The sequence below is a fragment of the Phalangium opilio genome, unplaced genomic scaffold, assembly GCF_054372755.1.
Source record: "Phalangium opilio isolate 3A_F unplaced genomic scaffold, DU_Popi_V2 ptg000077l_1, whole genome shotgun sequence".
Classification (NCBI taxonomy): Eukaryota; Metazoa; Arthropoda; class Arachnida; order Opiliones; family Phalangiidae; genus Phalangium; species Phalangium opilio.
Window position 1 is genome coordinate 2566844 of NW_028324185.1, and position 72089 is coordinate 2638932.

The window sequence follows — 72089 nt, forward strand, 5'->3', positions numbered from 1 at the left end:
AATGTACATTGAAAACTAAAATAGTTGAGAATGTGTCCGAGTCGGGACCACTACTGATAGAATAAAACCAAAGTTGCAAAGATTTTCGAAGGTTTCTCGGACCATTCTTGAGTGCGACGTGCAATATTGCATACCTTCTTAATTTTATTGTAACATTTAAATATTTTGCAAAAGTTCAATGTACATTGAAAACTGAAATAGTTGAGAATGTGTCCGAGTCGGGACCACCTCTGATAGAATAAAACCAAAGTTGCAAAGATTTTCGAAGGTTTCTCGGACCATTCTTGAGTGCGACGTGCAATATTGCATACCCTCTTAATTTTATATAACATTGAAATGTTCAATGTACATTGAAAACTGAAATAGTTGAGAATGTGTTCGAGTCGGGACCACCTCTGATAGAACAAAACCAAAGTTGCAAAGTTTTTTGAAGGTTTCTCGGAACATTCTTGAGTGCGACATGCAATATTGCATACCCTCTTAATTTTATGTAACATTTAAATATTTTGCAAAAGTTCAATGTACATTGAAAACTGAAATAGTTGAGAATGTGTCCGAGTCGGGACCACCTCTGATAGAATAAAACCAAAGTTGCAAAGATTTTCGAACGCTTCTTGGACCATTCTTGAGTGCGACGTGCAATATTGCATACCCTCTTAATTTTATATAACATTCAAATATTTTGCAAATGTTCAATGTACATTGAAAACTGAAATAGTTGAGAATGTGTCCGAGTCGGGACCACCTCTGATAGAATAAAACCAAAGTTGCATAGATTTTCGAAGGTTTCTTGGACCATTCTTGAGTGCGATATGCAATATTGCATACCCTGTTAATTTTATGTAACATTGAAATGTTCAATGTACATTGAAAACTAAAATAGTTGAGATGGTGTCCGAGTCAGGACCACCTCTGATAGAATAAAACCAAAGTTGCATAGATTTTCGAACGCTTCTTGGACCATTCTTGAGTTCCGACGTGCAATATTGCATACCCTCTTAATGTTGATGTCGGGACCCTTTCGTCTGTGGTCGCTCTTTGTGACTAAGCTTACGACCGTGTCGTGTGATTGCATCGACGTTCTCCTCCTTGGGTACTACGGTTCCATCGGACCAGCTTCGCATCTGCTGCGCCATTGTTTCTGTCGCCTGACATACTTGAACCGCCCGAGTGAGTGTGAGATTTTCCTCTGCCAGCAAAGTACGTCTCACTTTCTGATCAGTGATGCCGTATACTACTTGATCCCGGATGAGAGATTCTTCTAAATCTCCGAAATTACAGGATTTGACCTTGAGTCTCAAGTCACCGACGAACTGGGTGATGCCTTCGCCCGGCTTTTGCATCCGACTGCGAAAGATGAACCGCTCGTAGGTCTCATTTTTCCTTGGAGTGCAGTACGTTTCGAACTTCGCTTCGAACAACTCAAACCGTTGTCGAAAGTCCCGCCACGACTTGTCGGCGTTCCCAGTGAACGAGAGTTCCGGTGGAGCTTTAAGTCCGTCTATAGGTGAGCGAAAGCGAAGGCGTAACGTGACGTGACGACGAGGATCCGTGCTCTATTCTGACACCATGTACTGTTTCCCTACCTACTGTGAAGCTAGTTCTAACTTAGCAAGACTCATGTTGTAGTTAGATAAAACTCATGTTTATTAGTCCGCAACCCAGACAACTCTGATGGATGTTTGTTACATTCGTCGTAAAGAAACCTCGCATAGATTACGCGATAGGTCAAAGATAAGATTAATATTAATTGTGTTTTTTTAACATAATGATTGACTAAAAAATAATGAAGATGATTTTTAACAATCAGTACATATACTCTAATCTATACAACAATGAATCTATTATTCAGCTTTATACCCATAAAGGGTATAAAGCTGAATGCGAGGGATATTTGGTATCATTCTGGAATTATCTTATCAGCAGTGAACATTTAAAAATGGTTAAAGTTTCCATCAACTTCATTGAAGGAATTACGCGTGGCCGTCGAGGGGGAAGGCGTGGTAGTAGGCATTGCACACGACTGTGCTATGCTTGTAGGCAGTTTGGCCATATGGCTGCCAACTGTCCGCTGTTAAGAGGTAACGACTATTGTTTTTATAGATTTTATTAGCGATAGGTTAGTGTAATATGGGAAAACTAATAATATTTTTAATCATTAATGTATGTTCAATAGCTATACAACAGCAAGCGCCCACCCAGCCAGCGCCCACCCAGCCAGGGCTCTCACTGCCTGGTTTTCGTAAGGCAAAATAATTACTGGTAATTGGTTATGAACTATGTTTTCGGGCTATTTGAATAGGTTAATGGTGAATAGTTAAGTTTTTAAAATTCATTTATCAGAGATAATTATTTTGCTTTATTTCTTTTTTTTATATATATAGATGAAACCGAATAAAACATTGAATTAATTCTGAACACGTTTTTGTAACCCATTATTTTGCAACTTTTGCGGTGTAAAAAGGGGGGGTAGACAACACTCAGCATATCGGGGCATATAAGGGGAGGTAATCTAATTTTTCTAAGGCTCAAAAGGTTATGTTCCCTTTACTGGCTTCTATACACCACCATCATCTGGTCTTTTGGTCCATCCCACATGAACAGCAGTCTGTACATACTGGTTTCTATCTCCATCATCATCGTTTAGAAAAATCCAAACGGTTAGGCATTGGTACATGTGTAAGCTATTTGCAGAGATGATAATTGTTTTACATGTTTTAAATAAGACTGAAGCTTCCACTATTGTGTTTATGCTCCTTGTTTGTTTGACTGAAAACCATCTAGGTGTAGATAACAGCCAGACCAAAAATTTCAAAAATATATATTTTAAATCTAATCAGATACGCCCACCTAGTTGAATATAGACCTATTAAATTTGCGGGAGCCATTCTTTTGAATTTTTCTTTGCTTGTGGGTTGTTAATTTATCTACCAGAAAATATTTGTGTTTGGAAGTTGGATATTAAGTCAAATTAAGCGGTTGTAAAGAGCCAGCAGGTTTTTGCCGCTTCTTTTTGTGAGTATTTGATTTTCGTACGTAAAATGGAGGAACATAATGTTGAGGGTAAGGATGAAATGCGGAAGCGCAAAGCGCGGGAAAGGATGAGGGCAAAAAGGTCGACGTTTTCATTGGATACTTAAGTTTATATAATCATCTCGACACGGAGAGGTAATATTTTGGTTTTCCCAACTTGTTCTTTTTAAGAAAGAATGAGGGAAAAGTATCCACGATGCTTGAGATTCTCATTTTTCTAATATCTGTTCCTTTTATTGAGCAAGGGCATTTAATTTCCAAAATCGCCTTTGTAGCAGCGCCTGGGTCATTAATTATTCCGTCACCACTGGCTCCAATAAATCCATATGCTGGCATGAGTGATAGACCACTCGATTCAACAGAAACGTTGAATTTCTTATCGTACGCATCCCTGGCAATGGGTTCCAGTTTTTGTCCACGTAATATTGCTGGTGGTAAATTGGCATAACTAAAGGAACTTGATTACCTTAGATAAAAATACTTCCAAGTTCCTTATTAATTAATTACTTATCAAGTTTTGAAGGGTTCAAAATTCTATCCACGAGAGAAGTTGGGAATCGTTTCCCTCTACAAGCTAAGATTCGCCCAAATAGAGAACTAGTTATCCTCCCTCTTTGTAATTGTTTCCACAAGTTATTGGCTGACTGTTCTTTCGTTTCACGTTCAATTAAGTCAACCACTTCCTGACTTAACACTTGACTATCAACAAACTGCTGGCGCACATTCTCATCAATATCGCGGTATATCACAGCTTTAATTGATTAATTTGATTAAATAATTATTTTCCGTATGAACATGCATTAAGCCAACGGAATGCTGCGACAAGCAAATAATTCCATGTTCCGATGGCTATGGGTTAAGATTGTAGAACAACTCACCAGGGTTATAAATGAATTGATGCAAAAGAGAAATATTTGAGTCACTCTTATCATCTCCATTCTGTTGAACTGAATATTGCACTTCAATATTGCCACCAGACTGAACATTAATTTCATAGTTATCAAGGTCCCAGAAGTGTGCAGCCCCTGTTTCAGGGTAAATTTTCTTAAGGTCCAATATAGCTTGTTTTAAGCGTTGCGGGTCTGTAGCTCTGTCGTCTAAGTGCCTCGGATCAAATTTTGAATAAAGATTGGTTTCAAAATTTTCCGGTGTTTCATATTTTTCCTCATACAATCTTGGCTTGTTGAAGCTGATTTCTGTTAATGGTTTGCAAATAAATTTTCTATTTTTGGGCGCATTCCAAATACACGGTTTAGAGGTACAAGCCACTTGAAATTCATCATTTTCCATTCTGGCATAGTTTTCTACATATAGAAGCAAAGCGCCAACGTGACTGCATATCTCTGATTGTCTTAAACGAAAATAAAAAATATATTTGGAGTCACAAGTTTAAATAATAAACTATGGATGTGTTACTCGCTTGCAAACATTACAGTTATTAACGTACCCAATTGTGCATTCGCAAGCACCACCGCAAATTGTACGGTCTAATGAGTCCAGAACCGCAACGACGCTATAACTCTCGGACTTCATAGGGGCATAGCATCTGGATCGTATGTACAAAAATTCATCACACACCTGTTTGAATTTAAGAAGTAAGGGGTAGCTATTAAATCTGAGTAACCAAGACGACACAAATCAATGTACACACAAGACTTGATTCTATTCCTCCAATAATGTCTTTAGCTTTATGGTGAGCCACAGCCTTTGCAAAGCCTTTGAAGTGTTTGTTTGAATGTTTGTCAATGGCTGACTTTCGTTGCACCAGATAATCATGGATTTCAACACAAGTAATCCTAGGAAAAGTGGAGGGAAGGAGTTGCTTTTTCCAATTTAAAATTAGGTCTGGTTGGGGAGCGTCTTTCCCGATGATTTCTAGCCATTAAATAATAACGCCATGTCATAATATGAGTCTCACAGTTATGAAAACAAAGTTTACAAATCTACGATTAAAAATTATTTACCATGGAAGAACTTGTGTACCCCTCTACCTAGTAAAAGCTCTGGTTTTTTCTTTTTCGTAGTCTTAGGTATAGCTGTTGATGCTTTCCTTTTACACAAGCATTCCTCAGATACTAGTTTGCACTTATTGCATTGATTGTAAAGTTCAAAAGCGTTTTCGAGTTCATCTGATAATGCAATATCTGTCTCCAATTCTAATATTGATTCTGTTTCATTTCCAAGAACAGACTGAACAACAGGTGCGTTTTTTTCAGGCCCACCAAGGCTTACGCTTAAATCGTTTTCGCGCCTTTTGTCTACAGTTTTCTTAATCTCGGCTATGTATTCAAACTTTCTCCATTTAGTTCTAAATTTAATCCCTAAGTTCGTACACAAACTTTTCAACTTTTTAATATTTAACTTTACCAAATCTTCGTCTACATTGTGATCCATGGTTGTTTTTTGGAGGGTTTCAATGCGAATGGGTCAGTGGACCTCGGCAAGGATGTGATTATACAGGTTTCAGTACGTGTGTAAGCAGGGGAAGGAAATGAGGTTTTCTTGGGAGGTGACGGACGGGGTGTGGAGGTCAAGTCACCTTTGGCGGACACGGGGCAGTCGGCATCTGTAGGGTAGGATCACCGACATGTGTCTTATTCCCTCAATCTTTGCCGCCCAGAAGCTTGGCTTACAGGAGCTCCCGGCTCGTAATCCATAGTTACTGACTAGTCTGAAGCATATAAAAACTTACAAGGAAAGCAGACGAAGTCTCACAAACGAAACAAAAATCATGATACGCATGCGCGAGATATAAACTAAAAAGGTGTATCGGGGAAAGGCGATTTGTCAGTGTGCTTGCCAAAGCAGGGGCATTATCTAGACCCTTTATAGTTTTATAGGGTCTTGAACCACAGATATAGTAAAACTATAAAGGGTCTAGATCCAAAGGGACAGTCGCTATTTTCTGGGGGTAGCCGTATAAAACGCCATCTATCGGAGACAAACTAAAACGGTGGCAAATAAATCACGTGGGAAATGGCGCGAAATCTAAATTAGGCTTAATATTTTTTCAAACTTGGAAGGTGTATCATTTACTTTTTTTTGGGTTTAACATTCAATTGAATAATTGTTATAAGTATTTCCCCTATTGTTTTCTTGTTTCAAATCTAACAAGATATGCCCCAAGGCATATTAACGCTTTTTGCAGTGTGATATTGTCTTTAACGAAACCCGAAATTCACACCGGCAACGTCAGTTCGAAGCAAAGGCGTGGAAAAGTATAGTAAAAGTATCGATAGCTTAACAACAATGCGTATTGGCGCAGACGTAAAGTATCCGCATCCCAAACCGGCGACGTCAGTTCGGTTCCCGCTACCTCCCAGAGACCGCATTTTCTCGTCGAAAATATGATCGAATTTGGTATAGATGTCGCTAGTGCGGTGGAGATTCAAATTCCGGCGAGCTCTGCCGCGTAATTTAAATTTACGAAAATGTAAGCGAACGCGAAACAGCCAGCCGTCCTGCCAGCCTGCTTCCAGGGGTCTCCGTATAAAGCTTTTGCTATGGGCAAAAAGCTTAAAAATGGTTAAGAACTGCGCGTTCAAACATTGCCGAAAGATTTCAGGTACCTCAAACGTGCTATCGATTCATAGGTATGAATAATTTTCTCCCTTACTTAAATATGGTGTAAAAATTTGCATATCATTCCTTTCTCCCTTACTTAAATGAGGTGTAAAAATTTGCATATCATTCCTGAAAGTGTAGGTTTCCGTTTTCTAAGCCTGATTTTCTCCAAAATTGCGTACAAACCATAAACCGTGAAAATTGGGTCGCTTCTAAGAGTGATTACGTTTGTAGTCAGCATTTCTTAGAAAGTGAAATTGAGCTACAAAATGGCAAACGGTGCCTTAATAAAAACGCTTTTCCATCGAAGGTTCATTATTAAAAAAATAGAAACAATTAAAGAGTTATAATAATTATTTTATTTGTCTCTAAGAACTTGCACAAAGTTGGAAAATAAATACAGGGCGACAGTCCTACTTTGAATTTTGACCACGGAGCATCACGCGTAGGTTTAAGCATTGAGTATTCATTGCACTCGAGCAGAATTTCTTTGGTTTTAGCGGTTTTAATTAGACATATTCTTGATTAGATACCCTAGTTAATCTAGAGAAATACGGTTCCGTAGTAGAGACTCGGTGGTCCAAAGAGGAAGAAGTTCTCTAGTAGCACATAAACTTAAAAATATTCATTACAGAAATCTTATGGTAAAAAAAGATACGTCACTTGATGTTGATATTCCCGTTAGGAATGAGAATAAACCCGCTGATGTTCAAGTTCCGGATGAAAGATCGTTTCTCAAAGAGTTTGAAATAGAACGTAACATTGGTATTAGCTCGAGCTCACAATCGGTTCAGGAAATGACTCGCGACTGTCGCGAATTAGATCAGATCCTACCAGGCGGCGAACCGGTTAAATTATCGCACTCGGAACTCGAAAATATTCCAATTTTGGTATATATTGCGGCAAATTATTTCTAACAAACAATCGGAGCAAAAACGGTAACTTTTATCAGGGCACTGAAAATAAACACTTGGAAGATTGCACTGTATTTCTGGAGAAACAGCGGATCCCTACGACGCTACATCGGATTACTCTAGTCTTGAGAACAGCACCGCTTCGAATACGTCTGGTGAACTAGATGATGTTATGATACGTTTTCGGTATTGCTATAGTCTGTACTCTAACAATACACAGGCATAAATATATAAAGCAGGATTTATTTATGTAGTTAAAAAGTAATTGATTATTTTTGTATAGTTGGATCATTCTTACCATAGTGGAGACCCGGAAAGTTTTGTTAAAACACTGAAAAAGCTAGTTTAAATTTATCAAAAAATTCAGAAGAGCCGCTAAGAAACTCGCTAGACGGGAACAAAAAATTACAAATTTACAAGAGTTGCTAAGACGGTTGGAAGACCAAATTTTTTTACTTAAAGAGCATCTTGTTAACATCAATGAAAAGTTTTCAACTACATCCAAAGCTCTATTCAAAGAACTAAGTGAACTCGGAACTAACAACCAGAGAAAAAGGCCCTACTCAGATGAGTTAAAGCAATTCGCATTAACCCTTCACTTTTATTCGCCAAAAGCTTACCAGTTTTTGCGTAAACATTTTTGTCTACCACATGAAAACACCATCAGAGAGTGGTCCGCTAGGATTGATGAAGAACCTGGTTTTACCAGCAAAAGTTTTTTCTGTTTCTTCGTCAAACGGCTAAAAAAATAAATATCCAACCTTAGCCGCTCTGGACATAGACGAAATGTCTATTGGAAAACATGTAGCGTGGTGTGGGGATAAATTCACTGGGTTTGTCAATTACGGAAAGGTCACGGACGATACCCAAGAGGAACAAACTATGCCTTAACCTGCCTTAGTGTTTATGCTAGTGGCCGTGAATGGAAGCTGGAAAATTCCTTTGGGCTATTTTTTTGTACACGGTACACCAGGCTGGCTTTTGTCAAACTTGGTTACAGAGTGCTTTCGTGGCATCTTTGAGACGGGAATTAAATGCATTGCATTAGTATGTGATGGGTTAAGCAGTAACCTCACCATGGCAAAACTCCTGGGAGCAAACTTGGACCCCGAGGCTCTCAATCTTTCTTTTCCTAATCCAGGAAATAATTCAGATCCTGACGACATAATTTACCTGATCCTGGATGTGTGTCATATGATTAAGCTGCTGCGTAACCTCTAAGCCGATTTTAAAAAGATTTACAATGGCTTAACAGATGAGGTGAAGGAAACATGGGATCTTTAATATTCTAATTTTCGGCGGTAAACATAAACCTATCGAACATGCGCGACTTTGCCAACCTTCTCAGTGCATTGAGTGGTATAGGAAGTCGCGCCTGTTCTTTAGGTTTACGTTCAGTGCCGAAAATTAGAAAGTAAATTGTAAAAACAATTTACAAAATAAGGAACAGTTGACTCTTGGAAATAAACTAATCAAATTCCACATCTACTATAAAACACTATAAATGGAAGTTAAACTAGCAGTTCAAGTTTTAAGTAACTCCGTTGCTAAATCGCTAACCTTCATGGAGGAGACTGGGGCTCAAAATTTCCAAAGTTGTCAATCGACAGTTAAATTTATAGAATCAATTGAGAGGTACTTAATCCATACAAAAGTATACATTCCTTCAATTATTCCCACAAATTAATTATTGCCTTTAGATGTTTTGATATCCTGAACTCAAGATCTCCATTCGCTAAAGGCTACATTAGAAAAGATAAATTTGAGCAAACCAGAAAATAAAATAAAGAACTACTTTTAAACTTGAAAGACGAGGAAGGAAATCTTCTCGTTAAAGGCAAAAGGAAGACTGGCCCATTAGGGTTAGCAATTTCAATCACCAGCATCCTGGCAATATCAGATAAACACCTCATGCCAGAAATACCTCAATTAGATTAAGCAATAGCACATGAAAATGAAAACATCTACATTAATAATTTAAATGCAACACTAACCAAATGTTTCCTTCCTTAAAGTTATTTACTTACCTAAAAGGTTTCCCAAGATCACTTGAATTATTTTTTAACACAATTCGTGGAAAAGGAGGCTGGAATAATAATCCAACAACAAAAACAGTTTGAAGGCGCTTTCAAAAGATCTTTTGCGACTCGCCTTACTCCTACTTTAACCGGAAATGTCACTGCTCTTGACGAAACTGAAATCCCCAGACTTTGCAATGTTCGCCGTTACCCGGAATATGACACTGAAATGCAAGCGTCAACAGTAAGAGAATTTCAAAATCAAGAAGATGATGAAATTAAAGAATTTTACATTCAACAAGAAAGTTCATCCATTTTCCGAGAAAATTCAGTTTTCTACATTGCTGGCTTTGTGGTATCGCGTCTTTGCAAAGTCATAAGCTGCAAAACCTGTCTCCAGGCACTCGAAGAGCCCCAAACGAGCATAATTAAGCTTTTAATTTGCATTCGCGGTATACGCAACTGAAAGACAATGGTTGGTTGCATAGACCATCAAAAAGTGTTTTTCAGCTATGTCGTTTAACGGAGTCCTGAATTCGTCAAAATGTATCAGTTTCTATGCCATGCAAAAACATAACTTTGGCCATTGAACTTGCTGTTCTACGAACAATTGTAGGAATGGACATTTTCTCCGATCTCCATGAACACTTATTTGATGCAGAAGTGGGTATTGAACACCATGCGACCACTTTAATTAAAAACTATTAACTTGTACTGCAAAGCAGGGTAGTTTGATTTAAATCAGTTGGATTTAAATCACTGATTTAAGAGATCCCGAGAAAGCTTTTGAACTACCAAGTACCAACTGTTCAATTTATTAAACTTTTTCGATTGTCTCAATGCTTGGTGACTAAAATATGCGAACGATTGGAGCCAAGGCTTTGCTCGAATCACTGCTCAACCTGTTGATTCAAAGGTAAACACAGTGAGCTATCACAATTTTGTTTATTTTGAAATTCTGAAAAGTGAAAGATGCGATGAAAAGATTAAAATGAAGCTGCAATTCAATCGAGCAATTTTTCTTTAACCTAGTTCACAAAAATAAATGTAATCCAATCTTTTAGATCTTGATTGCAGTACGCTTTTATGCGACTGGATCATATCAAACTGGCATTGATCAAGAGCTTCTTCTTGCAGTTAGCCAAGCAACTGTCAGTAGAGTTGTTCGAGATGTGAGCTTCAGTTTGCTTCGGTTTTGTCTCTGAACAAACTTTGATGGTTTCTCAACAAATGTATACTTTTGGAAAAATAAATGTTTTATCCACCCAATTGACGCTCTGTTGGTTTCGTTTCCACCCAATTGTAAGCCCTCTAAATTGTCGTTCACCCACTTGTCAGCCCTTCAAATTGTCGTTCACCCAATTATCTGCCCTCCAAATTGACGCACTCCCAATTGTCGAACACCCAGTTGTCGTCACCCAAATGTCTTTCACCCTGTTACCGTTGACCCGAGGACGGCGTATTAAGACGTTACCCCATTGCATAAAAAATTACGGGACTCTTTCCAAAGTTAATAAACGACGAGTAATGATATCAGTAGTTAATAAAAACAGAGTAGGCAAGTCGATTTATTATAAATGTCACAAATTAAGTTTGTTGTGTATCGGAGAGAAGATTGGTTGGTCGCAATATAGGAAATGAACAACCAAAGCTACAGTGTGGCACACTTAGAACTAATTGTTCTAACTATTGAGAAACTTCGCATCTCAACAGTTCGTTGAAAAGGGTCCAGCTTACATTCCTCAGGCCAAACTCTCCTTACTTGACTTAACTTGCGCTTGTATGTAAGGTTTCTGATCTCCATAAAACATTGCTACGGATGTTCCATTGGCATTTTCCGTGGAGTAATTTCATTCTATTAATATATCCTTAAATAATGCTCCATGGTCGTAGATTGCTAGTAGCCAAGAGATGTTTTTTAGCGATTTGTAGGGAGGATATTAGTAATCCTAATTGTGTTGTATGTTTTGCGTTTTTTAGTGCTCCTAGCGATTACAAAAAGTAATATGATTCTTAAAACATCCTTTTTCCGAGGTCACCGTGGAGTCACAACTTGAAAACAATTAAAATTAGATGCTGTTTGTAGACAATTCTTCATGCCACCAATATTAAATAGTGCCCCTTGCGTTTAAAAAACTGTATTATGAATCTTAAAACACTCTTTTCTTTATGACACAGTGTAGTCACATTATAAGCGTTCAAAATACAATGCAATTTGTGTAAAATGACTCATGACACTACCTCTAAAAATGCTCCTTGGTTACAAAGAATGGCCAAATTACAACCTTTGCCCTAAAGATAAAAAAGTCGATAGGGTGAATCACTTTTGACTTTTGTTCATTCTCTTCATTTTCGTTCACCCGTTTCCATCGTTGAATTTCTTATATTAGAGTATAAGATATTTTTTGCCGAACGCGTGATTGATTTAAGTTTAATGAACCTAGAAAACTGGCCAGACAGTGTACAGGTCCAAAGATACCGTGAGCCCAGGGGGCAGAATCCCACATCAGAAGAAGCCTGACCACAAAATCATAAGCCAGACGCACTAGAGCCTAAAGTAAAAACTCACACCGGACTAAAAATTGCCCACCTGAACGTAAGAAGCATGAGAAACAAAATTGATGACGTAGAATACCTATTGGAAACCAATGCCATTGACATCATTGGCATAACGGAAACCTGGCTCATGGATGAAATCCCGGACACCACATGCAACATAAATGGCTACACAATGGTGAGACAGGACAGAACTGGCAAACTGGGCGGGGGCGTCTGCATATACTATAAAAGCGAACTACAACTCACACAGGAAACCATAGGCAGCACAGGACCAAGTCGTCACACCAGCCCCACCCTAGAATCTATATGGATAACAGCAAACTACACAAACTGTACCCAATTACTGATTGGTTTCGTCTACATTCCGCCCCAACTCAGTGCAGACGAATCAACAGACGCAATTGAAACACTACGAAAATACATCGACATCCACCTAAGAAGCAAGGCAAACACGGAAATCCTCATACTAGGAGATACAAACTGTGACATAAAAGCCTCACCACAGTCTAAGAAAACAAAACACCTCCTAAACACCATGCTGGACTTCAAACAGTTAATAACAAACTACACACGAATTACTTTAACAACAAGAACACTTATCGACCACATATACACAAACTATCCCAACCGTGTAATTGAAGCTGGGACAGTAGCCTGCGGAGTCTCGGATCACGACCTAACGTACATGATAAGAAAGAAAACATGCCCTAAAATTAAAAAAGAACTCAAAGAAGTCAGAAATTACAAGCAAATGAACACAACAAAATTCGTGGTGGACCTGCAAAAGACCCTGCATACAAAGTATCACACCTTCAGCGAACCAATACCTTGGCGCAGAAATATTACACTCGGAAATAATAAAGCAACTGGATATTCATGCGCCCACCCGGAAGAAATTCACACCCACGTCAAGCGCACCCTGGCTCACCCCTGACATAAAACATCAAATGCACCTAAGAGACAAGTACAAAACAAAGAGAAACCTAAACGCGGCGCAATACCAGGAACTTTACCGGAAGCAACGAAACCACACAAATAACCTAATATCACAAGCAAAAACCAACTACTTCAAAGACAAACTTGGAAACGGACTCAGCCATTATGGGAACGCACTTTGGAAGACCCTTAAACCGTATTTAAAGACAAAAAAAAATAACCAAATCATGCAAAAACTACAAGTAAATAACACAACTTACGAAAATCCAAAAGAAATCGCCGAGGAACTAAACAAATACTTCGTCACCATAGCCGAGAGACTACTTGAAAAACAAGGCAACACGCCCTACCAGCCACCAAGTATCGCAGACCAGGAATGTTTCGAGAGCTTCCAGCCAGTCTCGTAAGACACGGTGTTCAACATGCTCAAACGTATCAACCCAAACAAAGCAAGCGGAATCGACGGTCTCACTCCAGCCCTAATCCGCAGCCTCGCAGCCATTATATCGAAATTCACTGCGAAAATAGTTAACTTATCCTTCACTACTGGAACATTCCCTGCAAAATGGAAATTAGCCAAAGTTATACCTGCACATAAATCTGGAAACATGCATGAGCCAAAAAATTTCCGCCCACTCACCATGCTGAACACCATCTCCATGAAAAGAATAGTCAACAATCAGATATACTCATACTTAGAAGGGCAAGGGTTGCTCTACAAATATCAATCGGGCTTAAGGAAAGGCTATTCAACTACAACTGGATTCTTCCACCTCCATGAAACAATACTAAACCAACTAAGCCAGGGCAACTTTGTTATAGTCATATTCGTGGACATGTCCAAAGCCTTTGACACGGTGCAACACAATATATTAATTGACCCCATGAAGAACATGAACGTTAAGGGAATGGCGCTGAAATGGATCACATCTTACATCAGCAATCGCAAACAATCCACTTACTACAATAAGCATTACTCCACACCCATGGCAGTCCAGCATGGAGTACCCCAAGGCAGCGTACTCGGCCCACTACTTTTCAACATATATACAGCAGACACCCACAAAGCTTTACACAATTCCAGCGCAAACGAAAATGCGGATGACAATGCCATCATAGCTGCAAACAAAAACCTCCACCAACTAATTGATGATGCTCAAACAGACCTGAATTCTCTAGAAGACAAGCTGCTCTCTAAGGGACTAATCCTAAATAGGGATAAAACCAACTTCATGATATTTAGTACCAACAAAGAAATGAGAAGGGAAGCAGCTAGTGTAAACAGCATATGCTCCGGCGCGGTAAAAAGAGTCACGCACTACAAATACATCGGAATATGGATTGACGAACAATTAACATGGACACCGCACATCGATAACACTATCAAAAGAGTGAAATCGCGTATATGGCTTCTAAAGCCATTACAAAAACATCTGGATATGGGAACTCTACGAATACTATACAATGCCCTTATAAAACCACTAACAGATTACGGAAATACCTTTTACCACAACGCGCAAAAAACAGCACTCTCTAAATTAAACACCCAATTAAATGTTAGCGCAAAATTAATAACCAAAACCAGCAAACGTTGCTCCGCAACCGCGGCAAGAAAGACAGCGAACATAAAAACCCTGCACCATAACTACCTACTCAATCTACTAATCTTCACACACAAAGCTAAATACAACACACATCCGGATTACATACAGGACTGGTACCCACAGCACCAACAATCTAACAACACCAGAGGCCAAAAATATAACGTGTCTCAAGAACCTTTTAATAATAAATACCGCCACCGAAGCACCAAATAAAACGGCATAAAAGTATGGAACAGCCTACCGAATAACGTAAAAAACATACAACAGCTCTCTGCCTTTAAATTAGCAGTAATAAAGTATCTAGACTCAGAACAATATAATCATGTATATTAACTAATTGTAATTTAAATCGGACCTCTACGAAAACAAGCGTACACTTATGGAGTGATCCAATAAAAAGCTTTTTACCTCTCCGAGTGACCTATGTCACGGAGAGGTTCTAATTTCGACGTGTCTGTCTGTGTGTCTGTCTGTTGTTACACCCACGTGACCGCGTTCGCAGTTTGCAAATCGGAGCAAACGTATTTTCAATTTCCGGACCGCATTTGCAGTTCCCGGAAATTGTATTCCACTTACAGGCTATTACTCCATTGCCTGTCTAACACCACCAGCCTTGATCTTTGTCCATCCCACATAGACACCAGTCTGTACACACTGGCTTCTAAACACCACCATCTTCTAGTCCTTCGCCCATTCCACATGGTCACCAGTCTGTACTTACTGGCTTCTAAACACCACCACCTTCTCGTCTTTGTCCATTCCACATGGACACCAGTCTGTACACCTGGTTTCTAACACCACCATCTTCTGGTCTTTGTTTTTGTCCATCCCACATGGACACCAGTCTGTACACCTGGCTTCTAACACCACTATCTTCTGGTCTTTGTTTTTGTCCATCCCACATGGACACCAGTCTGTACACCTGACTTCTAACACCACCATCTTCTGGTCTTTGTTTTTGTCCATCCCACATGGACACCAGTCTGTACACCTGGCTTCTAACACCACCATCTTCTGGTCTTTGTTTTTGTCCATCCCACATGGACACCAGTCTGTACACCTGGCTTCTAACACCACTATCATCCTTAAGGTTAAGACATACGCGGCGATCGGCTAGGGTTACGAGAAACGTTTAGCCTTCCAATGGAGGGGTCTTCCTCCAAGGTACACGCAATTGCTATGTTCTTACCTTCAGCTGCGATTCGAATCCTTTATATACTACCTATTTGAGTAAGGTGAAACAACAGTCATATCCTTCAATTCAAACGTCAATATTAGTCAAGTCTCTCAAGGTTGTTTAATTATTCTTTTTTAAAACGATGTAACGCTCAATAAGGCGAACAACTAACGAAGAAAATATTAAATATTAATTATATTTATTTAATATTTAAGATAATCTCTTTTCTCAATTCAAAATTAATACGGAAAGAGTTAAAAAGCTGCCCATGTTTTTGTCTTAAGTGTCCGTCCGTTGTTACTCTAGTGCGCCGAGTTAGCAGTTCGCTTTGTTTTGATGTGCTAAGAAATCCTACAGAACCTTAATATTCACTTTTTCATAATATAAAGTGAATATGTGGAAATCTTTTTCGTAATTACGATGCATTTAGTACTTTTGTAGCTTTAAAGCTCTGTTTCATTTTGATATTCCAAGGATGTTTTTTGATATTATTATTTGAAATGGCTGTTTATATATTACTTAATATATAAATTACTGTATATAGAATAATCCTTGGTTTAGTTATTTGAAGAAGAAAGCTAAGGCCTGGATTCTGTCGGGATCCGCAATAGGCTTAGTGAACCAAAGAGTAAATAATTGAGACCTGAGGTGGAGTAAACTTTGGGTTTTGATTATCGTGTCTGTAATGAAGGGACATTAACGGTTCAGAGTGAGCCGAAAGTTAAATACACGTTTAATTAATCAGATTTAGGTTTTATAATAGAAGAAAGCATCATGGTAGCAATTATATCAGTGAAAGGGCTAATCGTTATCGGGTTAATGGTATGCATCAGAGAATAAAATATAACATAGAACTTATATATTCTTTGTAAAGAATGATTTGAAACTTAGGATTAGCGGATGATTATATATTTTGACAATGTAGAGAAAACTATTCAATGACTTAAGCCTCGTTAGACAAAACAAAGCGAAAAAATGTTGCTCTAGTATTTCGATATTGAGTCGTACACTAGTCTTTTCCCCGACTCGGAGATGTAATATTTTGGTTTTCCCAACTTGTTTATTATTATTATTATATATCTGTAAGTATATTTTATTTTACTTCAAATAATTAATGCGAAGCCAACAGAAATGCTAAAGCTGAATCTTTTCCTGTTTAATCAAGTCAAGGGTAACATTATATTTTAATCGATAAGGCACAGTGAGAAACGTGGGGGAAAATTAAATAAAGAGGGACAAATTAAACCCGGGGTATTGCCAAGAAATGTCTAAATAAATAATATATTTCATTTAAAATTCCCAAAGTTTCAAAACGCGCAATAAATGTTGATCTAGAAATACATGGGAGTGATGGGACGGCTGACAAATTACGTTCAGAGTCAGGAAGGGGGTTGAATTTTCTCTAGCCCCTTTAGTATATATAATATTCTGTAACAGTTGGAAATGGGAGTGTTATTCGAAATATACACTTACGACAAATCCATGAAATATTACGTTAATGAAATTTTATTTTTAAAAATTTCAAGGAATTGCATTGAAAACCTTTAGATCGAAGCATTCAGAAAGTGTATGCATCTGGTAGTTTACGTTTACTCTATATGTGGCTTAAAAAGATACACACCGTTATTGTGGCTTAATAATTTAAGAACTCTGCACATACATTAACCAAATAGATATAAAGTGCTTTTCTGCCTTGTTCAAAAGCACTTGAAAAATATGAGTCACTGAAAACACATGTTTACCGCACACACATGACAAAAGGTGTAGCACACTGCAATGAAACTACATTCGAATATAGGCCTAACGGTTTAGTAAATGACCATATGGAAGAGGAAGAAATTAGGGAAGAATTGAATATTTACACAATCGATTAAAAGAATGAAGATATTCATAGCCTCGAAAGGCGAGCAGCTCTTACAATGTTAGAAATGGGCGAAAAATTCAGACTTTCTAATAGTGTGGCACGTATTATATCTGAAAATGTGGCTAAGGTTTTGGAGGGCTCGATAGAGGTCGTGGTCAAACAAGTTAGAGGAATAGACAATAACGGAAACAATGCTGAAATTCGAAAACTAACCAGAGACCTCGCTTCTGTTATGAAAACGGATTATGGTCTTAAAACATTTTGCGAAGAAAATTTAAATCTTGTAGAGCCTATAGATTTTTTATTGGGAACAAAAACTGTGAACAAGAAAAGGTTCAAAGAGACAATGAGCTTTGTTCCGATAATTGAAGTGCTTAAGCACATCTTCTCTCATAATGATATTTGGGACGAATATACGAAACCAAAAGCGGCTAATGATAAATATATGATTGATTACAACGATGGCTTAATGTGTCAAAATCACCCCCTTTATGGTCAAAACCCTCTATCTTTGAGGATTCAATTGTACCTTGACGAAGTGGAACTTAACAATCCTTTAGGCGCCAAGAGGGGTAAACAAAAAGTGACTTTTGTTTATTACTCTATTAGTACTTTTGATCCCAAGTATAGAAGCAAGCTTAGCAAAATAAAATTAGTTTTGGTTGTGCGATATGCAGTTTTGAAAAAACATGGATATAATAAGTGTTGGATGACAGAGAGTAGTACGCCAGTACGGGCCACAAAGATGGCGGCCACTGTTAAGGCGGGGGAGCCTAGTTTTTGCGTTTTCTCTCTTCTTTTTTGTAGGAACACCTGTCAATATTTGATTTTGTATGCTTACTATTTATAAAGACCATAATATAAAGTAAAAAATTATTCTCTTTAAAAGTTAATGTTCTAATATTAAAGATAAGTTTTCAATTTGTAGGCTAATAAATATTGCTTGTGTCCCATTCGACCGAATCCCAATCGACCGAACGCGTTTCCCATTCAACCGAAAACAGCCCAAATGTGCGGTTTTGGGAAAATATATATCAAAGTTTAAAAAGCAAACGTTTTCACTTTTTTTAAGGCTTTTTTTTACCCTACAGTTTTCGTTGTATATATATATATATTGATGTTTGAAATGCAAAATTTAACTTTAAGAGTGATTGATAACGGAGAGAATTGCTAAGAAAGGCGGCTTTCTTTACATTAATAATGGCTACTTATTTCAATTGAATAAGAAAAATGATAAAACTAGTTACTATAATTGTAGAAATCCCTCCTGTAAGGTTCGAATAATAGAAGTAACCAAACCTAACCTAACCTAACCTAAACCTAAACCTAACCTAACCTAAACCTAACCTAACCTAATCCTTACCTAACCTAACCAAACCAAACCAAACCAAACCAAACCAAACCAAACCTAACCTAACCTAAACCTAACCTAAACCTAACCTAACCTAACCTAACCTAAACCTAACCTAACCTAACCAAACCTGGCCTAACCTAACCTAACCTAACCTGACCAAACCTAAACCTAACCAAACCAAACCTAACCTAACCTAAACCTAAACCTAACCTAACCTAACCTAACCTAAGCTTACCTAACCTAAGCTTACCTAAGCTAATCTTACCTAACCTAACCTACCCTAAGCTAATCTTACCTAACCTAACCTAACCTAACCTGACCAAACCTGACCAAACCTTACCTAACCTAACCTAACCTAACCTAACCGAACCTGAACCTAACCAAACCTGAACCTAACCAAACCTAACCTAACCTAAACCTAACCAAACCTAACCTAACCTAACCAAACCACACCTAACCTAACCTAACCTAACCTGACCAAACCAAACCTAAACCTAACCTAAACCTAACCTAACCTAACCAAACCTAAACCTAACCAAACTTAACCTAACCTAAACCTAACCAAACCTGACAAAACCACACCTAACCTAACCTAACCTGACCAAACCAAACTTAAACCTAACCAAACCAAACCAAACCTAACCTAACCTAACAAACCTAACCAAACCTAACCAAACCTAACCAAACCTAACCAAACCTAACCAAACCAAACAAAACCTAACCTAACCTAACCTAACCAAACCTAACCTAACCAAACCTAACATAACAGTAATATTTTGGAAAAGGCATATTATTTGAGAAGTCAATGAAGCTAAAAATGAACATTTTGGAAAAGGCGTACCATAGTAAAATGATTTGTAAAATATTACTAACCTAACATAACGAACCCAAACCTAACCTAACATAACAGTAAAGTTTTGAAAAAGGCATATTATTTGAGAAGTCAATGAAGGTATAAGACATCAATATTTTGGAAAAGGCGTAACATTGTTAAATGATTTATAAAATATTACTAATCTAACTTAACCAAACCAAACCTAACCAAACATAACAGTAAGGTTTTGGAAAAGGCATATTATTAGAGAAGTCAATGAAGCTAAACATAAATATTTTAGAAAAGGCGTAGAATAGTTAAATGATTTATAAAATATTATTAACCTAACCTAACCTAACTTAACTTACAATTTCCTTCTCTGGGTTTGAACCCAAGCCTCTGAATTAAAAGTCTGATATTCTACCATGCTGCTGCGGTGATTCGAAATCCTCACAGACATTTAATTAACTAATTCTTTCAAATAAATTCCCATTCAGCAGAAACCCGCCATTGGGCTGGAAATTTAAATATATTCTCCATAAAAAACCAAAAAGCGGTTTCGGTCGAATGGGATTCGGTCCAATGGGATAATACCTAATAAATGAAGCCCATAACATAGAGTAAAAAGTTATTTATTGTCTTTAAAAAATATAGGTTCTAAGATTAAAGATATTTTTTTAATTTTCATTTTAAAATGCATTTGATTTATTCTAAAATAATTTCTTCTATCTTCGTATGGAAGACGATAAATTTTAATGTTATTTTTAAATCTTACTCAAGGCATTAAGTTGTTCTTTGATAAACAAAGCGTTAAGATGTATTCTCGCGTGGAGTTCCAAAACTAATCTTTCAAGATAAGGTGTTTTTTCCTCGGTCTTAATTTTGTTATTTATTGACTTGGTGTACGATTGATGTGTTTAAGATATTGTGAATATTTTAGTTTCCGTTCTAGTGTAACTATATTGGGCGGCTTTAATGCTTAAAGCTTGGTCCTGAGCAAATAGAATTTTAGGAGCTAATTGAAGCTTTGAGACGTATAATACGGCTTCAACGTTGCCCGACGCGGGAAGTTTACCCATAAGACAAAAACAAGCTTTGCTTCTGTGTAATTTTAATTTCATAGAAACGCAGTTTATCAGGTATCGAGTGATATTTAACATGTCTACATAAAGGCTGGAATACATTTCATCTTCCTCGGATAATGCTGTGAGTTTCTGTCGTTTAACAAAACCCTTATTTCCTGTAAGCGATAATTTAGAGAGCTGCAAAATGAAAATATTAAACTCCAACTCCTTCCAACTCCAAGGCAATACGCAACAATGACTCCAATTCCTCCCAATGCCATAATCAAAAGTTTCAACTCCGCAGAACTCCGCCAAGCGAAATGTAAAACTCCTCCCAACTCCTTCCATGAAAAATAAAATTTCTCAAACTCCTCCCAATTCCTTCCATGAAAATTAAAATTTCTTAAACTCCTCCCAACTCCTTCCCTGAAAATTAAAATTTCTTAAACTCCTTCTAACTAAGTCCATTAAAACCTTTCTAGTTTCTAGTCTTTGGAAGATTTCTTTACTCTTTAGAATTGGAAAAATAGAAAGTTCAAGTAAAACGTGTAGCTCATTAGTTTTCTTTCAAATTTGACCTGAGATTGATATCACGAGTGCTTATAAATTATGATTTTCAAATAAGAAATAATATTTACTCATAAAATTCTTCTAGACATTAAAACTTAAGATTTGGGGGAAAAAGGCGCTACGCGTTGTCGTTGAGTCATATTTTACGCTTAGTTTCGTAAATTTAATTAAAATCGGACTGATTCGCTTCGCAAATGCTATTTTGAAGGACAAGACCACGAACTTCACGAATCAAGAAATACTAACACTAGAGTCCATTCTGTTATTAGTTGTGCCTGCCAATATGCCTACTGCCTTACTTTAATATGCCTCAAAGCTAGAAAGGAGACTCTTGTCAATGGGTTTAAGAGAAAAGGAAAGCGCCCGCGGTCCCACTGTGTGAGAGACTCACTGAGGGGACGTGTCACGGTGGGTTACGGGTGATAAAAGTATTTCGTACGAAGCCAAACAACGCTAAAGTCCGCTTTTAAAATGGAGCCCTACCACTTACCAGACTTAAGTTTTTCAACTCCGTAGATATCCATGTTTTAAGATAATTTTCCAATATAATGTTTTGACAAAGTGACGTAATGGGGTGAGACAAACATATGGCGCACGGTATCCCCGTGTTTCTTGTCTTCGATAGGTATGATACGTGAGAGGGGGCGTGGATGTTACCGACAATTTTCCCTTCGACCAGGTCGCGATAAATATATAATTGAGATGGTACGTGGTAGTTAACCCTTTTATATTGAGAGGGTATTTGTGACCCAAAATCGGGGCGAGTGAATCAAGTGTCTTTAAGATAATTTTGGTATCTCTAGAGGCACAGTTTTCTAGTTTCACATGCCCCGTCGTCTCATTAATATGAAATAAAGAAACAGTTTTTTTCACATACTTTGGAAGTATTGATAGTTTCTACAATGTGATTCAGTGATTTGTAATGTCCGGAGGGTATATTATGTAGATGATAGTTTTCGATTCTTCTAAGATCTTCGTCTTCTTTTCGTTCAACCAGGTAGGTTACGTCACATTCCTTGGAGTTTTTAGCTTTTTTTAGTGGGGTGCCGTAGCGGTTAGCGCTTTCTCCTCGCAGCAAGAGGATCCCGGGTTCGATCCCGGACTGTGGCACCGGGTGAAAATCAGAGAACAAATCCTTCTGCGTTGAGTTCGCAAGTTCTCTCCCCACTTGTGGTATAACACTGTTTCTCCTTTCCATCAAAACTTGCAGAGGTTGACGGTAATAGTTAGTATAGGGCGCTGTAGGCTAGCTGTGGCATAGGGGCTAGCCGCCAACCCTCTATGCAATGCAAAGGGATCCACCTCTAAACAAGCCACAGGCTTAGTGTGGAAATCCTTCATAGACAAAGCTCAGATTATTATTATTATTTAATGCTACCTTCTCCCGGTGTATCGAATGAATCTTCAAGTGTTTTTCTCTTACTCGTTATCCTCATTCGTTTTGTATATTACATTATAAAAGCTGAATTTAAGAGCGATATTTTGACAAAGGCTCGGGCCTTGGTCATTTCAAAACGAGTGCTCAAGCGGGTAAGTTACTTAGTGATGATCAAGTTAACTTGTTTGGGTTATCCAAAAACAACACCAAAAAAATGGTTCAAGAAGTCAAGACGCGCTGGAATAGCAAATTTTTTTATGTAACAACGATTGTATGAACTAAGACTACCGCCGACAAAAGCTCTGTTTTCAATTAGAAACATAACGAATGGGACGTTATATAAACTTTAATCAATGTCTTGGAACCATTTGAAATATCATCGAAAGATCTTGAGGGTGATAGTCACCCAACAATAAATCTAGTGTACCCTGCAGTTCAATTCTTGGAGAAAGAACTTAAAAAAATCGAGTTTTGTCTCATGCTGTTAGGAAGTTGAGATTTCTCAAGTGTTTCTCAAAAATTTAACGTCCAGGTTCCCTGATTTCCGTAATGAAGAACTATATCTTATTGGAACGATACTGGACGCAAAGATGTTTCGCTGAAACAACAGGAAAAATGGTTTTCTTCTCAACTTTTAAAACGGAGAGTTGATCGATTATAAATACATCTGAGAATTTGGTGGAAGTGCCAACTTCAAACATCCAAAAAAATCATAGAAGCCTTAAGAGGTATTATAAGGTTTTTCAAAGGGGTTAAAAAAATCTAATATTAACATTTTATTTTCAAAGGTGATGAAAGAGTCAACCAAAATGAGCTAAATAAAGCGCTGCTGAGCTCTCACTAAGCATAGAAGTTAACAAGTAACTAGATGAACCAACAGGTGTCTAGATGAACCAATTCAACTATCTGAATCTAAAATATTTGACTACTGGAAGAAGAAATATCTTGAGATTCCTCATCTTGCTAAGTTGGACAAACATTATTTGGTTATTCAAGCGTCATCAGTATCAAATGAACGGCTACTTTCTACTCGTGGAAATAAAGTAATAGACAAAAAAGCGAGACTTCTTCCAGAACATGTGCAGGATTCAACCATGCTACAAGCTTATTTAAAAACTTAAGTTTCAAAAAAAAGTAAATTGTTTTTGTCGAAGTTCAGATGATTCATTCAAAGTTAAGAAAAATTATTAAGTGAGCTAAGTCTTAAAAACTAAAACAAATAATTCATATTTCTTTTTTTAAATTGTTTCTCAGTTAAAAACTTAGGTTTAAAGTTCGAAATTTAATTTTTCTTAGTCTTTTTTTAAACTGGAAAACTAAATAAGTAAAGCATGTCTTAACATAAAACCAAAGTAATAGTCAGTTTTTGCATTAATTCCCTTTTTTAAGTTTTTAAGTTGAAAACTGAAATGTTTTTTACTTGAATAATTTATCAATTTTAATTTTTAGTTAAAATTGTTAGTTCCTAAAAATAAGATAAAATTTGTTCGTTCCTAAAATGGTTTACGGCGAGTGGGAAACCACTTGTGAAATCAGGTGTACAAAATTTTTGAAATCACGATTGAAGTCCATAAATTAGTTTTGAAGTCTCTATAAATCGCAAAATTTGGTTGAAATCTTGGAAGTCTTAGGAAGTCCCTAGAGAATCCCTTGAAGTCATGCGAAATCCCTTGGAAATCGCTTGAAGTCATGCGAAGTCTCTTGGGAATCTCTCGAAGTCTCTCGGAAATCCCTTGGAAATCGCTTGAAGTCATACGAAGTCTCCCTGAAATCTCTCGAAGTTGATGAAGTCCGTTGGAAATCTCTTGAAGACATATGAAGTTCTTGAAAAATCTCTTGAAGTTCAAGGAAATCCGTTAAAAATGTCTTGAAGTCTATTGAAATTCCGTTTCAAATCTATTCAAGTCTCATGAAGTTCCTTGCATATGAATTTTTTTTCTCTCATTTCGTGTCTTAAAGATTGGGTCACTAGGTTTGGAATGGAGCAATATTCCACCTGATTGGCACAATACATACACCAAGGTTCTTTAGCACTTCACTTCTAATGTTTACGGTCAAGCTACACAGCTTATGTTAGTCAAAGAATACGAAAGTATTGTTTAAGGTTTGCGGGTTTTTTTTTAATTTAAAAATCGTATATGGAAATTTCCTCTTCTACAACTATTATTTTCAAGAGTCTTGGTCCGTTTTGGAGTAACGCCTCCTCTACAGAGGTCACTCAATTTTCGGCCGTTTTTGGGGGTGCAATGCAACCAGACCCTCGTGCCGGACACTTTCCCCCAGTATTTTTTGCCTTTTTGGACTTATTGTCGGCGGCTAATCATAACGCAGGGTTCGTACGGAACCTGGATAACCTGGAAAACCTGGATAAGTCAGGGATATAAAAATAAGGGGAAAAAGTCAGGGATATGAAAATAAGGGGAAAAAGTCAGGGATATGAAAATAAGGGGAAAAAGTCAGGGATTTTAAAGGTTTTCCTAAAAAGTCAGGGATATGTCAGGGATTTCGTTTGGTATATCAAACCAAGCTTCGAGCAATGCTAAATATGAGCCAGGTGTGATGAAGTGGGCTCTGGTAAGCACCTTAAAATGGTCAGGGATATTGGCAAAATTTGGTCAGGGATAACCTGGAAAAGTCAGGGATTTTTAATACAAAAATTTCGTACGAACACGAAACGATATATTTTTATTTGTTACTAAGTTTTATAGGTAAATACATAAAGAAGGATTAGTTAATTGAAAAATATAATAAATCGTCACTATCGAGTGACGTATCTAGTCTGGAGAAATGGCGATCGCGCTCAGAATCATAAGATCATGGATAAAAAAAGCGCATGAGGAAATTTGTTTTCATGTTGTAGGATAGTTTGAAAACAAATTTCCTGTCGCGCATTCTTTATCCACGGCTTAACTATAAATCACGTGTCAAGTCACGTAAAAAAATCACGGCGTGATGACGATTTCTTATTTTTAACAAGTTCAGCAAGACCAAATATTTTATATAATCACCTATTGGCTTAATAAACTATTATTTAGCTAAATTGGGAACCTTAATTTCGAAATGTGTAAGAAAATAATAAAAAGTCAGAGAATACGACATAAAAGCTGCCTATTTAAAAATTGCGCCATCTAGTTCTCTGAGCCATGAATCCGAGTATGAATCAGACGATAATCACTTTCAAAAACACAGCCCATGCGCTCACGAACGTGATCGAGTTAGCTATGCCATAAAAAATCTTTCCGTAAATGGCGACCGATCACGTGATCATATTTTTCCCGCCGCAGAATTCTTGCGAGTGAGACACAAGCGGCGATCAAAAGGACCAAAACTATTCGGGCTGTATCTGCGCCATATAATTCGGCATCGATACTTGCTTTTGGTTGCTCTGCACCTTAGTACTTAATAGCAAAGTACATAGATACTTTTCAATTATTGCAATTTAATGAAGTCTTGAGAAAAAATAGAAATCGGCTCTAGTCTATAAATTCTATTGAAGTCACTAGAAGTCTTCACATATTATATTGAAGTCACTTGAAGTCTTTAAATTATGTTGAAGTCACTTGAAATCATTACAAACTAAATTGAAGTCACATTGAAGTCTATAAATTATGTTGAAGTCACATTGAAGTCTATAAATTATATTGAAGTCACTTGAAGTCTTTAAAAATTGTATTGAAGTCACCTGAAGTCTTTATAAATTATATCGAAGTCACTTGAAGTCTTTTTAAATTTTAATGAAGTCATTTGAAATCAAATACAGTTAGTGAAGTCTTTGAAGTCAAATACAGTTAGTGAAGTCTTTGAAGTCAAATGAAGTCTATGATAGTTCAATTGAAGTCATTTGAAATCTGAAATCAGGTGTACAAAATTTTCTTAGTGGTTTCCCCCTCGGACAACATCATATATAAAAAAATGTTTCCTGACAGCCAGATAGCACAAGGTTTTGCCAAGAAAGAAAATAAAGTGCGTTATCTCATTTGCTATGGCTTGGCACCTTACTTCAGAGACAAACTAATGGAAAGTTTAAAAGGCATAGAGAATTTCGTTATTTGCTTTGATGAAGCTTTAAATAAAGTATCGCAAAAAGGTCAAATGGATCTTCACATCAGGTTTTGGAATGAAGTCGAGCAACGAGTGTCTACAAGGTAACTTAACTCGGTTTTCCTTGGTCATGCATCTGCTGAGAATATACTTTTAAAATTTAAAGAAGGAATTTTTCCATTGAATACAAATAACATAATTCAAATCAGTATGGATGGGCCCAATGTAAATTGGAAATTCGTTCGACTTTTTAAAGAAGAGACAGAGGTTGAAACAGATAACCCAAAAATATTAGGTCTCGGATTATGTGGACTTCACGTTTTAAATGGAGCGTTACAAACTGGTCACAATGTCGCCGAATTCCATGTTACTGCTTTTCTACGTGGCATATACTTTCTTTTTAAAGATTCCCCAGCTAGAAGAGCAGATTTCATAGAACTTATAGGATCAAAGGTTTTTCCAAAAAAGTTCTGTTCCATCCGTTGGGTTGAGAATGCTAGTTGCGCTGAGAGAGCCTTACAATTATATCCAAAAATTAAAACTTACATTTCTTCATCCAAAAAATTACCTTCTACAACTTCTATAACAAATGTTAAGAAAGGCGTAGATGATGTTTTCATGCTGGCTAAGCTTGCTTTTTTTAAAACAATTGCTTGTGAATTGGAACCCTTTTTGAGAAGATTTCAGACGGATCATCCACTTGGGCCCTATCTATATGCTGCTGTGTTTGGCATTGTAAAATTATTAATGGCAAGATGTCATCATATGCCACTTTGGGATCGAAAGTATGAAGGTCATTTTAATAGTTTTAAAACAGACTACGTTAAAAAACTTTGTTAAATTGCTAGGGCTAGATGGCTAGGACCAGGCGTATACAGGTACCACAAATGATTTAACTTATCTTTATAGTATGCATGACATGAAAAGCCATCTCAACAAACAGCATTAATATTGATAACGTTGAGGACTGTGTTTTCGCGCTTCTTATCAACGTCAACTACCAATGTGATTAGCCAAAATGGTTGATACGTGTTCGGTCAGCTTAAGACGACACTAGTTAGTAGCGATTGCTTTTAATCAAGAATATCTCGCACTGTCTAAACTCGGACATAATTATTTGTAAATAACCTTTTATTGTTCTGCTTAGCTTTTAGTTTAATATCCGAATCCTACTGCTACTCTGTAAAATGATTGTATTTATTAAGACGAAAACGGGTTCTGGAATCAACTTGAAGATGGCGATTTTAAGCTAGAATGCGCTATCGACGCTCTTTATTTGACAAGTGACAATAGCCTGAAGGATAAGGTAAAGACTAAAGTAACAGGGCTGGTATTCTTTAAATCTCTCAAATAAATTGGAGATAATAATTAACAGAATTGTAATTTAAATTTGTGCTTGCCTTTCAGTAGGGTTATGGCATCGGGTATATCTTCTAGACTCGTGTTCTATCTACGCAGCGTTTCGGTAATGCGCGTCACCAGAAACAATGCTGGGCTTTTTATTAACGACTCTCGGCTTTTTTAAACTGGCGTGTCAAAAAATATAACGAGTCAATTAGAAGAAATTTTTAAGCTTTTTGGCATGCTATATAAGTAAATTGGAGTTTTATAATTACCAACTGTTTAACAAATTATACCCAGATCGTTTAGTAATTTTATCAAGTGATATAACTAAACCAACTATAGGAAAGTTTTAAATTGAAAAGTTAAACAATGAAAAGTCTGAAATTTCTTTCCTTTTAAAGGTCCTAGCGTTCAATCGGATTTACAGAAAAATTAGTTAGTTTAGAAAATTATTCTGGTAATGGAGTCAGTTAGATAATAATAAAGTTCCGGGTTCTATTCTATTCTTTAATTGTCTGCAATAAAATTTAATTTCTCAACTTTCATATACAATTTTTTAACTTGAAATTGGTTAAATCAAAAGTAATTATTCTGCAAATGGAGTGAGATAATAATATAGTTCCGGGTTCTATATAGTTATTTAATTGTGTGCAATAAAATTTTATTTCTCAACTTCCATATGAAAATTTTTAACTGGTTAAACTAATTATTCTGCTAATGGAGTTAGTTTAATTAAAATATGGTTTCCGGGGTTATTCAATGCTTTAAGTTCCTTCAATTAAATTTAATCTCAGCTTTTAATTGAAAATTTCCATGACTGAAATTTTTGGAGTCTCTTTGACGTACCTATAATAAAAATTCTCCTTTTATAGTACCTGTGGTTTTGTAAAACACAAAACTACCTATTCTGATCATGGTTTTGTAGAGTGTGTGAGTGTGGATCTCAAGGCCTGATTATGATGGACACAATGTGTATGAGAGCTAGTTTCCCCCCTTTATCGCGCGAGGGGATGGAAAGTTTGCTTGTACTCTTACCGATTAGAGTCTATTACGTAGGAGTACACAAAGTTTTCAAAACGTGTAACAGATAGTAAAATTAACAAGTTGGGAAAACCAAAATATTACCTCTCCGTGTCGAGATGATTATATAAACTTAAGTATCCAATGAAAACGTCGACCTTTTTGCCCTCATCCTTTCCCGCGCTTTGCGCTTCCGAATTTCATCCTTACTCTCAACATTATCTTCCTCCATTTTACATACAGAAATCGAATACTCACTGAAAGAAGCGGCAAAAACCTGGTGGCTCGTTACAACCACTTAATTTGACTTAATATCCAACTTCCAAACACAAATATTTTCTGGTAGATAAATTAACAACCTACAAGCAAAGAAAAATTCTCAAGAATGGCTCCGGCAAATTTAATAGGTCTATTTTCAACTTGGTGGGCGTATCTGATTAGATTTAAAATATATACAGTGTGGAAGAGATCAGAGCAACACCTACCTTTGTGGAAAACCCCCAAAACCCCTGACGGACTACTTCACTGCAGTACATTTTCGAGCTCGTATACAGGGTGTGACATGTGTCATTGTATGCAAATGAGAACGTGCAACAAGTATCATAGTGAATATCGTTTAATGATACGCACTTTGAAACGTTAAAGACCTACGATTAAGCTTAGGAACTAAGGCATCACACTACAAATTAAAGGGCTGTTTGGTAAACCCATCAGCGTAAATGTTCGATGTGCCTACCGTCGTGGTGTAGGCACTCTTCAAGACGATTTACATGCCTTGTATTACGTTTTCTAGCATTTGAGGAGTGATTCGTTCAATTGCGCTTCTAATTCTGGCCTTCAAGTCGTCTACATTTAAAGGTTCTGTTGCAAACACCTTCCCCTTAACTATCCCCTTAAGAAGAAATCAAGTGGGGTTAGGTCAGGGGATCTTGCTGGCCACGGAATTGGTCCACCTCTACCGATCCAACGGTTTGGAAAGTGCTCAGTTAGCCATTGGCGAACATTGACCGCCCAATGTGGTGGCGCACCATCCTGTCCCGCATCACATCTAATGGTAATGCGTCTATCGCATCACTAAACTCGTGGCGCAGGAAGTGCAAATACCTGTCACCAGTAATGTTGTCCTCGAAGAAGAAAGGTCCGATGATTCTGTTCCCCAGAATGCCACACCAAACATTTATCTTCCATCGAATTTTATGGTAATGTTTCCGTAACCGGTATGGATTTCGTCGGTTTACCGTACCATCCCTGTGAAATGTCGCCTCATCAGAAAAAAGAACCTTTCTTAAGAACAATGGATCGGCTTCAATTAGCTCGCGCATGGCAAGACAGAAGCCTTGACGTCTTAGGTAGTCATCGTCCGTTAAGGCTTGATGGAGGTGGATATGATAGGGCCGGTAGTGATGCCGATGTAAAATGGCAAGAACGGTTGAATGGCTTAGACCAACCTCTTCTCCGACCGCTCTACTACTAGTATGAGGATTGGCTTCAAAACGTGCTAGAATGTCGACTTCCCTATCATGATTACCAATTATACGGTCTCTTCTACGTTGACGGTCTTGCACGACGAAACTCCCGAAATCTCGTAGGTTGTCTCTAATGTTCGTGAAGGTTCTTCGAACCGGCCTTCGTCGGTTTGGGAAGCGTTCGGCATAAAGCAATGCCGCTTGTTGAACGTTACCGCGACATTCACCCAAAATAAACGTCATGTCCAATTTTTCTCGGTTGGAGTAGGCTGCCATTCGTCTTCGACACAGGACTTACAACGTTTATACGAACTAAGCTGCTAGTAACGACGCGTACGTTTGATTTATTAATGTGCCGAATTCTCAGTGCCGCGGAAAATTCTGACCTTCGTAACCTCGTATGGATTCCTTATCTAAGTAGGCCAAAGCCACGAGTTTAGTGATGCGATAGACGCATTACCATTAGCAGTGATGCGGGACCTGTGGTTCCAGCAGGATGGTGCGCCACCACATCGGGCGGTCAATGTTCGCCAATGGCTAACTGAGCACTTTCCAAACCGTTGGATCGGTAGAGGTGGACCAATTCCATGGCAAGCAAGATCCAATGACCTAACCCCACTTGATTTCTTCTTATGGGGATATGTTAAGGGGATGGTGTTTGCAACAGAACCTTTAAATGTAGACGACTTGAGGCCAGAATTCAAAGCGCAATTGAACGAATCACTCCTCAAATGCTAGAAAACGTAATACAAGGCATGTAAATCGTCTTGAAGAGTGCCTACACCACGACGGTAGGCACATCGAACATTTACGCTGATGGGTTTACCAAACAGCCCTTTAATTTGTAGTGTGATGCCTTAGTTCCTAAGCTTAATCGTAGGTCTTTAACGTTTCAAAGTGCGTATCATTAAACGATATTCACTATGATACTTGTTGCACGTTCTCATTTGCATACAATGGCACATGTCACACCCTGTATACGAGCTCGAAAATCTACTGCAGTGAAGTAGTCCGTCAGGGGTTTTGGGGGTTTTCCACAAAGGTAGGTGTTGCTCTGATCTCTTCCACACTGTATTTTTGAAATTTTTGGTCTGACTGTTATCTACACCTAGATGGTTTTCAGTCAAACAAACAAGGAGCATAAACACAATAGTGGAAGCTTCAGTCTTATTTAAAACATGTAAAACAATTATCATCTCTGCAAATAGCTTACACATGTCTTTTTTACCAATGCCTAACCGTTTGGATTTCTCTAAAGCAATCTCAGCACCAAAAAAAATTTTTGATGCAAAATAAATGTTTTATATTCTTATTAAGAATAAAACAAGAGGATAAAAAAGGTCTGTCCTCTCGTAATTTTTTAAGCTTTTATCATGATTACTCTATACAACAGCAACAAGGAGTATAAAGTATAAACCCATTAGTGGAAGCAGTATTTTTCTCCGAAACAATCTCGCTTGTGTTTATCCTCTCTAGACTTCGCTAAAAACGTATTACTCCTACGTAAAATATTAATAGACAGGCAAGGATTCATACCATTAAAGAAGAAGCGCAATATTATCCATATTTTCATTTCATATACAGAGAAAAGAAATTATTATGCTTCTGAGAGGAGCTTCCCATTTTTGTTGTTGTTGTGAAACATATATCGCAATGCACGGGCCTTGATAGATATAGGAGGCAATGAATGAAATATATCACAATGCACGGGCCTTAATAGATATAGGAGGCAATGAATGAAATATATCACAATATACGGGCCTTGATAGATATAGGAGGCAATGAAGGAAATATATCGCATGCACGGGCCTTGGTAGATATAGGAGGCAATAATAATCTCTCTCTTTGCACGAGAGGTTTATCTTTAATATTTAAATAAATATAATTATTTTTAATTATTTTAATCTTCAATAACTAACATTAATAAGAGTTAAATCGTTTAAAATAAAGTTATACCTATTATCTTCTCAAACTTTGCTAATATTGACGTTTAAATTGAAGCGTACCCCTCTTACCCGATTCTTTTAAAACTTTGGTATATATATGGAAATCGTTTCCCTTATAATAGTAAGGAAAAAGCGCAATTGCGAAAACCTTTGGTGGCCGATCCCACCTTAAGGAGGCTAGACGTTTCTCGTAACCCTAGCTGATCGCCGCGTATATCCTAAAACAAAACGATGATAATGGAGTAGAAGCCAATGATACAGATTGGTGTCTATGTGGAATAGACGGAAGACCAGTGTGGATGGTGGTGTTAGAAGCCAGTGTAAGTGCCGACTGGTGTCAATGTGGGATTGACAAAGAGCAGAAGATGGTGGTGATTAGAAGCCAAGAAGAACAGACAGGTGTTAATATGGGATTGACGAAGACCAAACATGGTGGTCTGAGAACTTAAGTATAGAGTAGCCAACGGAAAAAAATACAATTTTCCAAATTTCTGTGAACTGTCAATGCGGTCCGGAAATTGGGAACACGTTTACTCCGATACGCAAACTGCGAACGCGGTCACGTGGGTGTAACAACGGACAGACAGACAGACACACACACACAGACACGGCCGTTACAGAACCTCTCCTGGACTACGTCACACGGAGAGGAAAAAATATCATATACTTAACACAGTTTTCCCTAAAGCCCCGTTTTCAATCAAGCTTTTTTGATCAAAAACGCAAGCTTTTGCTTGAAAAATCACAGCAAAACGCAAAAGCAAAATATTTAGCCGTTTTCAATCGCGCTTGGGCTGAAGCTTTAAGCTTTTATAGGCGCGCTTTTGCTTGAATGTTAGTTCAAGCAGATATCTATCCTCCGTAGATATTTGCGTTAACTTTTTGCTTTGAAGCGCGATGGAGGATGACGTCACAGTTTAGTGTCCAATAGAAATTCTCCATTTTTCATGCCTCTGAGTGTGTGTTGACCGTTCGACTCTGAGATTTTTAGTGTTATATTTTACATTGAATAACTTGTAACAATTATACTATTATTGAAAATGGCAGAAAAAAATAAATAATAAAAAAATGCACCGGATAGAAAGATAGGCAGCTAAAAAAGGTGGCGCTGTTAAAAATTGGTGAGACATAAAGCAAACTTACGGAACCGAGGCTTAGCATACTCCGTCTTTTCGAGGTGACCGCCATATTTGTTTATAGTTTTAGGGCCGAAAATGCTTTGGTACCCGCCCACTATCAAGTGATATCGGTAAACGCACGCTTTAAAAGCTTTGCGCGACCAGTTTGAAAACGGTTAGTAGTTTTACAGTTTGCTTTTTTCTCACGCGGTAGCGCGCTGATTGAAAATACGCTTTTTTACCACCTCAATCGTAAGCAAAAAGCGTAAACTTTTTGCTTGATTGAAAACGAGCCTTAACAGTATGTATACGCAACTTGAAAAAGTGTGGAAAATATGAGCCTATTTGCATTGGTCAAAATTGAAAATAGTGAACTTTAATACAAAAAATTTAATGTAGGAACTTTTGTTAATATCACATAAATATCTCTTTTAAAACATTGGCATGGTTTCCGGCTGCTTTTTTAAAAAATGTATCACATGACTAGCATAAAAGTAAGTTAATTTTGGTAACATTTTATTTTTAAATAACTCCTCGTTAAAAACAATCCTTTCTAAAAATGGTGCATCGTCACCACAGTCAACTGTTAAATCACACCATGGTAGGCCACTAATACCCTACTGACCTTGTATTTGGAAATAAGGATTATGGTTTTTATCACAGTATAAAGAACCATTTTAAGGAATTTCGCAGTCGGTTCCCTTTTACCAACAGCGTTCCTGACAGAAATATTTTAAAACTTACATTTTGATAACGTTTTCATTTCCAACAAACCATATTCTCCGGTAGTTTTGTCTAAAACTAATCTGTCAGGAGTTGCGCCTAACACTGGCAAAGAGGGATTAACGCAAAAACCAACTGAAAATGTTTCTACATTTCCTCTCAGTTCTCTTTATTTTTGGTTACCGCATTTTCATTGTCTAACCCTTCTCGGACAAATTAGCTTTTTGACAGATCCGTACTGGTGATGAGGCCATTTATGAAACACGCAGTCACCTCTTTCTCTCTCTTGCAAATAGCTCCAAATTTGGTAGCTGTGAGTCGTTGTAATCGCTCGGCTTTCCACATATCACAGTTAGATTGGGCTTTGGTGTCAGATTTTAATCTTTGAGCAGCTTCAAGAGTTAGTTTTAGAACTGGCGATGTCTTGCCAATAGCATTCTCAATGGTGAGACATGAATTTTCATTGCACAAACTAATATCAAATATTTTTAAAGGCAGTGGTATTGTAACGTTAGTGTTCTCTATCGTAACTACATCCATTATATCAGTTTTTTTAACTGCACCTTAATGGGGGGAAAAAATGGTTTTCTTCTAATATTTTGGCAAAGAATATACTTTTAGAAGATCCTTGTAATTTTGTGGACAGTTTAGATGTTCTATGTTGGAGTTTCTGATCGTCCTCCAATTTTCCTTTATCTCTAAGTGAGCCATATTTCTTTAACTTTTCACTCTTTTGATTTAGAAGTTCACTCGATTTAGCTGGGTGTGTTGTACAAACTCTATGTTTTCAAAATGCTTTGTGGTTAATGCGCCTTTACAATTTGGGGCAACCCACTGTCTCTCTTTCTAGGTACATGCTTGGTCATCAGGAATGAATGTTTTACCTACTCGTAAGCAATCAAGCATGTGCCATAGGAGAGCTGACAAGTGAATGTACACTCCTCCTTTACCAGCTTTACAATTCCACTTTCCTTTTTCCACGGCTCCTGTACACCCTTTTGGTTTAGCGGCTACATTATATGCGGTTGCTAGAGTAAATGATGCTTGAACTTTACTCTTCAAGAATAGGCAATAAGGTACGTTCAGTGGTACATCATTGAAAGTGGCACCGATACTGAGTTGTACTTTGGAAACTTTCCCGGCTTTAAACATTCTATAGCCATTTTGAAAATGTTTCTTTGCCATGTAGCAATGAAAATGTTTTTGGATGCGCATTTCGGTAAAATTCTTAGGAAAGTATTTCATTTGTTTAGTCCAGTTTCCTTTAGATAAAACAAGGCTCTATTTTTCTGCATTTTTGGCACCAGAACTGTAATTCGTATTAAGATTACTTTCACAAAATTTCTTTAAATATCAGATAATAAATAAATGATAACTAACTGGCAATACCGTTACGCCCGTAAAAGGCCGAGGCTTTTCAATATATTGGTTATTAATTAGGAAAAGGACTTAATTTATAACATAATTGTTCAATTGGCGATTGAATGAGAACAAAAGGCAGACTTGGCTCTACATGGGATCTCAGAACGTTTTACGAGGGCACGAGCGAGGCTTGGCCCGTTTTTGTACATGTTAATGTTTTTCATAGGATAGAACTTTTATGAAAGAGAAAGGTTTCACCTTTAAATTAACGTAATTTTTTAGGGGCTATTCACTTTTTATTCAATCTTTTGCTTAAATTGTATGGAAAAAAAGTAATTATGAGATTTTAACATCGTTGTTTTTTTAGTAAAATAAAACTTCTTGAAGTTGCTAATTCACAGTTTTCATATACCATTAGAGGATTTTTTACCCCTTCAAAATCTTTCATTTTTTAACCTAAACATTTTTATCCTTTTCTTCTTTGGAATGATTGTTTAATAAATGTCCTCGGAAATTTTCAAAAACATTTTTTAACTATCCGCAACCTCGGTTTAACCGCTCTACGTCTATACCTTGCCCTAATATTGTAGCAGTCGACGGGGTCATGAGGCTGAACTTGTTTATTTTACGGTGCTGAAAGCGCCACCAAGCGGGAAATCACGGCGAACTAAATTAGTAAAAAAATATTCTCGCTTCGCTACATGCATGGGCCTAGATATCTCGGAGGCTCCGCCCTCTTTCACCAAAGAATATAAAAACGCTAAAATCGTATCACGTGATCTTGCCCACTGGAAATCGTGACACAAACTACTACACACTCCTCACCTTGCACGTCAAAGTTGCGCAGTGTCTCTATATTAAACATTTTGTAGTTGAAACTTTCCTCCCCCATTTATCACGATCCGGGAGTGGCATAGTGCCATTATTCGCTCTCCAACTACGAGTTCCAACTGACGTTGTTATTTCACGCAGCCTCAAAGGAAAAACAACACATGAACTATTTCAACAAAACAGGTGAGTTAACCATAGGAAGACATTTGCATAAACCTACCTTATACATTAAAGGCGATATCACGTCTTATCTAAGGGAGATACAAATTTTTAAATTTATCCAATAAATACCTATAATTTTTAAATTTATCCTATAAATACCTATAATTTTTAAATTTATCCTATAAATACCTATAATTTTTAAATTTATCGTATAAATAACTTTATTTTTTATATGTTGGTTAAAAACCACGAGGAATATACTTTCTGTAAAAATTTTAAACATAAAACTAACATAAGTCTGAACTTATAAATAGATCATATTTTGGACCTATTAATATGCTATAATTTAGGATTTTTTGACCTATAGAGAGCTTTCAGATGAGATAGTAGTACGCCACACCCTCCTAAGTCTTACCGCTCTTCTGGTAGCCATATTGGGTGGTGTCCGGTTCATTTCTGCTTTAAACCCACAAAAATGGCAGCGTAAATTATGTCACGAGACTCAGCTCCTCCTCCAACTAAAAGCTCTCTATAATACCAGTTACCTATTTTTTGCATTAAGCGCAAAAAAATTGGTAATGGGCGGCTAAGACATGTAAAGTTTTATCTTAATAAAGCTATCTCATTTGTCACGTCAGTGCCAAGGTAAAACGTCACGGGCTTGAATTTGACAGTGGACGGCCATGTTTGGTACCGCTTTTTCTATGGGTAAATAGCATGGGTGACGTCACACTGAGTCTTCTGACAGCACTCTATAATTGAGATCAGCGTCCGTCCTTCTTTTACAGTTCCCTTTCGCCTTTCCGATATATTGAAGAATAGCTACACTTTTCGATTTGAGCATGAGGTCGAGGAGCTATTAGAGAGTAAGACGCCAGTTTCACTGTCGTATAAAGGCGTACTCCCTGTGGCCTGCGGAGGGGGTTTCATTACTTCCCCCTTTTCATTCTTCTCTCTGGATGGTACCGTGCCTGAAGGGGGAAAATATGGTTGGGGGGTTTGATGACGTCACGTATCACGTGATGTTGTTGGCGGGAAATTTGAATTTATAGGGGATTTTTTTCGTGTATTGGTATGACGTCACGTAATTTATTGGTGTTGAAGGTATTCAGTGTCACTTAACTCTAGTGGTATTGTAGGATATTGTGTACATTTAGGGGATGATTTATAGGTAATTCTATAGGTTCAGTAGACCCTTTCTACCCCACCCATCCTGTAATGCTATTCTCTGTATGATTTTGAGGTCGCCATGTATGCTTATGTCATACTAAAGAACATGTTTTAATTGAGATATGGTTTACATTGCAAAAGGTACCAATTAAGCTACGACGCGGTTCTAGGTGTACTCATGTTTTGTATTGTTATTATTAGGTGTATCTTTAGGATATTGTGTACATTTAGGATATGATTTATTGGTAATTCTATATACGTTCAGGAGGCCCTTTCTACACACACCCTTCCCGTAATGTTGTTCTTTGTACGATTTTAAGGTCTCTCCATGTATGTTTATGTTTCTCTTATACTTAAGAACCAGTTTTAATTGAGATAAGGTCTACATTGCAAAATACATTTACAAATTAAGCTACGACGCGGTTCTAGGTGTACTCCTTTTGTGTATTGGTTATTAAGCGAGTTACATGGTTAGAACAAGAGTACATTTTAATACCATAAACGTGGTATTACGGCAGTTTTTGCACAGTTTGGTAGTTGATTAGAAGTTAAAATGAAGCATTACTGCTAAAACATCATAAATAAAATTTGATTCACATTAGCTTTAATACGAATTTGGAGAATAAGTACAATTACTTGAGTTAAAATGCGATATATTACTAAAAAAACATCAGAAAATACGGGTTACATAGAATACATGGTAAATAAGCACAATAATAGTTATTAAATTAAAAATTCTCATAGGATTGACTGAAAAATATATATTTTCCGACACGCTAAAATATTGATATACAGTTAAAATAAATAATCGTTAGGCTTATTTGCCAATGTTTTGATCGTCATGTTTTTTGTCATAACTTTTGATTGTCTGAACCGATTTACAATTTGAAAACAGTTTCGGATTCTACGTGGCAAGACGCGTGCAATGATAGCATTGATGATCCATTTGAAGCAATATTTCGTAACGTCATTATCGGGGGGCTTTACTATTTCCGCTATGGCTAACGCCCTATTAGCGCCACAGTGTCATTTGTAACTTTAAAATAAATTTGAGAAGTAAACCTATTTAGAAAGTCCTATTTTGTTACTCTAGCTCAAATAGGAACAAAATGGCAGCCAAATGAAAATGTCCAGAAACTTTTGTCCGGGACTGTACATGGATGGTGAAGGTTTCAGAAATTGGATTTGTTTGTAAAATTTATGTCATACAGAATAAAATATGTTTCATTTATGATTTTTGTTTCATTCAATTATAGTATTAAGCCATGGAAGGTTGTGATAGCCAGGTGGCTGCTTTCAGCCTATTAACTAGTTTCCCGATTCATTTTTAAATACCCTAAAGTCTAAAGCGTTATATTAATAATTTTTATTATAATAATTATAGAAGTTAGTGATTTTCTCTTCTGACATTATCAAAATTCCCTGAATTGCACCTTTAATGGAGAACTTAAAAGAGATTTATTCTAATGTATCCGTCCCGGGTTCCTACGGTAGCGTGCAGGGTTTATATAGAGCGGCTAAAGAGCGGGGGTTAAATGTTTCGTTGAAAGAGATTTACTGAAAACTCAAGATACACAGGAGTGCTAGGAAAAGTTTTCCAAGAAATAGAACAATTGTGTATGGAATCGACCAACAGTGGCAGATTGATTTGGCGGATTTGAAAAGCGTAAGTCGTCATAGTTTTGGTTTTCGTCACCTTCTCTGTTGCATAGACGTTTTCAGTAAGTACGCCTTTGTGGTAGCGACCAAGGACAAGAAAGGGCCAACCATCCTTATAGCTTTATAGGCTGTTTTAGAGTCTGGTCGGTCACCTAAGAGGGTGCAAAGTGGTCATGGAAATGAGTCTATTTGCAAGCACATTCAGAACTAAAAAGAAGAGGGATAGAGTTCTTCGCCCCTGATTCCGAGCAAAAAGCTACGGTAGTCGAGAGGTTCAACAGGACTCTTATTCTCAAGTAGGCCACTACTGACGCCTAGTTGAGCGGCCAGTGTAATAGTCCATCGTTCCATATTGTTTGTTTATTCTCCACTGGCCTCTCAAGTAGGCCACTACTGACGCCTAGTTGAGCGGTCAGTGTAATAATCTATGGTTCCATTTTGCTTGTTTATTATCTACTGGCCTCTCAAGTAGGCCACTACTGACGCCTAGTTGAGAGGCCAGTGTAATAGTCCATGGTTCCATTTTGTTTGTTTATTCTCTACTGGCCTCTCAAGTAGGCCACTACTGACGCCTAGTTGAGAGGCCAGTGTAATAGTTCATGGTTCCATTTTGTTTGTTTATTCTCTACTGGCTTCTCAAGTAGGCCACTACTGACGCCTAGTTGAGCGGCCAGTGTAATAATCTATGGTTCCATTTTGCTTGTTTCTCTCTACTGGCCTCTCAAGTACGCCACTACAGACGCCTAGTTGAGCGGCCAGTGTAATAGTCTATGGTTCCATTCTGCTTGTTTATTCTCTACTGGCCTCTCAAGTAGGCCACTACTGACGCCTAGTTAAGCGGCCAGTGTAATAGTCCATGGTTCCATTTTGCTTGTTTATTCTCTACTGGCCCCTCAAGTAGGCCACTACTGACGCCAAGATGAGCGGCCCGACACCTAACCTAACCAAACCCTAACCTAACCTAACCTAGTTTGAACGATAGGACATATCTGTACTGGCCTCGCAATTAGGCCACTTAGGACACCTAGTTTAAAGGCCAATGTGATACTTCTATTTCGTTTTTAATATTTATTCACGAACGGCAAAGTAGCCGACGATAAAAACATAGATAAGAGACCCATGTATTGTCCCTAGTTTAATTTTGTGTGTTTATTCTCTACTGGCCTCTCAAGTAGGCCACTACAAACGCTTAGTTCAGAGGCCCGTGTAATTGTCCACGGTTCCGTTTGCATGTTTATTTTCTAATGGCCTCTCAAGTAGGCCACTACCAACGCCTACTTGAGAGGCCCGACATGAAATTTCACCCGCCTCGCCTAAACCAAACCTAACCTAACCTGGTCTAATCTCGTTTGAACCTAAGGGCATATCTGTATTGGCCTCGCAATTAGGTCTCTTAGGACCCCTAGTTAAAAGGCCAATGTATTATTCCAACATTTCGTTTTGCATGTTCATTCTGTACTGGCGTCGCAATTAGAACACTTAAAACGCAATGTTAAAAGGCCAGTGCATTACCCCATTTCATTTTTCCTGTTTATTCACGAAAGGCTAAGTATGCGCCTCTTAACACGGAAAAAGACAGTATTATAGCAATATTTTGGAAAAGGCGGCAATTTATGGTTAGTCGGCACAGTGTAGCAATTCATACTAGTAGATAGAAAGTACCGATTTGTTGCCACTGGCGTCAGACAGTGCCAGATGGCACCTGCAAATATGGCGTCAATGAATCAAACATGGCGCCCACATCATTTTTCCTCTTATGGCGCCAGTGAATCAAACATTTTTCCTCCAATCTTGTTGTGGCGTCAGTGAAACGCACATGACGTGTCTTCCTATGGCGTCAGTAAATCAATCATGGCGTCAATGTTAGGCTTAAGCGTCATATTCGGCAACGTGGTAAATAACCTTTGTCATACACGTGGTTTAAACGCCATGTTCACTATAAGAACATGATTGGTCTAAAAAGAGCGCCATGTTTACATGGCCAGAAAGTCACGTGACATTAAAGTATAAAAGACGAGGACGGTTTAAAGATAAGGCATTCTACATCCTTCCTTGAAGTACCGATCCAGATCCGAAAAATGTAAGTATAAATTTCTTTAAATATAAGTTTACGGTAGTTAATTCCTCCCGCATTTATCGATATGGATTTAAGTATGCAACACCCCTTTACCGGACTAGTGGCTGGAGTCACCGGCTGTGGGAAAAGTGTTTTCGTAGGGGAATTAATTAAGCATAAGGATATATGTATTTCGCCCACCCCCGAAAGAATAATTTGGTGTTATACGGAGTATCAGTCGAAACTATACGGTGCTATACTATCCCATACTCCGAGTGTAGAATTTCACGAGGGCTTAATAGATGTTAGCACCATAGATGCTTGTGTGAGGAACTTCGTTATATTAGACGACTTACTATGTGAAATAGCGAATAATAAGGACGTGACGAATCTTTTCATTAGGGGTTCGCACCATAGGAATACCTCAGTTTTAATTTTAATGCAGAATCTTTATTATCCCGGGAAGGAAATTCGTACCTTAAACTTAAATGCTCATTACTTGGTTATATTTAAAACACCACGTGATCAGTCGGCCATTATCCATCTTGCGAAACAAATTTCGCCGGGAAATAGTAAATACGTGGTAGACTCTTTTAGACAGGGGACTTTGGAACCTTACGGATATCTATTTGTAGACCTTAAGGCTAACACCCTAGATAACCACCGTCTAAGAACAGGTATACTTCCAGGTCAACAAGCAGCACTGTTCATACCGAAATGACGGCCATCCTTGAATCGAATTTTTTCCGGATTAAGGGACGATGGGTAATCAAGGAGCTGACGATGTACGTGAAGGAGACCGACGTCCACGAAGTCTGGATCTTCCAATCCCCATGCAAGTTCTCAGAGTTATCCGTCAAGGATAAAAGGCAATGCAGGTGGCTCTCAAGGAACACTTGCGATCTAGCATTCGAGGAGGGAGACTACCCATACGAGACGACGCAGGAGGCCGCCGACTATATTCGAGCTAGAGCATCGTCATAGGTGACGAAAGGAGCGGAGAAGGCCGAAACCCTATCAAGGTTCTTAGGGTGCGAAGTTATCAACGCCGAAGACTACGGTTGCCCGAGATTATCAAGTATCGAGTGCGATACCCCCAGGGCTTGCACTTTTCATAGGGACAGCAACAACTGTACCTTGGTGAAGGCGTCCAAACTAGCGGAATGGCTCCGTCAAAACGAGTCGACGATAATTTAAATTTTTTAAAATATATTGCAAATTGTAACCCATGTCAAAGAAATGCCGCAATTAAATTTGCCAATAAAGAAGCGATTAAATCTATTGTCGAGTGTTGTATAAATATCCTACGGGGCAATGTCCCTCTTTCAGTGGAGGAGAAGGAGCGGTTGAAGAAACATCGACACGTTATAAGAAAGGTTACGTCCAACATACTCCCTTCAAAGAAAAGGAAACTATTAATTCAAAACGGAGGTTTCATCCCTTTACTTCTCGGACCGTTACTATCTATCATTAGTTCAGTAGCAGGTGCGGCTATAAGTCGAGCTATAAAGTAAAAATAGCGCGAAAAATGTTATTAATTTCCGAAGAAACGTATAATAGGTTAAATTCAAATAGCGGTTTAAAAGTCGGCACTTCGATGGAGTTGGATAAGGAGGATAAGTTGAAATCCATCATAAACGATACTAAATTAAATGATACTGATAAACTATTAAGATATAACCACGTACTTTCGAGGGAAATTAGTAAAACGGTGAAAAGGGCGAAAGTAAAACCAGCAAAAAACCGGAATTGGGGTCCTGAAATCGTCTCTTCGGTTCCTTCCTATAGCGCAGCTGATTGTTTGAACTTGTACAAATGGATTGACAGTATATCAAAAATAAGATGGACACACGCCGGAGAGTTAATATATGAGAACCGTAAAATCATCGGTTCAAATATAATTGATTTATTAGCTTATACCGCGAAGAGTTCTAAAAAACAGTCGTCCGTCATTGGTGCCCCACAGTTTTACCAACTTTTGTATACGGTTAATGTACCAAGAACATTAATTAAAATTAGAAAAACAGACCCACCCCCGCCTGAAAAAAGTGAAGCGAAGAAAGAAAAAGTGGAGAAAGAAGTGAAGGAGGATTATTATTTGCCCGCTCAGACTGGTGAGGGTTTCGGAAATTGGATAAACTTGTAGCACTTGTTTTAAATAAAATACGATTCATTTACATTCCACGTTTCATTCATTTTAAGTATTCCGATATGGAAGGTTGCGATAATCAGGTGGGTACTTTTGTGGTGTTAGCCAACCTAGTAGACACATTTTTTAAATCTCCTAAAATTTTAACTGTGGTTTTAGTAATTGCCATATTCCTAATTATAGAGGTTAGCGATTTTCTCTTCAGGCATTATCATAGTGTAACCAACTGCACCCTTAATGGATAGACTAAAAGAGATTTATTCTAATGTTTCTGACCCGGGTTCATATGGAAGTGTTCTCGGGCTATACCGAGCGGCTAAAGAGGCTGGGTTAAAGGTTACGGTAAAAGACGTGGAGACATTTTTAAAAACACAAGATACGTATACATTACACAGGAATGCTAGAAAAAACTTTAAGAGAAATAGGACAATAGTTTATGGGATCGATGTGCAGTGGCAGATTGATTTAGCCGATTTGAAGAACCTAACTCGTCACAATAAAGGGTTCAGATACCTCCTGTGCTGCATTGACGTTTTCAGTAAATACACCTTTGTTGTGGCTACCAAGGACAAGAAAGGACCAACCATCCTTAGGGCTTTTAAGGCTATTCTCGAGTCCGGTCGCTCGCCGAAGCGAGTGCAAAGTGACCACGGTAATGAGTTCATATGCAGGGATGTTCAGAGAGAGTTGAAAAGAAGGGGGATTGAGTTCTTTGCCCCGGATTCCGAACAGAAGGCTACGATAGTTGAAAGGTTCAACAGAACTCTAAAAAGTCGCATGTATCGGTATTTCACGGAAAACAATACCTATAAGTACATTGACGCTCTTAAAGACATGGTTCAAGCTTATAATAACAATTATCACCGATCCATAAAGTGTAAACCTGTTGAAGTCACACCCGAAACATCGAGACGGGTATGGGAAAACCTTTACGGCGATATAGACTTCTCCCCACCATTAAAGTATCCTTACGATATTGGTGACGTAGTCCGGATAAGCAAACATAAGAATATTTTCGAGAAGGGTTACTTGCCCACGTGGTCGGAAGAACTTTTCAAAGTGGTGGAGAGATTACCTCGTAGTCCACCGGTGTATAGGATCCAGGAATTGAATTCGGAACCGATTACTGGTATTTTTTACAAGGAACAATTACAGAAAGTGGGTAAAGACCTAAATTCTAGCGTGTTTAAAATAGAAAAGATATTGAGGAAACGTCGCAGACCCGACGGGACGCTAGAGAAGCTAGTACGTTGGAAAGGATACTCTCCGTCTTTTGACAGTTGGGTTCAGGAAATAGATATAGTATGAGCTTTTACATCACTTTACCTTCCGACTCGTCGATGAGGTATTTCCCCGACAATACGAGAAGTAAATTCCGGACGTACCTCCCCGAACCCGTAAAATTACAGGGATTTTACGAAGTAGGCTTAGCGGAAATTAGCTACCCGCACACTTGGGATAATTTGAGTAGGACATGCTCGCTTATACTCGTGAGTAATGGTAGAGTAGTATATTCTACAATCATAGAGTTACCCGCCGGATATTATGGTAATATCCAGGACCTTATCGAGCAACTTAACTACGTCGAGGATGACGTGGCGGGCGTTATTACGCGTGAACCTTCAATTCCCGCCCAGCTCAAGTATTCCTTTAGTTACATAAAGCGCATACGAAGAGTACAAATTTCTCTCAAAGAGGACTATTTGTTAACTATACCGGGGGAGTTAGCTGTCATTCTCGGATTTTCGAAAGATTCCACGGAATCAACGACTTTTTCCCAGTCTACCATAGCCACGTACCCCTTTGACCTCGACGCGGGACTTCATTAACTCTTTGTTTATAGCGACGTGGTCGAGTCTAGACCCGTGGGAGATGTGCACATACCTCTACTAAGAATCGTTAGCGTGCAGGGTAATGACGGAGAAACGGTAGACAAAGATTTCCCTAGACCGCACTACCTCCCCCTCGCCTGCAATACTTTCCAGTCAATTGAAATTAACATAATGAGTGAGCTTGGTACCCCCATAGATTTCGTGAGAGGAAGAGTTCACGTTACTCTACACTTTAGACCCCGTAGAATGTGGTCACCATTATAAATTAGAAGGTAAAACAGGTCCTCGTGTCATTTACACTTGAAGTTTTAGATGAAGAACGTCGTCAAATCGAATATGTCCTTTAACCAATCGGACTACGATCAACACTTTCTAAACCAGATCGGACATGGTGGAAAATTTGATTATTATAAACACTTTCATTCTCAAATTGGTAATTCTTTAGCGGTATACAGGGGACTTCCGGTGCAACACGGGTACGGATTGGGAAACTTCATTTCATCGGCCTTTCGCCGGGCAATACCTCTACTCAAACGGGGTGCCAGTTATCTCGGTAAAAAGTTTTTGAACACAGGTGCGAAGGTCGTGACGGACGTAGCTAGCGGGATTCCCTTAAAAGCATCTGTAAAATCTCATGGAAAAGCCGCGGCTAAAGACGTCGCCCTTAGTGCAGCGGAAGAAATCCGAAAAATGACGGGGAATGGTAATAAAAGGAGACGTAGGTCTAGATCACTCGTCAGTTCAGTCGTGACAAGAAAGAGGAAAGCAACATCCTTTAATCATCCAGATATTTTTACCTAAAAAATATAATGACACATGTCCATCCCGGTTCGCATGGGTCAATCAGTAGCGAAGTCGAACTTTTCGACGTACCTCTTACCAATACCAGTATTCTGGGTGGAGAATGGGTCGAATACAGCCCCATCTCTAACATTAACGAAAATTCGACAATCACGTTTACCGTAGCTGGTAGTTCCGACGCGTATTTGGACTTGTCCAAGACTTTACTACATCTCCAAGTCAGGATTGTCAACCCGGCCGATGGAAAAACAATCCCAGCAGCTGCTGATAAAGTTGGACCGGTAAATAATTTCCTGCATAGTCTTTTCAGCGAAGGACACCTTTCAGCTCAAGAGAGATCGGTCACACCATCGCCGCAAAACTACCCTTACAAGGCCATGTTTCAAACGGCGGTGACATTCGGAGGACCCGCCAAAACTAGGTTTCTTACTAGTTCAATGTTTTACAAAGACACGGCCGGAAAATTTGACGTTTTGGACGATAACGAAGGGTTTAAAACACGAGCGGCCTTTGCTAGAAAAGGAACAATAGATATGGTAGGAACTGTACACTTGGATCTTTGTCAACAACCTCGATACTTCCCAAATTTAACGGATCTCAAATTCAAGTTTGTTAAAAGTCCAAGCGAATTTTGCGTGCATGCAGACGGTGCAGTTAAATGGAAAGTGGTTTACGAGTTAGCATCCCTGTACGTTCGTAAAGTAAAATTACCATCGGAAGTGTTAATCGCCCACGCTAAATGTTTGGAACTGGCAACCATGAAATACCCGATTATTCGCACGGAATGTAACTCATTCTCAATTAACAGTGGTACAAAAATATGTGTTAGAGATAATTTATTCATGGGTCAACTACCCAAAAAAGTTCTTTTCGCTCTTGTAGATCAAAATGCATATTTGGGTGATTACGGAAAGTCACCCTTCAATTTTCAGCCTTATGATTTAAATCATGTCGCCTTGTACCTTGACGGAGCTAGCGTTCCACATAAACCTCTTACCCCAAACTTTTCTGGTGGTCAATATATGAGATCTTATACTAATCTTTTTACTCAAACCTCTCAATGGTTATTGGACGAGGGAAACTACATTTCACGGGAGGAATTCCCCAATGGGAATTGCATATTTGCTTTTGATTTAAGTGCCGACCTCAGTAGTTCAACTTATCAATTTCAATTGATAAGGAATGGTAACTTGCGATTGGAATTAAAATTCGCCAAGGACTTGCCCAAGACTATCACAGTTTTATACTACTCTGAGTTTCAGAATTTGGTTGAGATTGATAAGAATAGAACTGTCATATACGATTACAACTAAAAGATTATGAACACTACACAATTAACTAAAATTATGCAAAGGGATAAATTCACCAAAGATCTGTTTCGAGGTGTTTTTGCAGCTGACCTGCTACCCGAGAAAGTAAAGTTTTTCCCTTCACTGTATATTGTAAATACTGGCTCTTCAGAAACTGAAGGTCAGCATTGGACTGTTATTTACTTTTCTAGTAACAAAAATACCGAGTTCTTCGATAGTTTCGGAAACCCGCCGGACATGTTTCAATTCAACGATTTTGTAGAAAGAAACAGCGTTACCGTAACTTTTAATTCTAAACAACTTCAAGGAAATTCCAGTCGGACATGTGGCGGATTTTGCGTATATTTTTCTCTGTATAGATGCAGAGGTATTAAAATGTATAATATTTGCTTAAAATTTGTAAAAGATAAGAATTTGAACGATAAAATGATATCGGAATTTATGTATAAGAGATTTTTAATAAAGTTTTTTTGATTGAATTTATGTGTTTTTTCTTTAAATCGCGCGCGAACTTATTCCTACACGAGGGAAATTTAAACACGCGCACGCGGTCGGTCCCACGCGTTGGGGGGCCACATCCCCTTAACCTAAAAAAAATGTTTGCCTAAGTTGTATGAAATAAGAGGGAGAAAATTTGTATTTAAAAATTTTTATTTTGAATGAGAAACCGTGTCACGGAGTAAAACTCATTCGAGAAAAAACAACTTAAAACTATACAATTAAACATTGAAAATATATATACATTAAATTAAACTTATAAACTATACATAGAACTATGAAATTTTAAAGGAAAAGGGTTGGGCGTGGACCGATTCGGCCACTTCGCACCAAAAGGGTATGGGAGGGGAAATTGGGCGTGGACCGATTCGGCCACTTCGCACCAAAAGGGTATGGGAGGAGGGCGTGGACCGGTTCGGCCACTTCGCCCCCAGGAGGGAATGGGAGGGGATAGGGTTACAGAAAGTTATTCTAGGAGAGCGATAGCTCTCTTAGATAAGACCTCATACCGACTTTAATGTATAAGGATGGTTTTTTGATTGGTTATAACTTTTTTTGTATCGTATTAACTGCTTTGAAAAAATTCCACAGAACTACAATTCGGGCCCTCAATATGTGGTTAAAATTTCAAGAAGATCCACCCATTAGTTTATTGTATAAAAAATAAAGTTGCTAAGGGTGGTTTTCATTTCCATAAATTAATCAGCCCTTTTGGTGAAAAAGTTAAATTTTCCCATAGAAATAACATGGAGTTTTTTTCAAATTTAGCCATTTTGTCGCCACCCTTTTGAAATGAAATATTCGTTTGTTACGTTTGGGAACGGTTTTATATCAAAATTTAAACCTTTTTCTAGGACCATTTTTAAGGTTTTTGAGAAAAATTAATTTTAAGTATGTTTAATTTTAAATTTTAAAAACTACCCCAATCTGCGATATTTTAGCATGGATACGCTGTTTTATTGGTAAATATCAGCGCGACCAATATTGGCCTTTTTTTACGTATAGTTGCGTCATAATAATCCGATTTTTTTTCTTAATGCCTTTTGGTTGAAATCGCCTATCGATAGTGAGATAAGACTGCTTTAATATTGCCGCCGTGACAAATTACCCCGTTTGTGGCCGCCATTTTTTTTAAGGGGAAAAAAATTTGAGAGTGGGTCCTTTTTCGTTGCCATTTTCATATTTTTTGAGGATTTGCTCATGGATGGATTTTAAATATAATATAAAGTAGGTTTCAAGCTTTAATATAAGCCTAATTTCATAATTTTCCACCTTTTTATTGTCCCACAATCTATTTCTAAACTTGGCACTTTCTTTAAGGCGGTGAAATTGCGCTAAGCCTTGGCTTACCTTTAATTTTAGCCATTTATAAAAATGTTTACCTCTTGTTGTTACTTCGCCTTCTCGTATCGTCGTGTTTTTAAAGTTTAGACTTTGAAAGTAGTGCTTAGTTTTCTTAAATATTACTTAATTGTATAAAATTTCAATATTATAATTGCCTAAAACGTCCGTATTAACGAATTCAATGTTTTTTGTTGAAGGGACGCGCCTTGCATTTGAATTTCGTTCCCTCGAAACTACCCCCTTTAAGAGACCGGCCGCCGGAGGCTTTTTTTTAAAGCCCTCTCGGTCGCTCGTTCAGCCCTGAAAACAGCTGTAGTGACTCTGTTTGAGTCTGTTATTTACTAAAAATGTATGCGGTCAGTGTGTTGTTTTTGCATTTTAATGCTTCTAATCGTGGTGCACGTCGTGGTTTACGAATCCAACGTGTGTTGCGTAATGAAAATCAAGGGTGGATACTATATGATCTAATGATCTATGCTTTAAAAGGAATTTGACGGCGACAGTCATGCAAAAACGGTATTAGGCCTTGCCAAAAGTTGTCAGTCAATGATATAAGAAATTGACCCTCGGATATCCTCTGACTAGGAGATGGTTATAAAGTTACTAACTCTCGATTTTGGAGGTAGATACTGTCTAGTGACACTTAAAGTAACGACTTAATCTTATAAACAGACTAACATCATAAGCCCATATCGTAAATTCACCGATGTTGATATCTAAGCTTACTTGAAATACCAATACCAATTTTTTTAACTCAATGAATCTTAAATATCAACATCAAAAATTATCTTCTGAAAGAGATATCTACTTATATTCCGTTCAAATTTCTCGCAACATTTCAAATTAACGAATAGAAATGTGCAAATGAAGTTCTAACTGATTAATTGGGCAAATTGCTATATTGGTCACCATTACCGATCGCAGATAGATTTGCGCCCTTCAGTAGTGTTTATTATGCTTGTGAAATGGTAATCGAAATCTGTGATTAAAGTTTAAAATAGACATGAGCAAAAAGGGCTTTATTCATATCAACTCGATTACCGAATATCTAAATTTGACTAAAATTAACAAAATATTCTATTCATGGTTAAAAATCTTGTTTGAAGCAGCAAGCCATCTAATCCTTATTTACCTTCTTTTGAAAAAAAATAATAGGTTGATACCTCTTTCAGTAGATTATTCATTCATATTTCAGTTTCATTGAGTTTAAAAAAAATTCGTTCCACCATTGGTTAATTTTCAATATTGACCAATCGACAATCAAAAATTTTAATAACTAAATTACAAAGACCGGTTCAAAACCATATTAGTTTTGAAACGATTAAATTATAATTTTAAACATATATACTAGTTAATTCCTCGTAGGTAATTAGTTTATTTCCTTAGTGAAATTAATGCTGAATATTATATACACAAAGTAAATAAATTAACTTCTAAAATTTAAATGTAAAGTGTGTGCATTATTTCCCAATTAATAAAAGATATCCACCTATTTTCATTCAAATTAATTACTAATTTGTGGATAATGGATAGAAAATGTCGAGCTCTAATTGCGATATAGCTAAAATCAATCCCACGGGCTAATTATAATACAATATAACCTTTGCCCTATGTTTACTGTTTTGAATTTTATTTGTAAAATTTAAAACATAAAATAGTATTACAATTTTTTTTAATTAAATAATTATTAATAAATTTCAATAAAATAAATTCTGGTTAAATACATAACACTACTTTTTATTAATTTTCTGAAATTATCAGAGCTAAATATCAAAGACACATATTTAATTGCTCTCATTTCGACACAACTGCAACCGTATAGATTTATTCATTTAATAACATTTCTCATTTCTAATTATTTAAATTCAAAGGGCTGTATTAACTTTTAAAGGTGAAAACCCAGCTGACTTAGAAGTAAAAAAATACCAGGCTGCCAGGCTGTCTCTTTACACAACAGAGTTGGCCATTCTCGCTTATGAGAAATGAATCCTTGTCATATGCATCTCTGGACTTTAGGAGCTCCAGGACTTCCAACTGAATCTTGAAGGAGAGAATAATGGAGTAGAAACCCCCATACCTTAAGCGTTGCCTTTGTACCCCCACCTACGGCACCATAGTCCTCCCATCATCCCCAGCGGCTAGGTAGGGTCGTGCCGGACGAAATTGTAAAGGACGCTCCCTCTATCTTAAAAATAGAAGCTAGTTCTCATTCAAATAAAATGGCGCTACGCGGCAGCACTTAGCAATCGCCTACGGAAGGGTAGGGGCGTGCGCGAGGTACACTGGGAGAGATATGGTGCCGCAGGTCGCCCATCATCATTTCCAATCCATCTGACTCCCTTATCCCTGACTGAATCAGGGTGGGAAATAGGGATTTTTTTAAAACTAGACATTGGGCCAGCGACCCCCTGCCCAGGAATAAATGAACTGGTCCATGACCATTGACCAGGGCGCGGCGTCTGCTAAACTAAAGAAGTGGGTAATTAAAATAGTTGAGATAATGTCTGGACCCTGGTTACCCTAGAATTTCCTTAGTTGTCCTGTGGACCACTGCTCACCCTTCGATTTAATTTTTAAACTGGTCATTTTCCCTGTGCCACCGCCTTATTTGCAACGCTGAACTGAAGATTTCTTTTGACCGGACCATAGCCTACTCGATCACGCGCAACACGTCGCAAGCTGCTTGCGCTATAGCGCGAGTCAGGGTGGGAATTAAGGATTTTTTTAAACTGGACATTAGGCCTGAGACCCTCCTGACTTGGAATAAATAAACTGGTCCGTGACAATTGGCCAGAGCACGTCGTCTGCTAAGCTAAGGAAGTGGATAATTAAAATATTAGAATTTTAATGTGTGGACTCTGGTTACCCTTGAATTTTTTAGTAGTCTCGTGGACCACTGACCCCCTCCGATTTAATTTTTGAACTGTACCAGGCAATTTTTAAACTCGTCATTTGCCCTGTGTTACCGCCTTATTTCCCACGCTGGCGCGAGTTGCTTTGCGTTGTCGAGTGCGTGATGGAGCGGGCTATGCCTGGAGTCCCAACCCCCGTTACTTACTACCAAAATACCCACTAGCATAGCCCACTCGATCACGCTCTCTTTTCCCCGGCTACATATTTTGAAGAGGGCACTTTTTAGGCGTATTTATTAACAATCTTGGATCACCTTTGTGGACTTTTAGGGTAGCCCTTATAAACTGAGTCGGCATTGCCCTGACTATTTTGTGTTTAAGGTTTATAAGCTTAATATCAAACAGACGTTAGTTAATGCTACAAAAAAAGTTCGAAATTGATAATCTCGGATCGTCTTTGAGAAGTTTTAAGGATATCCGAATTTCATATTGGGCTTATGAAAAGTTTGAGCTAAAGGTTAAACAGACAAATCAGCGTTTTAAAAAATTGTGTAAAACTGTCAATTTGGTCCTATTTGTGGAATTTTTAGGGGAGCGCCTCGCGTTTCAATAAAGGGTTGTAAAAAATTGTATTATGTTAATTACAATAAGAATACAAACTTTCAATGAGTTACGTTTTTATTTTTTGGAGTATCATTATAAATAAATGACTGATTGAGCTAAAGTTACGGTCCCCTTTTTATATGTTTCTGCTTAGTGTAGATTTTGAAAATGTAAAACAGTTTCTTAACAATCTTAATTAAAATGAAGACTGAAGGAGCAGATATTAATAAAAAATGTCTTGATTAGAATCAAGTCCTAAAAAGTATCGATAAGACTGAGGTTATCACTTGTCTGAAGGATCAGATATTAATTTTTCTTTTTAATTGAAACTTAAAGGCATGCTTAAGAAAAAAACAACGTTCCATTACCGTTTTCCGTTGAAATAACTTATTTTACAGGTAATCAATTTCAAAAATTTACTTATCTCGGGTTTTCGGGCACAATTCCATTCCCCCAAAACATTTTATCATTACATTAATTACTTTTGAGAGATAACGTGTCAAAATAAGCTTTAAAACAATAAAAAACTGAATGAGCGGTCTGTTTAGCCATGACCAAAACCTTCAAATCAGTGTTGCTAATGTTAGAAAGTGGATGTTCCCACTTCCATTTTAAAAATTTGCCGCATTTCCCACACCCCCTTTTTTACAGTCATATTTATCTGGACTATTTTATCATACTAAGTTTAATATGGAATATCACTCCGCATGGCTTTGACAATATGTACAAATGCTATAAAGCTTTAAAATTCTCAAAATATGCTTTCTTTTTTTTCAGTGCCAAACTTAAAATCACCGAATTTATTTCAAAATGTCGCTTGAAATTATTAAACCGGATAAAATTTTCGAAAATGCACTAATTTTAACTGTGCAGTTAAAATTAGTGCATTTTTGAAAATTTTGCACTATTAACCCTTGAACAGGAAAATTCCGACATTTGATTGATTTCGGAAAAATATTACTTTTTCCCCACAGAGCCTAAAACCAAACCTAAATCTCCCACGATGTGGGAAATTACCCACACATTGGCAACACTGCTTTAAAAACTTACAACAAGCACACTTTCGAGACATGTTCTGAACAAATTAGTGCTTAACCCTCTAATAGTACGACCACGGAGAATTGATGTAAACTGTAGTTGAAATATATTCATGTGCGACCTGCGGCACTGAATGGTCTCTAACCATTGTTTGAAACTAGAGAGAGAAATAGTGAGCAGCATTAATCATGTCCTGAGCTATGAGAATGAACAGTATGACTGTTGACTGAAGTACACTAGACATTACATCATTTTGCATAACCACGAGTAAAAATCTAACTGTCCCTACTTAATTTTCCGCCATTGTTTTAAAACGTATCCACTGCGAAGCATACCGGGCACAAATGAGGGAACCTTTTAAAACTCAATGTCATACACGTACTCTCTCAAAAGTAATTAATGTAATGATAAAATGTTTTGGGGGAATGGAATTGTGCCCGAAAACCCGAGATAAGTAAATTTTTGAAATTGATTACCTGTAAAATAAGTTATTTCAACGGAAAACGGTAATGGAACGTTGTTTTTTTCTTAAGCATGCCTTTAAGTTTCAATTAAAAAGAAAAATTAATATCTGATCCTTCAGACAAGTGATAACCTCAGTCTTATCGATACTTTTTAGGACTTGATTCTAATCAAGACATTTTTTATTAATACATTTGGAATTATTCCTTAATTTTAAAATGACCATGAGCGTATGTAGACACCCCATCGATGATGAATCTCTTATCATCGCAGGGGTTAAGAGCGAGTTTCTTCTGAGTGATGGAAAATAGTTCGTGTTTAACACTGACTATCCTCTTCATCTCCTCAGTGGTGAGTTTACGTTGAAGCAGGCATTCCTTGTATTGAGCGTGACGTATCTTCTTTTTGACTACGCGACGACAGATTCCCTTCGCCGTCTTCTTTTCACCTTTTGCCGACAGGATGCTGTACATTTTCGGTCGCAAGCCGCAGAACTCTTGAATCTGGACGCTTTTGAGTTCGTCCTTGAACTTTCCGAGGGCCTTCTTGTTCTCTTCGCTGAAGAGAGGATGTTCCTTGGGGTAAGCGGAAAAGTCGAACATCTCCTTCATCTGGGCAAAGTCCCGGGGCAAATCGTCGGTGAAAATCTGATAGGTCAGGCTGTCTGCAATTATACGTAAAAAACATTTAATTAGTTAAAATTGAAAGTAGAAAAAAGGATTTAAATCTAGTAAACGTTTTTAAAAAATCATACCTGTGTCGGTAAAAAGAAGTTTGAGGTCGTCGCCGTATTTTGCCTTCATAGTGTTGTAATGGAAGTCGTACATGACCAACTTTGAGAGGTCCAAGATGGCGAAACCGGTGTATATGGGTCGGTCCAACTTGAGGGATTTCTTCAGACGATGGATCCCGACCAGCTCGTTCCTGAAGATGGTGAACCTCTGGAATGTCGGTGAACTGGCCTTCTTGATTGCCATCTCCCGGGTCTGGACAAGATCAAAGTTGATCCTGTTGCGGAGGTTTTCCATCGTCTTCCCGAAAACACTGTTAATAGATGAAAATTTTGATTAATTTACGTGTGAAATAATAACTTAGCGTAGCGTAGATGCGTACCTATTGTTGGCCTACTTGAAAAAATCCTTCTCAAAGTCGTTCACTGCCTGCTTCCTCTTCTCCGTGTTGAACTCGATAAATGGTTTTAACCACGCACCCTGCTCGAATGTGAGTATTCGATGGATTTTCCCCAATTTCATCCCCTTAGCGATGTAAAACTTGAGATTCCGGTAGTGGAGAACATATTTCTCCCTATTGTAGAGCGAGGGAACTAACTTTGGAAGGCTATCCTGTACGTTAATTTTCAGTTTGTTCAACTGTTCAATCGAATACGGTGAAAGCTCATCCGCGTTAATAACTCTACGTTCGGGTGCTAAGGGTAGACAATTATGTTCTTCGTGCAAACTTTCCGGGTACTCAAGATCCACCTCCAGGATAAATCCCTGAGGATCATCGTCTGGGTGATTCAAGATAATTTCACGAGTGAAATCTTGACATGGTTGAATCCATCGAAATCCTCTCATCGGCAGGTGATGACATATTACGGTGCCGTAAAGGTTATTACAGTCTAGGTAGGTAATGTAAGAGCTACGTCTGCCGGGTTGAATGTTTCGGGGAGATCCTTATTATTGGCTATGGCTAGTCTATGTGTAATTAAAGAAACGCCCCCTCTTATACCCTTCTCAATAAAGAGATGCATATCTGGATCCTGGAGTAGTTCCAATTTCACTTGGGTCATGGGAAGTGCGCTTTGCCAAGCGAAACCAGGACCTGTATATGCATGCGCGCAATCTAACTTGTAATATTCTAGACACATAGCCCTGAAACTTTCAAAAACATCCGCTAGGAGCAGAACGTCGGTCTTAACGTATAAATCATGGTACTCACCGAGGTTAGTGAGTTGGAATTTTTCCCAAACCTTTTGAGCTTGAGAATAATCTTCCTCACTAACCTCTTCGTCAGTTAAGGAATTGAAGAAGGCATCCTTGGGTGGCAACTCGGTCTCGTCGAATTTAGTCTCGCAGTCGAAGTAGTCATAGGGGTAAACCTGCTTCCTCAAAAGATGCGGAACTTCGTCAGCGCTGAAGGCAGAGTTTAAACACTTGAACTTATCGGCTCCTCCCCGAGCCAAATTCGATACGAGTGTCTCTAGCGATGCCGGCATGAACCTAATTGAGTCTAAGAATCGTAAATTACCCAGAGAAAACGAAATGTACGTTTCGGAATTCGTGGGGATACACGTAATCTTGTGATCTTTGACCAATCCAATTTTGTCCATGATAAGATGAGCATCGTAACGAGATAAGTTATGCATGAAGACCGGAACGAAATTCCGGTCCCTCAGTTTCAGGTTACACGAATTATGAGCAGCTCCCCTGTAGGCTCCGTTAGTGTGGTCGTGGTCACGAACTTTACAGTCATTTACAGTGAAAGGCTTGTTACATAAGTAACAAGATTGGGCCGAGGTGAATTGCGCCTTTTCTAAGTTTGATAGATTCATGGGGGCGTTATCTTTAATCTTACGCTGAATAATCGCGTCTTCACGCAAAAGGTTTTCTAAAAACTTTTCCGTGGCATCTATCCCTCGATAAGTAACTGGTTTAGAGACTGTACCGTCGTGACTAACAATGACATAACTAAACCCACAGGAGATATGCTGCGAAGTTTTCGTGGTTGAAGAGAGGTCGACATCGGGATCGCATCGGTAAACTTTACGGAGAATAGACTCGAAATCGGCATAGATGACGTATTTAACCTGTGAAAAATAGAAAGAAAACTATATTAGATAAAATGTAAACAAAACATTCTCTCTCTCCCATGCATCTTATCGTCTGCTTTATTTATCTTGCTATAGGCGCCGTCTAACGTTAGCCTCAGTAAACTATTTTGGCGCGCTATTCAAAATACCCTGATAAATAACAAAAGTTTTAGTTTACCTTCTGTTGCCATGCGACGTTTTTGAATTCCAGAATAGGTTCCTTTACTGGCATCTCGATCTTCTGGGGGCCGTGTATACTGCACTCCTTGATGTGGTCCTTGTAGTTTTCCTCCGAGTTTACACCGGAGAATCGATGCAGGCAATAGCGGCAATAATAGTTCGTGTGCCCGTTTGCGGTGAACGCCCTCGCTAGAAGTCGACTCATGCTTCGGATTAAGCAGAAATGCTTCTTCTCACCCTCGGTTAATAGCAATAAATCTACTTGGCGTGGTTCCTCAACTCTGTTGGAACTCACGTAAAGGGGGAAGACCTCTTTCTCGTATCCGAATACATTAATCGAAAGGTTATTAACCCGTTCGAAATTCTCTAATTTACCGGTATTTAATTCCACGGGGAACGTAATACCGGCCATGTCCAATTCATTACTATACTCTAGGTACTTTGTTACACGATTGGGGTGGTTCCCATGGTTAACAGGGTGTAAATGTGCCAAAATTGACCATAAGAAACACTTATTGTCTGTATTTTGCACATTTAATAGGGCATTTTTAGCTAGAAGACTTTTAGGGGTTTCAAAGTACGTACCCCCGTGAAGCGGGAGGTACGCTATGATATTAATCTGCAGGAAGAGAATTTTATCTAAAACCCACCCGCTACCTTGCGCTTCGTACTCCTCCATTAAACGTTTCAGAGTCCTAATACTAAAGTCTATCTGTCCGGGGATAACGTCGGAGTTCAAAATAGTAAGGTTGGGTTCTATGATAAATTAAATTTTCTACTTCCTCGTCAGTGTCGGCTAACTGACGGGTGTAGCGAGACCTGACAGTTAAATACCACTTAATCCCTCTATCCCTAGCCAGTTTATTACGCAAGTAATTTTCGATCGCTGCCCTATGTCTACCTACGTACAGCTCTACGTCTGTCTCAGTCGCTACGGGTGTGAAACGTGCACAAAAAATAGCCCTACCGAGTACTTCCAGTTCCTCCAGCTCGTCGTGAAGAGGAACTTCCGGTGACGCAACGATGGGTTCCTCCTCCTGCTCTTGATTCCTCCTGCTGATCCATAAAGCGATGGATGTCGCGGTTCTCCTGGCTGGAAAGGGCTGGGAAGTCATCCTCCTGGTCCATGAACTCGTTCAGGGCACGATTTCCATCGTCGGACAGCTCATCCAGATTTTCGCAAACGGCGGATGGAGGAGTTCCCAGTAGAGATCCATTGATGACACCCTCTTCTCGGTCCATGAACTCGCTCAAGGCACGATTCCCATCGTCGGACAGTTCATCTAGATTTTCGGGAGAAAGGTCCGACGACACCCTTCGAGTGACGCCGGAAAGGGGGCCGAAAACAGAGGAAGGAATAGGGTTGGACGTGGACCGTTTCGGCCGCTTCGTCTCAGGAGTGGATGGGTCGGACGTGGACCGTTTCGGCCTCTGCGTCCCAGGAGGGATAAAGGTAGAGGTTGAGGGGCCCGAGAATGGGATAACAGGAGGAACAAAGGTGGAAGTTGATGGACCCAAGAATGGGATAGCAGGAGGAACAAAGGTAGAAGTTGATGGTTCCGAGAATGGGACAAAGGTAGAAGTTGATGGGCCCGCATTGTTCATGAGGGGGTGTGGAACCTTAAAGTTAGAGTGTCGGGCAGCCGCGTGTAACGTTAAATTCGCAAGTCTGGTAAAAACGGCGGGACATTGCGTGCATGGGTATTTAACACCCTTGTGTTTCTCCCTTTTATGTCTCAAAAGTTCCCTGTACCCTTGGTATGAACACTCACAAATATTACACTTAAACATTCTCAAAGAATGAATGAGATAAAGATAATCTCAGAAAAATCGCAAGTACTTGTAAAAATCACAAGTAATTTCGGTACTAGCCCGTAAATTTTTTTCTTACCCTCTGCAAAATAACTTGCAACAGCAAATGTTACCAAGTATTGAAAAATACTATAAAGCAACTAAGGAGCAGGATGGAACTCGTCTGAAGTCAGGAACAAAAGTGACTGAGTTTGGACACGTGCCGGGCTTTTATACTCTTGCCTCTTGGCGTCGTCCATCTTTGCCCGAACTATCATATGGGTTTTTCCGTTGGCGTCAAGTCGAAAGCCGCGCCATGTTTCGAAATTCACGCCAAGTTTCAATCTAGTTTGTTTACTTACAAGTTTCCTAGCATAAACAAACATTGCAACCCGAACTATCACCCCATGTCGACACTCGGTGCTAGAGTTTCCTACAAGCGCTTATCATGATTTCTAATTATTGACATAGACCGTTTATTTACCGTCCGAGTTTCTCTATTCACGTTCACCGACCTCGAAAACCACACCATGTTTCGAAATTCACGCCAAGTTTCAATCTAGTTTGTTTATTTACAAGTTTCCTATCATAAACTAACATTGCAACCCCAGTTATCATCCCATGTCGAAACTCAGCGCCAGAGTTTCCTACAGGCGCTTATCATGATTGATATAGACCGTTTATTTACCGTCCGAGTTTCTCTATTCGCGTTCACCGACCTTGTTATTTACATTTCCTATCCTTGAAATAGGCCTATCAATAAAGAGAAATTGGTTTAAGTTGAAATAATTTCTAAAGTTTATATTTAGAAGTATTAAGTTGAAATAACTCCTAAAATTTGGAATATGCCTATATATTTAGTTATATAGTATTAAATTTGAATATGAATAACTCCTAAAATTTGAAATAGGCTTATATTTAGGTAAATGAAAAAGTATTAAATTTGAATCTTTATTATTTAAATTCAATGTATTACAAGAATTTTTTAGAGTTGCATACACTTAGAGAAACGATTTGCTTACAGAATTGAAAACTTAAGAAAGTGGAATTATTAAAAATATTAACTATCAGCTCGATATTTAAATTAGACACGGCATTAGAATAATGTTCATCTACACGTTCACTCCATTCCGTCATTATACAGTCATGCTGTAATTGTGAAGGATGGTCGATAATGCAGCCGTTGCACGAATTCTTTATTCCCTCAGTTAGTTGTTGTATTACTATTCCCTTAATCGCACTCTCCACACGTTTCGCTTCGGTAATGAATGTCGTCACCTGAATGTGTTTTTCCAATAGCTTCTCCCATAGGAATGGTCCTATGGCAAATCCATTCCTAGTCGGGTATTGGATTCCGTAGTTCGCTCCTTGACCCTGGATCACTTGGCGAATATTTAACATCTTCCTATCCTGATAAGTTACAAGTTGAATTCGCTTGTCCATCGATCCCTCGAAAAAGCACGTGGTGGGTAGGGCGTCGTCCTTCTCGAAAAATCCGTTTATGATGTCCTTCATTCCGTAAAGTTGCATATATTCCTCCTCGCTTAATACGATCCCAGTTGAGCCATCGGTCATTCCCAGTCTAATCCTACAGTCTGCCGTCACACTGACTGATTTAGTAGAAGAAATTTCGAACACGTTGGAGTTGTCCCTAAATATTCACATTAAATATGGTAATCACATTAAATGTGATACAAACCAAGATTATAGTACTAAGATTTTATTGGAAATTATACTTACATTTTCAGATCTGGATCGGCACTTCAAGGAGGGATATAGAATGTCTTATCTTTAAACCGTCCTCGTCTTTTATACTTTAATGTCACGTGACTTTCTGACCATGTAAACATGGCGCTCTTTTTAGACCAATCATGTTCTTATAGTGAACATGGCGTTTAAACCACGTGTATGACAAAGGTTATTTACCACGTTGCCGAATATGACGCTTAAGCCTAACATTGACGCCATGATTAATTTACTGACGCCATACACGTCATGTGCGTTTCACTGACGCCACAACAAGATTGGAGGGAAAATGTTTGATTCACTGGCGCCATAAGAGGAAAAATGATGTGGGCGCCCATTGACGCCATATTTATTGGTGCCATCTGGCACTGTCTGACGCCAGTGGCCCCAATTCGGTACTTTCTATCTACTATTGATAGACTACAGGTAGCTGAATCTTTTCTAATTATGGATTTAATAATTTCTTATTACCGGCTAAGATATCGACACTTTCCACATTGGAAATGTTTACATTTCAGTTCATCTTTTGGAACATTTGTTGGTGGTGTAAACCAAACAAGGCAATCTGATGACTGGTATCGTCTGAATGGAAAATCTATCTTTACCAGGTTTTTAATGTCGAAATTGGAACACTCATTCTGCCAAGACGAGAATGTTAGTTATGCAGCAAATAAGATTCAAAATTGTTTAGACTTAAATACCTCATCTATCCCAGGACAAAAAACTCTATCATTGCCTAGTTCTGCTAAGCCTTTGTCAACTTCGTGGAAACAGTAACTTACACCATCGTAAATTACAAAGTGGGAGCTAGTTTTAAATAATGTAGTAATTGTCATGACTCCGGCTGATGGAAAAATTAATTGAGTCACTGTAATTTGACATTGACACTGCGCAATCTTCTCCAGATACTTCTAATAGAGGTAGCCCATCGCTATTCCTCTTGTGATTGAGAACAATACCAACTGTCACAAAATTAGATATGTTAATAGAAATTTAGCCGCTTATTAAAACTTAGTCTTACCTGGTTTTAACTGCCGTATATAATTTTCTATCACCGTAAGTGGATTTCCAAGAGTATTTAAATTCAACCGTTTTGCCCTAGCAAAGTTATCATCACTGAGATCCAGTTTTCTTTTCAATGAATCCGTAGTATTTTCTTGGCATAACGACATGCTTTTAACATGAATGCAAGTTTGCGTTTTTCTAGAGCACATTTGTTTGATGAAAAAGTCACACTGAGTTGAGGCAGTATTTACAAAAATATTAGGTTCTTGCGATTCCGCAACACTTATCTCCTTATCATTATTTAATAAATCATTTGGGCTAAAGTCCTCTGTTTGAGTCATAACAGTTTTCAAAAATGAAGCTTTTTCATATTGACTGCCTTTGCTTAAACAGTATTTCAGGTAGAAATTACATTGAGTTGAAGCTATCTTTGACGATCCCTGAAGAACTTTTGCCGCAGGTTTCTTGGGAGGCATATTTTATCGTACGTAATTTAAATTTAAGTTTAATGGATTGTAAAATACTTTTCACAATGAAAACCGCACGGGCCTAACAAACGCGAACTCCGCAGAGTGCAGACATCATTTTAGCAGAAAGTTTTTTCTCGGAAAATGAACTACTTTCTATCAGCCGTTCATCCGGTTTTTCACGTGGTTTTTTTTGACATCGTGATTGCCTTTCATTTAAGACAGAGTCGTGTGCTTAAGAACTATCATGGATTGTACAGCCAAACCCACGAAATTTGAATATTTACCCACTTTATGTATGTAATATTATTAACTTTTGGTACCACTGGCAACACTTTTGCCTTTCCATAGTCGTTTTATATAAGAGCTACTTTAGATAGCAAGAGTTCATGTGCTAATCTTCTCAAAATAAAGAAAACGGTGCGTTTGTGTTTAATTTTTATGATCATTGTTGAATTACCGCTCTTATGGGAACTTCACTCATACCGGAAGTAGTAGTGTGTGCTTTCTAGTTCTTTCGAGGACCGATAAGGGGGCGCTATTATCAGTCCGTGTGTTACACAAAATCGGCAATGTGTAATTTACCGCCTTTGTTAGGGACCACCTTAAAAACTAATTTTAAGGAATTAAAATCAAAAAATAATTAATTTGAGCATACGTCATTCGGAGAGGTAAAAACCGGTGGTAATATTTGTCACAATACAATTGGTCTTTGAGCGACCATCGAAAGCGTCCAAAGCTGCGTTTTGGTCCAGTCATGGGTGAATCAAGAAGTGAAAAGCCAGTGAACGTATAATTTAAAATATCTTTGATTTTTAACCAAAATTCCACTCGCTACAAGAGGGGTAAAAACCCGACGTAATGAAAAAATCGATCGCTTTTTAAAAGGTACATAATACAAGGTTACCTAGAGTAAAATTTACTCTTAGAAAGGGTAAGTATTGACGAAGGAGATCCGTTTTAAAAAATACGCACTCGCTACTCTTCCAACATTGAGTATAACAATTAGGAATATTGATCAGAAGGCGTCGCTTAAAAAAGGAATCAAGGAACCGCGTCTTAGGATTTCTGCTTAATGTTAACCATTTTGCTTTTAATATCTGGTGCAGTTTAAAAAAACGGAGAGTGATTAAAAGAAAGCTCAGCTCAGTTCAGGTTGGTGGATTGAGACGCGTAACTCTACGTCTGAATATGGGATAATCGCGCGTTATCAAAGCCATCCAGTTCCTACAAATTGATTTGACAGATTTTAAGAATGACGCTGGATTTTTGGCTTAAACTTATCGAGTAAACCCTGAAAATTCACGGCAGATAACGAATAAAATATCGGATCCCAAAATGTCAATGAATGGAAATGACACGTATTTCAAATACAGGTGGCCAATTTGCATTTTCAAATTGTGATTTAGTTAATGTCGAATCTAAAATTATTATTTATGATTGTAGGTATGCCAATGGAACTCCCGTAAACGTCATGACACTGCGGGTGAGTTTATCAACAGTCGGAAGCGAGAATTAAAAATCGCTTTTCTCGGTGACAAATACATTTTCATTTTTGGTCAGGAATATTGGAACGACAAACCATACAGAGAACGAATCATGTTCATGGAGGGATATTTAGAACGAATCTTCAACATGAAGTAAAGGTCATTGCTGGAAGAAGCGAGAGAGAGAAAGAAGGGCCCTGACGCGCTAATTAATACTCGTTAGACCAAATGGGTGTGCGAATATAATCGAAAATAAAAATGAATTAGTCATTTAAATCATACAGATATTTCGGTATCATTCTCTTTGACTCTATTAACTGTTTACGGAAATGAGTAATCGGTTTTTGTTTCAAAGGTATTCGAACCACAGTCAGAAAACAAAGTTCTATTCGCACACTTCAACTCTAAATATTGATTCAATTTCGAATTTCTCTGAAATGATTATCAACCAGTTTAAGGACAATCAAATTACGATAAAATCTTATTGAACACAATTATTTTTCTCCGTGATCCTTAGGGTCAATTTCAGAGAGCATAGAGTTACGTACGTGGACTTTGCAAATCACTTCTACTTAAATAAACCTCATTTTTTCACGTAAGTGATTTTAAACTTTAAATCAAGCTCCGAACTTATAAATAAATAACTCTTATATTGGATTTAGAGAGCGCACGTAATCATGTTTGACATCATAGGCTAATTTTTCGAGGGTAAACTAGACCATTTTACCCCGTCTCCACCCTCTAGAATTATGAAAAGCATTATTGTATCCCAACCTCTAGTGACAGTCATGTCCACTTCATGGTCCTTCTTAAATATGGACACCAAAGTAACCGACGCCTACTAACAAGCTATGTCTGAAGTCATTGAAGTATACTCTTCGTTCAATTAGGTGGAGATTTTAACGTTGTCAACCTTGGTCATTCTGTCGATTTTGCTCGTCGTTCACTCCATTGTAGCCAACAAATTCAAATTGTTGTCCACCAGGAAGGCTGTCAAGAAAATGGCCCGAGAAACTCTAGAAAATGTCTGGGAGAACGCGTCGCTCTTGTGCTCTGAAGGTATGCGTTTAAGTGAAATGAATTCCCTCTTGAGAAAGCCAGTTTCGTACTTGGATTAAGAAAGTCGGCCGGCGTTTTAATTAGTCATTCCAGCTAACGAAGTAATTTCCTTCCGTAGCGATTCCCTCCGTTTTGCTCAACATTACTTCTCGTCTGCTGGCCGCATCGTGGATGATCTGCGCCACTTTCATTTTCTTTTACTTGGGTTGTTTCATGCGGACGGAGTTCACGACGGAAAGCTACAATCGCATCGACTCTCTCCCGGACTTGATCAAATCAAGAATTTCACCTGAAATGGTTCGAGTTGCCGCTGATGTCACGTATCTGCAACGTTTGGTAAATAGCTAGCCCTCGACAAGTTTTCCATTCTTCTGACGTCACTGTCGCGTATCTATAGTCAAAACAAGACCCTGTTGTAAAGCAATGGTTTGACGCAATCGATCGGAAGAAAATGTATATCGGATCTGATTTAAATTCGATTAATGCCTACACGCCTGTTATTTCAGGAAAGAAAGCCATGATTGTGCAGGACTCTTTTCTTCCGATAATTATGAGCTCTAAGGAATCAAACACATTCTTGCGAGAAAATGGAGGTCTTCATTTTTTCGCGAGACGGTTTAACTCACGAATACCTACACTTTGTTTTCAACACCACTTGGATGAGAGAAAGTCCGCAAATCGAAAAAAACGTCCAACTGAGGTCAGTATGAATTTTATCTATGCTATATTTAACAGTCTTGACAATCGAATGTTCTATCGCAGCGTGTCACCCTTTTTTGAAATGCAAATATTCAAATATATCGACTTTAAATTGCATTACGAAATTGAACGGATCACTTGCAAAAAACCCTCGAAAGACGACGTTGCCTTGGACTTGAGTAGCGTCAGCGTTCCTTTCTACTTTCTACTGACGCTGTTGTCAGCGACAGTAGCCGTTGTCACTGGGGCTAAGACACGAAGCCGAAATCCTCGAAAAATATACGAAACTTTTCATACTTTGAAATCAAGTACATGATGAAAATCACCACAAGATACGTCACTTCAAAAGTACTCTTTCACTTATAAGGTGTAATCACGCACTAACGACACCAATGTAATTAAACATTTGCCCTGAAATTTGAATTAATTAAAACTACCAATCACTATCACGAAAATTGTTGATAGAATAGTTTCAGGGGTTTACGACAGTTAAAGGTCAAAACTTGAAAAACGGCACGAACCGAATCTGTATCGCTTGTAAATGAGAGACAATTAAAATATCTACACATTACCATCAATAGAGGGTATGGTCCCATTTCTCCCAATTCTGTCTTTCCCGAAATACATTTTTATCCCAAACATTCGGATTCCCAGTTCTCCCAATTTTATATTTCCCAATCGGAATTTTTATCCCAAACTATTCAATTCTCATTTCTCCCAATCGAATGGTTTCGTCTAATATTTTATGCTGCAAAGGGTTGCTTTTAAAACGGCTTTGATTATTTTTAATGCGAATAGGCAAATTATTTGAGTAATTTTTCGAGACTTTTTTAATATTACCTTATACATAAGCTTAAGTTGAGTTAAAGGTTCATTCGTTTATTGCAATGGAAGTCGATTGGATACAAACCTCTAAAGGAAAAACGGTCCCATTTGTCCGCGGACAAAAAATGTCCATTAAAAATACTAACAGAAATAGATATTACTGGCGTTGTTCATTTGCGGAACGCCAAGTTACAATGGCAACGGAAGAAAAATCTGTAATTTATATAAAAAATAATCACAATCATGCCATTGACCATTTGCAAACCATTAAAAAGCGGGCCATGGAAAAAATGAAAGAGGAAGTTACGGCCAATCCTTTGGAATCGATAAACCAAGTAAGATTGGAAAATCTATTTGTGAAAGGTGCTCAGGTTGGCGGCTGTAAGCCTATGTGTGTAGGTTAGGTTAGGTTAGGTTAGGTTAAATAATTTTCCTACCAATTATTGTGAAGTGTTATTCTAAACGTATTATATTTTTCTGCTAGATCGATGAGAAAGTTAGTGGACAAATTATCACGGCGGCAGAAGGAAAAGATCCTGAAGATCATGTACGGGAAGCATTGCCTTCCCATTATCCAGCGAAGTCATCCCTTTACAGAAGTCGACATCTGGTTCATCCAGCCAATCCTTTAACGCTCAAAGAAATCGACTTATCTGGCCAATGGACTAGAACGAAATCGGAACAAAACTTCTTGCTTTTAAACGATGGCTCTGAGGACAGAATCATCATTTTTGGAACTGAGCGAATGTTGAAGAGGATATGCTCCGCTGAAAGAGTATGCATGGATGGAACGTTTAAAGCTGCACCACCTCTCTTTCATCAGCTTTACACCCTTCACTGCAAAGTAGAGCAGAAAATACTTGCGCAGCTATTCGTTTTACTACCGGACAAAAAACGATCCACATATGATCGAATGTTTGACGGCATAGTGAAGGCTGCTTGCAATCGAGATTTAATATTTATTCCCCCTGAATTTTAGATTGACTTCGAAGTCGCAATGGTTGCTTCAATTGAGGGAAAGTTTCTTTCGTCTCGTTTAAGGGGATGCTTTTTCCATTCTGCACAATCTATTTGGCGCCAGGTCCAGACACGAGGCTATGTGGACATTTATAGCAAGAATCCTGATTTTGAAAAAGCTATTAGAAGGATGATTGGTTTAGCAATGGTTCCAGAACAACATGTAGATGAACTTTGGCTCCAAATGGAAAGCATATCACCGGCTCTTCCTGAGTATCGAGACATGGCTGATTTCTTCGTTGACGTTTGGCTTTCTGAAACATCCTCTCGTTACCGTAGGTCCATGTGGAATCACGGCGATAATAATGACGCTCGAACGAACAACGATGTTGAAGGGACACACAACAAGTGGAATAAAACGCTTAAAACACCCCATCCGAACATATACGCTCTCATAGATTTCATGAAGAAGGAGGAGGAAAACTTAGAAATCGAAATTGACTGCATGTCACGTCTTCGTCCTGTTCGACCACCAACCAGAAAATACAAGATTCAGGAGGAAAAAATTAACATATCATTGTTAATAAAACCAAAAATTTCTCTTTGAACTTATTAAAGAGTAAGTAAAGACATTTTGACTACTTCTTAAATTTCTATAGAAATCATACATTTCTATAGATTTCAACCAAAAATCCACCTCTAAATATTTAAAAATTAACTTCAAATATTGATAAAAAAGAGGTGCTAAAATTGCCGCCAAATAGAATTGAATTTGTCTCTGCGGTCTGACGTCATAGCTTAGGGATTTAGACCGCTCTGATAGTAGTAAAATTGGTACTTTTCTTTCCATATTTTCTCACCAGTTAGTATCTCTCCTCCTACTGATAGTGCTAGACTGCCAGTGCAGCCAGTCTCCTTTGAGGTTTAGTTGGAAACCGAAGCGGTCTGGGAGTTTTTTCACTAGCCGCGGTAGTATTTGGTAGTATCCAGTCAGAAATATTATCTTAGAGGGACTGAATTATACACTCCTCCCCATAACAAACCAATGCATTGTACTGCAACGTATTGCCCCGGGAAAAGCTAGTGGCCGGTCGCGAAAGGGGAACCGTTACAAGCCGCGGAAATATAGAAATAGGCCTATCTTGTTCCGTACGGAAGATCATAAAACTTAAGAAAACACATACCATCTATGCATCTTGAACAAAAGTAGCTTTATTTGAAACACTTAAACACTTTATAATTTCCGATTGGATGTCGCAATCTTATCTTTACACGTTTTATTCCGAAAAAACAAAACGACCCGAGCTTGGTCCACGGTAAAGTTCGAGAGAGCTTACTCTTCGAAAACCAAAAGTGAGACTGACTCTTGTTTTGTAATCGACGTTTCTTTACGCCTCGGTCTAAACAAAAGGGAAGGGGTGGGGAAGAATCTCCGAAGACGGCGGCTGAACATAAGGAATTCGCGAAGTCAACCGTCGTCTGCAACGAGTTCTGGTGATCCGTTGCAACCTATTCCGGGTTTGGAGGTCGTCCAGATGATGGAGGCCACTGCGGCAACCGGTAAATCCTTTGCCGCCGCAATGCGTTGTATGACGACAAAGGACAGACCGGGGGATGGTACAACCATCGTCGGGTCTTTGGATGCTGCTGCTGATTGGGCCAGTAGGCGCTCTATCGGTATATCACGTAGGAAACGAATCATATAATGGGGCTCCTTTGCCGGGGGTAGGGCTAGGAACAACCGGGTGAATCGGGACAGGAATTTTGTGGCTACTTCGTGTCCTCCCGAGAAATTTAATAGGGTAATAGCATGTCCTTGAGGAAGCTCCTCAGTCAAGACCCGGTAACATGTCTTATATGCCTCCTTGGTTTGCCGTCCGTCGCGGCATTGGACCAATACTGGGTACCTATAATTCTTGGCCAGTTGTAATTGTCGCCGGAAGGCTTGTATTTAGATTTCAGGGGGACATAGATCAATGTCTCGGGAAAAATCCAGGCCGATAGGGCCGACCGCGCGGCCGTTGGAGAACGCCAAGGCCATGAGAAGATTCTGTTCTACTCTCCGATCTTGAAGGTATGCTTTGGCATAGAGAGGGGGGACTCCTACAGTGCCTAAGGCACCGGGATTCGAGAAGGCGGTGCGCATATACTGTAAATCTAATTCGTCGGGTATGGCCCCGAAGTGGGAAACACATCCCTTAAAGCCGGCTGGAAAACGTTCCGGTAGGTTTTACATGAAGGGAGAAACCCGCAGTATCAGTAACAGTGCGTGAAACATAGCAGGGTAGGGAGCAGAAAACGTCCACGTAACGCGGAGGTGGGGGGGGTCTCGTGACACCGTGGCGGAGGTGCTGTTGGCGTTACGCACTATCAGTACTGCGGCATCGATTGATGATTATGATTCTAAGCCAGCGGCCGTCTGGTCCAACGGAGGACTATCCACGATAACGACAGCCATCGGATCCTCTGGATGTGTGAGCGCTGGTGGAGGGCTGCTTGTGTCCCCCGTTACTGGGTGTTCTACTACTTCGACCATCGAGGGACGTTCGGCTGTACGTTCCACGTCCTCCTCTTCACTAGATGATAACTCGATTATTCGGAATTTTTCCCAAAACGACTTTGGGGTTGCGTCTGCCTTGGCCTGAAAGGTAAAGGAGAACTGTAGCCGATACGAGCCTCGTCAAGTTATGATTGCCAGGTCCACCCCAACATCCGTGCAAAACAAGCCCCAAAAAATTCAAATTCAATCGTAAGACGACTGGTCGTGCATTACCATAGAGCATGGCGGACTAACTCAAACAGGGGATACGCGATCGGTTGCGGCTTCATGCTGAAATTGCGCATGCCCAATAGGCGTGCTTGGTCGCGATGGGTACCGAGAAAAGCCGCAATTTGTTTATACGATCGTCATTTTTCCTTTATCGGTTCTGGTGTATAATAGTATACATCCCCAATTCGTCCTCCGATATCTTTTCTCAAAACTAGTTCCCTTTTCCACCCATACCGAAAAGGCGCCATTAACAAATCGTCCTGAGTATTCTGATTTTGACCTATCTACGTGGGATTCCCGGATTTAGCTGTGCCCAACACCGGGTACCTCTGAACACCACGATTCCGCCTTCCATCCCCGGAAGGACCTGCTACCGCTAGGTCTACCCCTTGCTCTATCTGTTCCTCAACTCGAACCCGGCGTCGGAGATTATATTCTCTCCGTGGTATCGGGGTGGGAACTGAGCCGTTTTTTTACCGGAATGCTAGGATTCGGATCGGATATATCCGGTTCTATATCTATCGAGGTCGACGGCCTATCATCGACCCTTTTCTGCCTGGCTTTGACGAGGCCGGAAGTCATACACTCTAACGGGCACCGCATCCCAGACATTCTCCTCACTGTCCCGGGAATCTGCCTCAATAAACGAACTTTCGTCCTGCGTTACAACCAGCTCATGTCCCTGCCCATCATCTGGGTCCGCAACGTTCTCCAGCTCCTTTATTACCGGCGGGATTTCAAGTTCCATGGTTTCCTGGGTTTCGAGGATCACCGAGTTCATCAGTAGTTGCAACTGGTTTATATGCCAAATAACCGCCTAAGCCCTGACTCCAAATCCATAATAACATAGGAAACCGGTGATATCTTTTCTACTACTCGATAGGGACCCTCCCAAGCTGGAGCTAATTTAGCTGAGAACTTAGCTGCAGCGCTGGATAAGCTATGTCCTACTTTCCACACTAATTTCCCTACTTCTAGTTCCCCATCGGAATAGTTCCGGTCTTAAAAACGTTTTTGCTTAGCACTGACTTGCTCATTCATTTCCCGAGCAAAGTCAATGGACAACTGCCATTCCCGGAGTGGCCCATCCTCATAACCCCTAATCTATCCTTCTATGTCCTCAGGGACACCGGCAAAGGTCCGCTCATCCCAGGGTAACGTAGGCTCATAACCATGATGTAAGTAAAAGGGGGACGAACCCGTGGAAGTATGGATGGTATTGTTAATGACCAACTGAATAAGGGGCAAGCTTTCGTCCCACTTCGTATGGACAATCCCGGTATAAATACTCATTATTTCGCCTATAACCCTGTTTGATATGGAGACGTGAATTTCAATTGAATTTTTAACATTCGGCATAAGCGCTTCCATAATAAAGATATAAACCGAGGCCCATTGTCCGATAGTAAGGCTGTCATCGTACCATGACGTGAAACATACTGTAGTAAGGTCTTACACAGTATAGGGGCGGTAACACTTCGCGCCGGAAATATCTCTACGTATTTGGTAAAATAATCTACCATTACCACCAGAAACCTATTCTGGGATTTCGTTACTTTTAAAGGACCCATAATATCAATCCCTACCAAACCCCCGGGATGGATTTTATGAGAAGGAATCATTAAACCTGATTTCTTAGTATTCCTACTCTTATA

The 72089-nt window shown here is 38.6% G+C and overlaps 3 protein-coding genes and 1 long non-coding RNA gene across 4 annotated transcripts; 1 reads left to right on the forward strand and 3 right to left on the reverse strand.

Annotated features, from left to right (window-relative positions):
* Positions 1 to 18760: 18760 nt before the first annotated feature.
* Positions 18761 to 19233, reverse strand: LOC149656750 (uncharacterized). Its single transcript, XR_016370020.1, has 3 exons — positions 19207 to 19233; positions 19083 to 19140; positions 18761 to 19011 (listed from the first exon to the last, which is right to left on the reverse strand). It is a non-coding gene; the product is annotated as an uncharacterized LOC149656750 (long non-coding RNA).
* A 27304-nt stretch (positions 19234 to 46537) lies between these two features.
* Positions 46538 to 47842, forward strand: LOC149656751 (uncharacterized protein F54H12.2-like). Its single transcript, XM_089844621.1, has one exon. The coding sequence runs from the start codon at positions 46538 to 46540 to the stop codon at positions 47840 to 47842; it is 1305 nt and encodes a 434-aa protein (XP_089700747.1).
* Positions 47843 to 54830: 6988 nt separating this feature from the next.
* Positions 54831 to 55700, reverse strand: LOC149656752 (uncharacterized). Its single transcript, XM_089844533.1, has 2 exons — positions 55391 to 55700; positions 54831 to 55300 (listed from the first exon to the last, which is right to left on the reverse strand). The coding sequence occupies exons 1-2, from the start codon at positions 55662 to 55664 to the stop codon at positions 54837 to 54839; spliced, it is 738 nt and encodes a 245-aa protein (XP_089700659.1). The 5' UTR covers positions 55665 to 55700; the 3' UTR covers positions 54831 to 54836.
* A 60-nt stretch (positions 55701 to 55760) lies between these two features.
* Positions 55761 to 58660, reverse strand: LOC149656753 (uncharacterized). The gene is made up of 3 exons (XM_089844622.1): positions 57627 to 58660; positions 56368 to 57445; positions 55761 to 56257 (listed from the first exon to the last, which is right to left on the reverse strand). Exons 1-3 carry the CDS (start codon positions 58305 to 58307, stop codon positions 55761 to 55763), a joined length of 2256 nt encoding a protein of 751 aa, XP_089700748.1. The 5' UTR covers positions 58308 to 58660.
* Between the last annotated feature and the right edge of the window lie 13429 nt (positions 58661 to 72089).

Coding starts and splice junctions, on each gene's coding strand:
- LOC149656751 (XM_089844621.1), top strand. CDS start 46,538: ATGACACATGTCCATCCCGGTTCGCATGGGTCAATCAGTAGCGAAGTC.
- LOC149656752 (XM_089844533.1), bottom strand. CDS start 55,664: ATGGAAAACCTCCGCAACAGGATCAACTTTGATCTTGTCCAGACCCGG. Junction 55,301..55,390: donor ACTTCTTTTTACCGACACAG/GTATGATTTTTT, acceptor GTATAATTGCAG/ACAGCCTGACCTATCAGATT.
- LOC149656753 (XM_089844622.1), bottom strand. CDS start 58,307: ATGGAGGAGTACGAAGCGCAAGGTAGCGGGTGGGTTTTAGATAAAATT. Junction 57,446..57,626: donor ACGTCGCATGGCAACAGAAG/GTAAACTAAAAC, acceptor TATTTTTCACAG/GTTAAATACGTCATCTATGC. Junction 56,258..56,367: donor GCATCTCTTTATTGAGAAGG/GTATAAGAGGGG, acceptor TTACCTACCTAG/ACTGTAATAACCTTTACGGC.